Source organism: Cervus canadensis, chromosome 7, assembly GCF_019320065.1.
Source record: "Cervus canadensis isolate Bull #8, Minnesota chromosome 7, ASM1932006v1, whole genome shotgun sequence".
NCBI lineage: Eukaryota > Metazoa > Chordata > Mammalia > Artiodactyla > Cervidae > Cervus > Cervus canadensis.
This window is the reverse complement of record NC_057392.1, coordinates 5,704,653-5,776,741: the sequence shown is the minus strand read 5'-3', so window position 1 is coordinate 5,776,741 and position 72,089 is coordinate 5,704,653. Positions and strand designations below refer to the sequence as shown.

General features: G+C 39.4%; 1 protein-coding gene across 1 annotated transcript; it reads left to right on the top strand.

The window, feature by feature from the left end:
• The first annotated feature begins 31,624 nt into the window (after positions 1 to 31,624).
• SLC25A36 (solute carrier family 25 member 36) lies at positions 31,625 to 70,703 on the top strand. The gene is made up of 7 exons (XM_043474260.1): positions 31,625 to 31,921; positions 48,550 to 48,714; positions 53,007 to 53,084; positions 55,210 to 55,310; positions 63,041 to 63,107; positions 65,506 to 65,795; positions 66,795 to 70,703. Exons 1-7 carry the CDS (start codon positions 31,881 to 31,883, stop codon positions 66,986 to 66,988), a joined length of 936 nt encoding a protein of 311 aa, XP_043330195.1. The 5' UTR covers positions 31,625 to 31,880; the 3' UTR covers positions 66,989 to 70,703.
• Positions 70,704 to 72,089: the final 1,386 nt, after the last annotated feature.

Sequence of the window (72,089 nt, the reverse complement as noted above, 5' to 3'; positions counted from 1 at the left end):
CAGAGGAGGAGATGGTTGGATGGCATCACTGACTCAATGGACATGAGTTTGAGCAAGCTCTGGGAGTAGGCAATGGACAGGGAGGTGTGGAGTGCTGCCATCCATGGGGTTGCAAAGAGTTGGACATTACTGAGCAACTGAACTGATGAAAAAAATAGAGAGAGAGAGAAAATGATGTTATCATCCAGAGCCCAGGAACAGCACACTCCTAAGGCTGGCATACCCCCAGCCTACCCTTGCTCCACAGCTCCTGCCCCTAACTGTGCCCAGAGGCCCTACCAGAATTGAGGGTGGAGTGGGGGGATTCCTTCTCCCTTTCTTTCACCTTTCAGTCTCTGGCCAGTGGCTCCTATTAGAAGATCCTAACAGAAGCAAGCAGAAAAGAGATTCTGGGAAACGTAGTTTGCAGGCTTCCAACCTAGAAAATGACAGAGGGGAAAACTGATTGATGACAGACTCTATCCAACTCATAAATTTTTAAACAAAGTGATTGGAAAGAAGGGAGCAGCAGTGGGAAAGGAAATGAGGTTTTGAAACTCACAGGATTCCTGTGGACAATGCTACCTTCCATCAGCTGCAACTTCCGGTTTTGTGGAACTGCCCTTTACTAATCCCTGGGGGTATCTGGGGCTGTCAGTCAGGAAGGACGTCCCCTCCCACTCCACAGGGATGAGCAAGGACCCAAACAAGTCAGTTCTCTCCCTCCTATCCCCTCGGACAGCGATTAATTCAGGGATAGGCACGTGATCCAAGCAGGTGTATTCACAACCATTTTAGGGAATTGCTAGGCTAAAAAAAGGATCTCTTGCTTTAAGTGATGATGAGCTACTTTGTTGTCATTTAGTCGCTAAGTCGTACACAGTCATGTCCGACTCTTTGTGACTCCATGGACTGCAACACGCCAGGCTTCCCTGTCCTTCACCATCTCCTGGACTTTGCTTAAACTCATATCCATTGAGTCGGTGATGCTATCTAAACCATCTCATCCTCTGTCGCCCTCTTTTCCCCTTGCCTTCAATCTTTCCCAGCATCAGATCTTTTCCAATGAGACAGCTCTTCACATCAGGTGGCCCAAGTATTGGTGTTTCAGCTTTAGCGTCAAGGAAGCATCATGATGAGCTATAACGACCCTACAAACCTGAAGGTGCTGGAACCATCTTCCTACTAAGGAGAGACAGCCTGCTTGGGAATATAACATCAGCTTCTTTTTCTTTTTTTGGCCAGTGTCAACCATTGGATTACGCTGGGAGAGGGATAAATTCAAAACCCAAAGACAGCTTCTTCTGCCTCTTGCAAAAATTTCATCTTCAAAGCTTTCTCATGTGAAATGCTATTGGTTCAGGTCTCTTCATTTTAAGCTTATGCAGTGGAGTGTTTATTTTATTGTTTGATTGTTTTTTAACCCTAAATGCAGGTTCAGCCAGTTCAGTGATTTCCTTGTCTAGCACTTAGGTTATACTCAGGAGTTGCCCTCATGGTGCAGGGCCTCGCACTGTAGCCCTGTGAGTATATGCTTTGGGAACTTCTGTAAATAATTGCCTTGGATGGGGTCCAAGCAGCTTTCTACTGAGTTCTGGTGTGTACTTAAGGTGTCTCTATGACCTGCCAACTGTGTGTGTTTGATCAGTGATGAGAGAGGTCACCAAAGCCAGGAAAAACCTAGAAACCACAGCCTCTACCTCAGTCACTAGGCGACTATCAGAACACCTTATGTAGCAAATGCTTTTGGAGTTTCCTGTGCTTATAGTCACTAATATGTGTACATGCATGCTAAGTTGCTTCAGCCATGTCACCAAGATGATATTTATATAACTGAAATTCTTTCTGTTGCAAGTGACAAAAAAACAATTCAAACTAGGCACATGCATGAATTAGTTGGCTTCTATAAATGAACTTTTTTTTTTTTGGCTGCACCAGGTCTTCATCATGGCATGTGGGCCCTCTGTTGAGGTGCATAGGCTTCTCCAGTTGCCAAGTGCAGGCTCTAGAGCATATGGGCTCTACAGAGTACAGGCTCACTAGTTGTGGCTCTCAGGGTTGTCTAGGTGAGGAGCTCAGGCTTAGTCACCACAAGACATGTGGGATCTTAGTTACCTGACCAGGAAGCTAACCTATGTCCACTGCATTGGAAGGCAGATTCTCAATCACTGGACTACCAGGAAGACCCTGTAAATGAACATTTTAGGGAAATCTTCAGCCATGATTGGATCCCAATGCAGGAATCTCTCTCATCTCTAGAAGTTCTTGCCTTCCTTTTTCCAGACATCACCATTTTGTAATTCTATTCAAGCATCTCAGGCAAATACCAGCCCAGTTCTTGGTCAGAGCATACATAGAGTGGTGTGCCATTGGGGAATGAATAAATGAAAGAGCACAGTGGTGATATACCAAGTATGAGGTACAAAGAGTCATCTGCCCCAGCTGAAAGAGGAATTTTATCAATGATGTTGCTTAGATAGAATTGCTTGCACTCGCAATAATAAAAAGCTGTTAATCAGTTTGGGGCTTCCCAGGTGGTGCTAGTGGTAAGGAACCCACCTGCCATTGCAGGAGACATAAGAGATGTGGGTTCAATCCCTGGTTTGGGAAGATCCTTGGAGGAGGCACAACAATCCACTCCAGTATTCTTGCCTGGAGAATCCCATGGACAGAGGGGCTTGGCAGGCTATACAGTCCATAGGGTCACAAAGAGTCATACACAACTGAAGCGACTTAGCACACACACACACAGTTTTTGTTGCTTTTTAAAATTATCTACAGACAACGCTCCCCTTAATTCCTGCACCCAGGCCAAAGGTCCCTACCACCCTGACTTCGGTACATCACGAGATGTAGGAGTCCCTCCTGTCACTCAGAACACCTGCCCAAAGAGCTTATCAGCTCCCACAGCTTCACCTGCCACTTTCTGGCTGGTGGCTCCCAGACCTCTCTCTCCCCCAACAGCAGCATCAACTGCCTGCAGAGCATTTCCACCTCAATAGCCCACCCTGATACTGAACTCCACCTGGCTTCCTCCCCTGTGCTCTGACCTCAGAAAATGCATCTCTACAAGAGCTTAAGGAAGCTATCAGGAATGCATGAGACACATCCCTAACCTTGCAGGTGAGTCAGCAATGGCCTCCCTCACACTGCCCCTTTCAGAGGGCCTCTTGGTGACAAGACTCTGTGCTGGACCTCCTAAGGGGCTGACCAAATGTGGCCTGACATTGACACAAATCGTTTATTCACAAATCTTCACAAAAGTCCAAGACACACTGAGTCTCTGCTTTCCCTGGCAACTTCCCAGACAAGAAAGAGAACAAAAGTCATGTTCCCCTGGGGGCTCCTATTTGTGTGGTGCCCAGGCTTGAAAGACTCATCAAGAAGGCCTAGAGAGGCCTTCAAGAAGGTGGTCCAGGTTAAGAATCCACCTGCCAATGCAGGGGGCATGGGTTTGATCCCTGATCCAGGAAGATCCCACCGGCCACAGGGCAACCAAGCCTGTGCGACACAACCACTGAGCCTATGTTCTAGAAGTTTGGAGCTGCAATAAGAGAAGCTATCACAATAAGAAGCCCACGTACCGTAACTAGACAGAAACCTCTGCTCACTGCAACTAGAGAGAGCCCATGCGTGGCAACAAAGACCCAGTGCAGCCATAAATAAATAAATCATTGGAGGGGCCTTCAGTGTTGGCTGGGACCTACTGAGAACAGTGGAGGCAGGATTTGGGGGTAGGAGCATCACACAGAATTCAGTCACTCCTGAAATTATTCTCCAGATCTGACCCCTAGAAGCAGAATCTCAATGGGATTATTTGGATTCACTTCCACAACACCCCAAACTTTACCCACCACCCCCCAATAAGGCTAGTTTCTATATGACATTCATTAAAACATTTACCAAATGCCCAGTGGTTTCTTTTACCTTTATACACTCATCTGTTCTTCCCAACCACCCTGTGAGGGCTAGAAGAGTTATTTTCCCACTGCAGAGAAGAGGAAACTAAAGCTCGAGGATATTAACGTGAGTTGGCTAAGATCTCACCACTGGTGACTGGAGGAGCCAGGACCCAACCTGGACCTGTGCTCCAAGGTCTCACATGATGCTCATTGGCAGGGAAGGCTGTCACCACCCTGGGTAGGACTAGGCCACTCACAACTGCCTCCCCCCCTGGCTTGTCCCCAGTAGTCAAATGAGCACCCCTAGAGAGCCACCCACTTTGAGTAACAGAGCTAGGCTGTTGTACATTGGCTGGTGTGAATTCATTTACCATATCGCCTCCTGAGATCACAGCACCAAGGATGTGGGCGCCTTCCAGGAAGGAAAAGAAAGTACAGACAGGCCCCAAGTGCTATGTGGAAAGGGGAGACTTGCAAAGTGGGCCCTCCTGGGAGACTGAACTCCTTAGGACATGGGGATTCCGAGAGGAGAACCAGAACCTGCAAAGGGATGGCAAGAGTGCCTTCTGGCTATGTCTGGATTCTCTCCTCTGCAAATAGGTTCAGAGGTCAGAGGCAAGCATGACTCCTCTGACTGTGCTTATCAGCCTGCAATCCCAAGTGAACGTGAGAAAGGACAAAAGATATTCTATATGAGGTCATCACCGACTCTGCTTCTCTTCCCTAAATTCACTGACTTGACTCTGTGATGATTTTAAAGATATCTAAGTATTCGCCGTGCGTCCAGCCATCCATTCATTCATTCATTCATTTAAACACCATTGCCTAAGCACTCCCTGCTGGCTTCTAGAAAGCCAGCGAGACATGACCATATTCTCCAGGTCACCACCAACTTTCCAACTTCTTCCCAAAACCCCAAACTCCCTGGTCAACTTGACCTAGAGTTTCTTAACCTAGGATCCATTGACTCTTAGAAGCAATTAGTGGAAACCTTGTGTATTTTTTATTTATGACTATGAATTCTTCTGGGGAACAGTCCCTTCTTTGGCTTCATCAGATACCCACAGAATGACTCACAGCTCAGGTCATGACCTGAGCAGTGCTGCAATGTTATTTTTTTGCAGAAATTTCCAACAATGCACAGTGTACTGGAGATCCTTCCCATCCACAAGAGCTGCTTCTATGCAAGGAATGGGCACCCTAATGAACAAGCCCTGTAATTCAACTTTATATAGTAAGTTCCTTCTTTAAATGAGGACAGATTTGATTCACATTTGGTAACAGGAAGCTAGAGCTGTCAACACAGACATTTATACTTGTCACAAAGGCCCTAAAATAGCACTTGAAGCCAGCCACTAGATTCCATAAAGCTGATGCCTTAATGGAACCATTCTTCCCCTATTGCAAAACAGTCTCCATGTTGATAAACATGTTGTCAACTGTGACAAAGAAATCTAGGTTTGGGTTTTATTTTGCTTTCTTTAATAGTAGCACTTCTGTCTTGCAGGGAGACATGTTTATATTTTCAGATTAATATTACGCTGGTTTATCTGAAGTTGAGTTTTAAAGGATGAGAGCCTGTTTTCCTCTGTAGAAGTCAGATTAATTCACACAGTTTTAAAGAAATGAATACAAACTGGTTTGATAGCTACTCTGCTAGTGGCTAGCTGTACTGAGAGTTTTAGCAGTTAATTTGGAAACCCAACAAAATCATAGCAAGGGAAATAAAATACAACACTTCATATGCAGAGATTTCTGATAGCATCTATACTTAGCTACTCCTTTCTCCTTCTCTTTTCTTCACCATCGGAAAGTTTTCTGAGCTCAAAGCAGGGAATTTATTCTGTATCCAGCTTCCTTTGAACACTCAGTATCTTGAACAAATGTCAAGTAATTAAGAAAAGACAGACTCTAACTGTGAAGTCAGGACTGACACAAAATAAATAGAAAGTAATGTCAAATGATAGGTAATTAAGCGTTATGAAGTGCTGACTCAGATGTTATCTGAGTTTAGAGAACAGAGAAGGCATCACTGGTTTGATTATGGTAATAGATTTGAAGTAGAGATAAAAATTTGAGATGGACCTTGAGAGAAGATGGTAGTGATAGTACTAAAACCAGCACCATTAATAGAAAAAATATAGTGCCAAGTTTTACAACCTACTGTCAACAAACGCTTTGTATGAATTATCTCATTTGATCTTCAGAGTAAGCCATTTCACTAGTGAGAAAACAGGGCCAGAGAGGTTAAGGACCTCGACCAGTGAGGGAATCAGGCTTGTCTGCAATCCAAGCCTCTGTTCTTTTCAGCAAACTTACATATACCACCTCTCCAAGCTGTGGGCAACAGCAACCTTCATCTTCTCTTGAGGAAAGTTGTGTTTTGATATTTTGAAATGGTAAAATTAAAGCAATCAGATTCAGTAAGAGCCGTTCTCTGGCTGCCAGTCATCCCCTAGACTCTCAAAAAGTAGTCAGAGAAGATCTGGTCATGCATCTGACTCAGCGTGTCCTAAACCCCCTAAAGAGTGGAGCGAGAAGTAGGGATTTCTACAAACTAGAAACAAAAATGAGAGGCCAAAAGGAAAGCTTCCACACCCCAAGTAGGAAGAGGCAAGGAAATGTCTAGTTTTCTAAGAGTCTCCAAGTGAAAATAAGGGGCCTCAATGAAGTCACATGGATGTCTGAGAAATTAAGTTTACATGCTACTACACCTAAGATCACAGGTGATGCAATCCAGTTTAACCATAGGATATGTGATACCCAGCCTCCAAGATGGCCCCGTTTATCCCATTTTCTACATGCACACTCTTGTGTAGTCCCCTCCCATATTACACAAAGGTTGTTTTGTGTGATCAAAAGCATGTGATAAAAGTGACGGGATGTGTCTTCTGAGATTAGATTACAAAAGACTGTGACTTCTTTCTCTACTACTTTCTCACTGAAGCCCACCACTATATTATCCATGTTATAAGCATCCCTATGGAGAGACCACATGGTGAGAAACTAAAGTTTGAGAACAAGCATGTGAATGATCTTGGAAGCAGATTCTCCAACCTGGGTCAAATCTTCAGGTGACTCTGGCCTGGGAGAGCTTCACTGCGACTGCGTGAGAGACCCTGAGTCAGAAACACCGAGCCCAAGCTGCTACCAATTCCTGACCTCAGAAACTGTATGTGATAATAAACGTTTGCTGTTTCAAACTAAATTTTATATTACATCTTAGGTAGCTAATCCAGGGTAAAATGGGCCTTGCAAATGGATGGAAGAGAGGCTCCTGACAAATAGAGCCCAACAGAGAAAAAACAAACTCCTGCCTCTGAAACCAATCAGGAACCTATGGGGCTCCTAGGCACAGAAGCCTTTCCTCTTGTTTGTAGGGAACAAACTCCGGTCTCCAGGACCTTCGCTGCATCCCAAAGGGTAGATTCAAACAATTGCTAATCAGGAAAGGGAGGGAGGTCAGAGGCAAAGAAGGAATAGCCAAGAAGCAAGAGTGCAGCCTTGGGGCAGAGTTCTGGTTCCACCTTAAGCAATATGGACCACAATATTCTTAAGCTCACTATAGGATTAAAACATCCAGCAAATGGAAACTGTCAGTCTTCTTAATTCCAGAGAAGACCACCTAAAGCCAGATTAAAGAAACCAAAGAAGCTCATCAAAAGATTACCTAAGGGGGATTCCCTGGTAGTCCTGTAGTTGGGCCTCCATGCTCTCCCTACAAAGGCCTGGGTTCAATAAGCAAACAAACAAACCTGAGACCCGGGAATTCCCTGGTAGTCCAATGATTAGGATGCAGCGCTTCCCCTGCAGGGGGCATGGGTTCAATCCCTAATCAGGGAACTGGGATCCCACAAACTGTGAGGACAAAAAAAAAAAAGACTACCTGAGGCCAGATTAAAGGAGAGCAGGCCCTGCATGCACCCTAATCTTATCCGCATCCGCACCCTTGAAGTATTAGTATAAAGTTCCTCACCAAATCCTCCTGGGTTGGGACACACAATTTTCAAGGGCAGGAGCCAGCTATATCCCCCTTTGCCAGGCATAACAATAAAGCTACTCTTTTCTGCTTCACCCAGCACTCTGTCTCCAAAATTCAATTCGGCACCAGTGCACAGAGGCCAAGTTTTCAGCATCACCTCCACATTCCAAAGCTCACTCCCCTGTTTCACGCCTCCACACAGGCTATACTTTCTGCCCGGGGCATCTTCCTGACAAGGCTTTCTGTCCACCTTTCAGATCTCGGCTCAAACATCGCCTCCTGCAGGAATCTCCTCTGATCTCCTCAGCTGGGTAAATCACGCTGTCTTCTAGGATCCCACTGTTCCTCCCCAACCTGTGCTTCCCTTTATCACAGCCATGATTTGTTATAGCCTCTTTATGTGTGTTATACCCCCACTAAACTGTGAGCAACTTAGGGCAAGGCTGACCTCAGCATCTAGCTCAGTATAGTAGCTAAGTACATAGCAGGTACCCAGAAAGGTTGAGAAGGATTTCTGGGAGCTCAGATCTGAAACAGGATGGAAGAAGGCAGGGAACAACCTTTAAAAGAATGACATATCCATCAGTCCAGTTCAGTTCAGCCACTCAGTCGTGTCTGACTCTTTGCGACCCCATGAATCGCAGCACGCCAGGCCTCCCTGTCCGTCACAAACTCCAGGAGTTTACTCAAACTCATGCCCATCGAGTCGGTGATGCCATCCAGCCATCTCATCCTCTGTCGTCCTCTTCTACTCCTGCCCCCAATCCCTCCCAGCATCAGGGTCTTTTCCAATGAGTCAACTCTTAGCATCAGGTGGCCAAAGTATTAGACTTTAAGCTTCAGCATCAGTCCTTCCAATGAACACCCAGGACTGATCTCCTTCAGGATGGACTGGTTGGGTCTCCTTGCAGTCCAAGGGACTCTCAAGAGTCTTCTCCAACACCACAGTTCAAAAGCATCAATTCTTCAGCGCTCAGCTTTCTTCACAGTCCAACTCTCACATCCATACATGACCACTGGAAAAACCATAGCCTTGACCAGATGGACCTTTGTTGGCATAGTAATGTCTCTGCTTTTTAATATGCTATCTAGGTTGGTCATAACTTTCCTTCCAAGGGGTAAGTGTCTTAATTTCATGGCTGCAGTCACCATCTGCAGTGATTTTGGAGCCCCAAAAAATAAAGTCTGACACTGTTTCCACTGTCTCCCCATCTATTTCCCATGAGGTGATGGGACCAGATGCCATGATCTTAGTTTTCTGAATGTTGAGCTTTAAGCCAACTTCTTCACTCTGCTCTTTCACTTTCATCAAGAGGCTTTTTAGTTCCTCTTCACTTTCTGCCATAAGGGCATATAGCCATAGGACATAACAAAAAACTGGTTAGAACTAAGTAGATCCAAGATGCAAAAGATTCAGCTTCCAGCAGACCACGAACCTCATTATATGCTCATTGGTAATCTATTAGCAGGTTAAATGACACACCCATCAGTGCCAGGACAGTTCCAAGCTAGCCATAAAAGGCCAAAACATGAGTGATGGCCCAACTCCTGGAAATCCCCATCTGTTCCCTGAAATAGTTGAAATAATCCTGCCACTCATTAGCCTATGAAATTCTCCAACTCATAAATACTAACCATGCCATATTTCAGGGCCTCTTGCCTTCTGAAATGTCCCACACTCTGCCTGTGGAGTGTGATTCTCTAAATAAATCCACTTCTTACTTACCACTTGTCTCTCACTTAATTCCTTCTGCATCGAGACATCAAGAACCTGAGCTTCATTAAGTCCTGAGGCCAGGTGTGTGATCTCAATAAAAAGACTGTGGGTTCAAGTGCTGATCTGAGTTGCACCGTTTCAATGAGTTACACACTTTCAGAACCATAGCTCCTGGAGAAGAAAAACAAGCAACTTCAAGCAAGGTGAATGGTGAGTGGCTTGAAGAATAAGGGGAGGATCTCTGGGACACACAGAAAAGGGACTTCCTCTTAGAGAAGCCAGGGGCCAGTGTGGGATGAAGGCAAACACGCAGCATGCTTTAGAGTGGAAACACCAGAGTGGGCTGAGAGGGTGACTTGAGGCCCACGGCCTGAGACCAGGAAGCCAGCTCTGGGCAGGACACAGCATCCAACCAGGCTTGGACTTTATGCCAACCAGTTGACCTTGGCCTAGAAGCCAGGTTACCTTTATTTAGGTTTCAGACAAAGCTGCCATCAGGAAAAGGAGCCTGGGGCCAAGTGTGAGATCAGCAGGGTCAGCCAGTCTAATCTGGGACCAGAATTTGGTTAATCAAAAACCAGGTTTCTCAACAAAACTTAGATGCAAGGCAGTAGAGGAGGGGAATAGTGCCCAGGAGAAGTTTTCCACTTGTTTCCTTTTTAAGATTTCATTTGGGAAAATTGTCCAAACACATAAGAAAGGGATTTTTCCTACACCTTGATCAAGACACAGGTATAGGGGAAAAGACTACCCTGGGAATAAAAATCTTCCTAGATCCCGGTGCCCCCCTACCCAATCTTGATCTGCATAAATATGCTAAACGCAAGCATGTGAAGCAGCAGAGGTTGCAACATCAGCAGCCCACTAGTAGTCTGAGACCAGTTTGATGGTAACATTATGGTCTTTTCTCAGTTTCAAGTAGGTACTGCCCAGATGGGATAAGCCCTGTTATTATAAATCATTTTCCGCAGGGAACTCTACTCAAAACTCTGTGATGCCCCATGTGAGGAGAGAGCAAATTGGTCAAGATGGCGTGTTCAGGTGTTCATGTTTTGTAAATAATGACTATGTAACAGCTGAGATCGTTTATAGCATTGCACATGCTAATCATGAGGTACTCATTTGGATATGGACTACTTTTCTTATATGTGCTTGGTCGCTCAGTCTTGTCCAACTCTGCAATCCCATGGACTGTAGCCCACCTGGCTCCTTGGTCCACAGGGATTCTCCAGACAAGAGTACTGGAGTGGATTGCCATTTCCTCCTCCAGGGGATCTTTCCAGCCCAGGGATCGAATCCAGGTCTCCCACATTGCAGGCGGGTTCTTTACCTTCTGAACCACCATGGGATTTTCCAGGCAAGAGTACTGGAGTGGGTTGCCATTTCCTTCTCCAGGGGATCTTTCCGGCCCAGGGATCCACCCAAAAAGCAGCAGCATTGCTGCTGGGTCACGGCTGTGTCCACTGGGTCAACTACAAGTGGAGAGAATACAGCATGTCTGCTGCTTTGGCTGCTGCACCATCCAGGAGAGAATAAACTAGTCTGCAGTTCCTTGCACCTTGTCTACCATGGGTTCAACAAACAGTGTACACAGTAAGATACCACAAGACAATTGGCATCACATACAGGATCAGCGATTCCCTATATGGGGAAAAAATCTGAAAAAGAATGAATATATGCATATGTATAACTGATTCACTTTACTGTATACCTGAAATTAACACAACATTGTAAACCAAGTATACTTCAATAAAAATTTGAAAGTGTGTGTGTGTGTGTATGTATATATATATATATATGTCATTTCCTCCAGGAAGCCAAGCTCTTCACAATTAACCTAACACAACTCCAATCACCACCCATGGTTATCAAAACATGTATGCCCTTATGTCCCTTACCAGGCTCAGTTTTGAAACAATATTGGCGGTCCCAGGTGGCACAGTGGTAAAGAATCCACCTGCCAATGCAGAGAGCCAGAAACGTGGGTTCGATCCCTGGATCAGGAATATGCCCTGGAGTAGGAAATGGCAACCTGTTTCAGTATTAGTGCCTGGAAAATTCCATGGACAGAGGAGCCTGGCAGGCTACAATCCATGGGGTTGCAGAGCCGGACACAACCTAGTGACTGAACATCAGCAACAACAGTAATTGACTTATAATTTTGTGTCAATCTCGGCTGTACAGCAGAGTGACTCAGTTATACATATATAATATAATATACATTTTATATATGCTTTATATATGTAATATACATTATATATATATGCTTTTTAAAATATTCTTATGACTTATCCCAGGAGATTGGATATAGTTCCCTGTGCTATATAGTAGGCCCTTGCTGTTTATCTATATATAATAGCTTACATCTGTAAACTCCAGTCTCCACACCTCCCCTTGGCAACCACAAGTCTATTCTCTATGTAAGTCTGTTTCTGTTCTGTAGGTAGGTTTATTTGTGCCATATTTTAGATTCCATCGTGTAAGTGAAATCATATGGTATTTGTCTTCCTCTTTCTGGAAGTCTCTCATACATTTTAACATTTTTAGGGTTTCATTTTTTAAATCACTTATACTGTATGTATAATTTACATACAGTAAAATGCACCCATTTCAAGTATACAGTTCAACTGAGTTATGACAAATACACACAGCCAAGTAATCAGCAATACAGTTAAGAGCACTTCCATCACCTCATTGATTGAGTTCCGGTCACTGAATTCCCTCCATTGTGTTTCCATCCCCTTTACAGTCAATCCCACGTCCAGCCCCCACCCCAGCAACCAGGCATTTGCTTTCTCTCCTTCTAGATTAGTCTTGCCTATTCGAGAATGTAATATTGGAATTGTATCTGGCTTCTGTCACAATGTCTGTGAGATTTACTCATGTTATTGTGTGTACCTTCTTTCTTTTTTATTGTTGAGTAGTATTTCACTCGCTGGATATTTTACAGTTTTTGGTTATTACGCATAACATGCTTGACTCCACTTTTTTGTTTCATTGCTGATAGCTTCATTTTTAAAATAGTCTTTATTTTTCAGAGCAGTTTTAGGTTCACAATAAAGTTGAGTTGAAAGTATAGAAATTTCCATTCACTCCCTGACTCCACACATGTACAGCCTCCCTAATAACATCCCCAAGCAGAGGGATACATTTGTTAACTGTGATGAAGTACACTGACACGTCTTTGTCACCCAAAGTCCAGAGTTTACCTTAGGTCTCACTTGTGGTGGTGTACATTCTACACCACCATTTGTGTTTTGTACACATATTTGTACACACATTTGTGTGTACATTTGTGTTTTGACAAATGTGTAATGACCTGTATCCACCACTATAATATCATACAAAATAGCTCCGTTGCCCTAAAAACCCTCCGTGCTTTGCTTATCCCTCTCTCCTCCCTTCAGCCCCTGGAAAACACTGATCTTTTTACTGTCTCCATAGTTGTGCCTATTCCAGAATGTCATGTACTTGGAATAATATAGTACAGATCCTTTTTAGGTTAGCTTTTTTACTCTTAGTAATTATTTGTTTAAGTTTCCTCCTCCCTGTCTTTTCGAGGCTTGACTATTATAATATATGTGTTTTGCAAATATTTTCTCTCGGTATGTGGTTTTTCTGCTCATTCTTTTGACTTGGTTTACATTTTTGTATTTAAATCTCTGATCCATCTGGAATTTATCTTGATCTAAGGAGTGAGCTTAGAAGTCCAAGTTTGGTTTGTTGCAAATGGGGTAACCCAGTAATCACAATATGTTTTATCAAATTATTCATTTTCCTCCACTAATTTGAAATGTCACTTTTGTACCAAATTCTCATATGCATTTGGATCTAAAAAACAGAACTTTTTTTTTTTTTAATGTTTAGGTTGATTCATCTTTAGCCATCCAATTTTTTTTCGACATTTAAAAAAACTTTGTAATTGAAGAACGATTGCTTTACAGAATTTTGTGGTTTTCTGTCATACATCAACAAGAATCAGCCATAGATGCACCCATGTCCCCTCTCTCCAGCACCTCCCTCCCTCCTTTCTCTCTCCCCATTCCACCCTTCAGCCTGTCACAGAGCCCCTGTCTGAGTTCCCTAAATCATACATATCTATTTTCCACATGGTATTGTAAATTTCCATGCTACTCTCCCCTAAAAAACAGGATGGTTTTTAAAGTCTGTGTCTAATGGTTACTTAAAACAAGAGGTGTCTATGTGTCGACTAAAACTAGGTGTCTGTGTGTCTTCAAACGTGACAAAGTACCTAAGTTATTTTCATGCATGTGTTCACCATTTCCTGGAATTTACTGGAAACAGTGGTTGTGTAAACTACATTGGAATTTGCCCAAGGATGAATTAGGAAGCTCCCTGAGTACAGAGATCTTGAACCTGGATAGGACCTCCTGTCTACCCTCAGGCGGTCCATTCCCTAAGGGTGGTGATTCAGATCACAGAATAAGATACTTCTTCCTCCATGGGGGGGAACAGACCCTTTTGCTACTACTGTTAAGATGAGAATGCCCCAGGGCAGAGGTTGAAACATCTCTGAAAATCACTGGTTACCCACCCTACATACTAGTCACTGCCTTCTTGTTGACTGTTGCTTAAAACAGTTCCTAGCCCTGGGGCCCTCTGAAGAGAAGGTGGCATTGTGTGCTGTGAGCTGAGTAAAAATAAAGACCACTTCTTTTTGGTGTCCATTGCTAACATTCCTCATGGCCAGCAGAAAACCACTTAGGGGTGGACAGTGGCCTTGGCTCAGGTTCGCTACCCTTGCACCCCCTCACCCTGTCAGTGGTCCACACAGGAAGAGGTAGTCTTCACCTTGACCTTTCCACACCCTATACCCCATCTCCGCCTGGACTGCTTCTGTGTTCCCGGCAGTGCCAGCTACTTCCCTTCCCACCCTGGGCTTCTCCCTCTCTCTTTCTCTGTAAATATTTTATTTTTCTTTTCATAATATAAATGGGACAGAAAAGAGGATCATGAACTGGAATTCAGCTCAGAAACCAAAACTCATAGAGGGTGGGGATGGGGGAGGGCTCAGGCTCTGAACACAGCCCTAAGTCAAAGTTACACACTGCTCCCCAAACTTTGTGTTAGCAGGAGCTCATAATTAACATTTCATAGGAAATAATAAATCATGCCATTAAGTATTCTTTTTTATCAACTCCATCTCATTAAAGGCCCACAGCCTCAGGTCTACGAGGCTCACTCTGCAGGCAGATCTGAGCTGGGCTCAGCTGCTCGGAGAAGGGGCCAGCAGCCCTCCTCGAGCCGCACAGCGAACAGCGAGCAAAGCACCTTGGGAGGGCCCAGGGCAGAGGGAAAAGGAGGGTGCTGGGTCTTGGAGAGGCTATTTCCTGCTCTTCCATGGTTTCACTAGAGCCTGTGTTCCCTCATCTCTAAGTGATGGTGGCAATTCCCTCTCAACGGGTTCTAATGAAGATGAGAAACTTTACACATGAAACTACATGTAAAGCAAGTTATCTATCACACAACTGAGGCTCAATGAATGGCACTATTCCCATCGAATTATCCAAGGCTCTTTGGAATGACTTTATTCATGGAATTCTTAAATTAGCACCTTTTACTCACTGTGGTGATGAATCTTGTTTGGAAATTACATTTTAATGAAAGATATCATAGACTTTCTTATTCCTCCCCGTTCACCTATTCATCCCTACACTCCAGCCAACTCATTATTACCCTGAGAGTAGTCAATCCAAGCCACCAACTGCAATTCCCACTAATGCATTGTTTCCTTTCTTGCCTGCCTTCCATCTAGCCTCCACACATTGCCAGAGTGATCTTTCGAAACTGAAAACTGAGTCCCTTAACATACACACACTGCTATATACAAAATAAACAACAAGGACCTACTATATAGCACAGGGAACTATATTCAAACTCTTATAATAACCTATAATGGAAAAGAATACATATATATGCTATGCTATGCTTATTTGCTTAGCCGTGTCCGACTCTTTGCGAACCCATGGACTGTGGCCCACAAGGCTCCTCTGTCCGAGGGATCCTCCAGGCAAGAATACTAGAGTGAGTTGCCATTTCCTCTTCCAGGGGATAGTCCCAACCCAGGGATCAAACCCTGGTCTCCCGCATTGCAGCCAGACTCTTTACTGTCTGAGCCACCAGGGAAGTCTTATATATGTATATGTGTATATACATATGTATATGTATGTGTGTGTGTGTGTGTGTGTGTGTGTATGTATATCTTCCCTGATAGCTCAGTGGTAAAGAATCCACCTGCAATGCAGGAGCCACAGGAGATGCAGGTTCAACCCCTGGGTCAGGTTACCCTGGAGGAGTGTATGGCAACCCACTCCAGTATTCTTGCTTGGAGGATCCCATGGACAGAGGAGTCTGGCAGGCGATAGTCCACAAGGTCACGAAGAGTCGGACAAAACAGAAGTGACTTAGCATGCATCCATACATGTGTGTGTGTGTGTTTGTATAGTATCTGAATCACTTTGCTGTATACATGAAACTAACACAACATTGTAAATTAGCTATACTTCAATTAAAAAATGGTTAAGAGAAAAAAGGAAATAAAATACAATTGATGTTTTAAAAAATCTATAATTATCAAAATTATTTGATGTATATTGATTATGAAACCCACTGGTGTCATTTTGGGAGCTACAAAGACCTCTGATACCACCGTCCTTTATGTCTCAGTGCAGAAAAGAATTAGCGAGAGACAAAGTGACAGATGAGAAGTTAATTTATTAGTAAAGGACACTTGTGAGGTTTACAAGTGGGTGAGCAGGAAATTTCATGCCCAGAAAACTTACTGGGCTACAGTTTCAAAATAAAAGGAAAAGTGGGTAGGGGGAGGAAAATTTCTTTGTCTTCTCAAGAAGACATCATGCTTTCAACATCAGCTCCTCCTCCAGATAGGGGAGGAGAGTTTTCCTGTCCCTATATGGTCAAGCTAGGTCCACGAATTACTGGTTTTTTATGTGTGTAGAAAGCATATCCTAGGGATCATTAACTTACTGAGTTCACTGGGCAGGATGTGGGTCTCATGCCACCATTGTTTTATTGTTTTGGGGCATGTCTCATGCTTTCATTGCTTGGTTAATAAAACCAAGCTAAGCAAGACTGCTTGGTTTGGTGGTTAAGTAAACCTGCTTCCTTAAGTAATCATTGACTTATAGGGGTCTCCCATATTTTTTCTATTTATAGTCCCCTCATGGTATTAACTATTTAGTCACCTACTTTGTCCCTTTACTCCGTCCCTACCAATTGTATATATATGACCATTACTTTAGGAGGCATAATTTAAATTACCATTATGATGTAAGGTGAACATTGCTACTTTAATTCGACAGTTGAATGAAAGAGACTGTTGATTAACTTGCTTAATATCACAAAGAAGGAGAATTCAAACCCAGATCTTTCCAATTCCAAAATCTGGGCCTTTATTATTTCTCTGAGTGCCCTCTTTGTATGTTTGCAGAGTCGGGCAATGGGACAGGGGAAAGTTAAATAAAAGATAGGAAACTGACTATTCAAATAAAATGCAGTATTTTATTCTGAGCCAAAAAAATAAAAAGAAAGAAATTTAAAGAAAACTAGGTCCTCATGTCATTATGCTTAAAACCCTCCAGTGGGTTTTCATCTCACTTAGAATATGAAGACTAAAAATGTTATCTGCCATATCAGTAAACAGAGAATGCTGCAGCCAACAAGCCGTCAGCCACTGCAGCCCACAATTGCGAACCCTGAGGGGATTTAGGATGGAGAAAAAAGGACAGTTTTAACCTTTAAGGAATGATTTCAATGAGCCCAGACTCGTGAATCTTCCCATACAGAGAAATGCACTCAATTCATTAACTTGAAATGTCTGGTTTTCTTTAATTAGCAGTAATCTTTTGAAGTTCAACTACCTGTTTTTTGTTTGTTTGAACTACTGTACCTCCTGGCTCCTCCCTTACTTCTTTGGAGCAGTCCTTCAGAGCTATCTGAGAGGCTGTGTCCCAGGCTTAAGTCCTCAATGAGACTGCTGAATAAAACATAATTCTCAAGTTTTAGGTTGCTTGTTTTCAGCTGACGGGTAAAATCCTTGCCATAATCTACAGGTGCCTACATAAGCTGGCCCCTGTCCACCTATCCAACTCCATCTCCAACCTGCCTTTTCCTGCTCACTCTGCCCTTACCCCACTGTCTTCATTTTTCCTTCAGTTCAGTTCAGTTCAGTCTCTCAGTTGTGTCCAACTCTTTGCAACCCGGTGAACCGCACCACGCCAGGCCTCCCTGTCCATCACCACCTCCCGGAGTCCACACAAACCCATGTCCATTGAGTCAGTGATGCCATCCAACCATCTCATCTTCTATCATCTTCTTCTCCTCCTGCCCTCAATCTTTCCCAGCATCAGGGTCTTTTCAAACGAGTCAGCTCTTCACATCAGGTGGCCAAAGTATTGAAGTTTCAGCTTCAACATCAGTCCTTCCAATGAACACCCAGGACTGATCTCCTTTACGGTGGACTGGTTGGATCTCCTTGCAGTCCAAGGGACTCTCAAGAGTCTTCTCCAACACCACAGTTCAAAAGCATCAATTCTTCGGTGCTCAGCTTTCTTCACAGTCCAACTTGCACATCTATACATGACCACTGGAAAAACCATAGCCTTGACTAGACAAACCTTTGTTGACAAAGTAATGTCTCTGCTTTTTAATATGCTGTCGAGGTTGGTCATAACTTTCCTTCCAAGGAGTAAGTGTCTTTTAATTTCATGACTGCAATCACCATCCGCAGTGATTTTGGAGCCCAGAAAAATAAAGTCAGCCTCTGTTTCCCCATCTATTTGCCATGAAGTGATGGAGCCTGATGGCATGATCTTAATTTTCTGAATGTTGAGCTTTAAGCCAACGTTTTCACTCTCCTCTTTCACTTTCATCAACAGGCTCTTTAGTTCCTCTTCACTTTCTGCCATAAGGGTGGTGTCATCTGCATATCTGAGGTTATTGATATTTCTCCCGGCAACCTTGATTCCAGCTTGTGCTTCCTCCAGCCCAGAGTTTCTCATGATGTACTCTGCATACTCACTCAAAGCCTTTTCACTTGCTATACCTAGAAACGCACTTCACTCTTGCAGACTGCATTGTGCCCTCACAGAATGTATATGAAGTTCTACCCTCCAGTACCTTGGAATGTGACTAGATTTGGAGATAAGGTCTTTCAGGAGGAATTAAGGTAAAATGAGGTTATATGGGTGGGCCCGAATCCAACAGGACTGACGTCCTTATGAGAGGAGATTAGAGCGTGGACACAAACAGACTGTGAGACGGTCATATGAGGACATGGTGAGAAGGCGACCATTTGTAAGCCAAGGAGAAGCCTCAGAAGAAACCAAACCTGCTAACACCTTGATCTTGAACTTCGAGCCTCCAGAACTATGAGAAAATAAATTTCTGTTGTTTAAGCCATGCAGTCTGTGGTATTTCTTTATGGTAGCCCTAGGGAATTAATATAAGCCCCATCTTTACATGGCTGGTTCTTTTTTTAGCCTTCTCAGCACTCAACATAAATGCCATGTCCTCAGAGAGAATGTCTGTAACTACTCAGACATAAACCACAGCTTCCCATCACCTGTTTTTCTTCACATTAAAATACTTTCACAGCGTGAAATTATTTTATTTGTTGACCAGCATATTGTCTGTTGTAAAGTAGAATATAAACTCTGTGAGAGCTCTCCCCTTGAGTGTCCCGCTGCCCTGCTAAGATAGTACCTGGCACAGGATAGGCACATGGAAAATATTTAGTTAATGTCCACAGTGCCAAGTGCCCAGGAGGCTACAGAGACAAGTATGAAATGGTTCCCAGCACGGGGAAGCATGGTGCCCATAGTTGGCCAGGAATCCTGGCTCCCAGGGAGTACATGGGCCTGAAGAGTGGACAGGGCATGGTCTAGAGAGGCCAGCACAGACCCGGACATTTCTGAAAGCCCAGAGGAGTGAAGCAACTGTGTGAATGTGTGCAATGCTAAGAATTCAGTTTGCCTAGAAGTACCTGTGGTTATAGGAAGGGCTGAGAGAGTTGTGGGAAGGGGTAGACAGGGATTTCACCTTGAAGTGTCAATCTGGGACACTTGAACTTTCTTCTCTCTCTCCTTTCAACTCTGTCTCTCTTTCTCCTTCTCTCTCTCTCTCTCATTTTTCTGCCTCCCCTTCATCATCTGCATCTCTTCTCTCTCCCCACCACTTCCTCCCTGCCTTCCCACCCCCTTTGTTTAAATTTAGTTGCACTGGGTCTTAGTTGAGGCATGCAGAGTCTTTAGTTACAGCATGCAGGATATAGTTCCCTGACTAGGGATCAAAACTGGTCCCCCAGCTTTGCGAGTGTGGAGTCTTAACCACTGGACCACGAGAGAAATCCCTCCTTTACTTATAAGCAGAAAAAAAACAAAGACATTCAATGTCACAGGTGCGTTATAAGAACAGAATTATATAATACCTGTGGAAGCATCCAGTAAGTGTCAGATTCCTAACTGATAAAAATGTGTTGCATAAAAGTTAGTTGCATAACTCTAATAAACAACTGCAGAAACTGTAATAACTGTGCGTGTGTGTGTGTGCTTAGTCGTGTCTGACTCTTTGCGACCCCGTGGACTGACTGTAGCCCGCCTGGTTCTTCTGTCCATTGGAATTTCCAGACAAGAATACTGAAACTGGTTGCCATTTCCTGTTCCAGGGGATCCTCCTAACCTAGAGATCCTAGAGATAGAAAGCATATCTCCTGCATTGGCAGGCAGATTCTTTACCACTGCACCACCTGGGAAGCCCTAAAAACTGTCTGAAGTTCTGAAGTGAAATGAAAGTTGCTCAGTTGTATCCAACTCTTTGCAAACCCATGGACTATACAGTCCATGGAATTTTCCAGGCCAGAATACTGAAATGGGTAGCCTTTCCCTTCTCCAGGGGATCTTCCCAACCAAGGGATCGAACTCAGGTCTCTCCCGCATTGCAGGCAGATTCTTTACCACAAGGTAAGCCCTAAAAACTGTCTAGGAGCCTGGATATTCAAAAGTACAGAATGCTTCCAGCTTCTTTCATCTTGAATTCCCCTCAGGGTACACTGGCACTGTAGGATGTGCCAAATGTAGCACTCAATTCTTTGTGTAAGTGGACACTGGGCAATGCTCTTTCTTCTTTTTGTTTACTGTTGTATATATTTTGCCTGGATTTTAATGATATTTCTGATCCCTATTATTCCACCTTGTTTGAAAGTGACTTACATAGCCAAAATTATGGAAAAGTTGGGGAAACAACTTTAAGTATTTCCCAATCAATAAAAAGAGGGAAAACAAAGTATTCAGCTGTGGCCAAAAAATTGGATGGTGACAGTTTAATTGACATCTTGAAAGAAGACACTAAGCGATTAACCGAGGAGCAGAGAGAAACATTAAGTACAAATAGTTCTTAATATCTCTTACTTTTGGGAGATTGAAAGATTTTTCCCAAGGCAATTCTGACTATGGAGTGTGGAACTTTCCCTTCCAGCACTGATCTTTGACCCTAATCCAAAGGTTAGTGAAACTCCCCAGTCCTGTTGTTTCTCTTCTGTTCATCCAACTTCTCAACAGGGTAAGAGGCACGGCCTGAGGTCAAGCCGGGGGAGAAGTTGGAAAGCTGCTAAATCGGCTCTGGGTCGGGGGAGAGGGTTGAGGGGGCATCCAGACTCAAGGGAATCGGCCACTTATGAAATAAAACTGTTATCACTCTCTTCCCCACCAAATATTTGCCAAGTGCTGCCTTCCCACAGCACTGCCGCCAAACCACCAGAAGTCCATCCTTTTAACATTTGGCCCTTGACTCTGGGTACTGACTCAGTGCGAACATTGCCAGATACTGGGAAAAAAAAAAAAAGATCAGCTATACTTTTTGGTTTCAGAGCTGAAAGACCCAAATGAGCACTTGTGAAACCATTAAATAACACTCTAAGAGTGATTTCTAGTTACTTATTTCCAAGCATAAGAGGCCCATAGGGTACCCAGCACAATGAATGAAGAGACTCCACCATCAACATGGTACTATGTGAGATTTCCCAAAACCATAGAAGAAAGACCCTAAAAGGTTTAAGAGGGGAAAAAAAAAACAAAAAACAAAGAAAAGTAAAGAAAACACATGTTCTATAGAAAGACCGGAGCCACAAATGGAGTCAAGCTTCTCCATATTGGGCCTGAATGTTAGAAATCAATGGGTCAGTGACTTCAAAAGTCAGAGGGAGGGACTTCTTTGGTGGTCCAGTGGTTAAAAGTCCACCTGCCAATGCAGAGGACATTGGTTCAATCCCTGACTTGGGAAGATCCCACATGTCAAAGAACAAATAACCCCAGACAACACAACTATTAGTCTGTGCTCTAGAGCATAGAAACACAAACTATTGAGCCCACAACTACTGAAGTGCACTTTCCCTGCAGCACTGCAACAAGAGAAGCCACTGCAATGAGAAGCCTCAGAACCTCAACGAAGAGAAGCCCCCCACCCCCTGCTCACTGAAACTAGAGAAAAGATTGAGCAGCAATGAAGACCCAGCACAGCCAAAAGTAAATAAAATTATATATATATTTTTAAAAAATTAAGAATATGCCTTGCAATACAGGGGATGAGAGTTTGGTCCCTGATCGAGGAACTAAGAGCCCACATACCACAGAGTAAATAAGCTTGTGCACCACAACTAGAGAGTCCTTGTGCCACAACGAAAACCTGATGCAGGAAAAAAAAAGGAAAAATTATTTTCAAGCCAGAATCCCACTTTTCTCATCAGGTGGCCAAAGTATTGGAGCTTCAGCTTCAGCATCAGTCCTTCCAATGAATATTCAGGGTTGATTTCCTTTAGGATTGACTGGTTTGATCTCCTTGCTGTCCAAGGGACTCTCAAGAGTCTTCTCCAGCATCACAGTTTGAAAGCATCAGTTCTTCAGCACTCAACTTTCTTTATGGTCCAACTGTCACATCCATACACGACTACTGAAAGAACCATAGCTTTGACTATAGTCATCTTTGTCAGCAAAGTGATGTCTCTGCTTTTTAATATGTTGTCTAGGTTTGTCATAGCTTTCGTTTCAAGGATTAAGAGTCTTTTAATTTCATGGCTGCAGTCACTGTCCACAGTGATTTTAGAGCCCAAGGAAATCAAATCTGCCACTGTTTCCACTGTTTCCCCATCTATTTGCCATGAAATGATGGGACCGGATGCCATGATCTTAGTTTTTGGAATGTTGAATTTTAAGCCGGCTTTTTCACTCTCTTCTTTCACCGTCATCAAAAGGCTCTCTAGTTCCTCTTAGCTTTCTGCCATTAGGGTGGTATCATCTGCATACCTGAGGTTGTTGATATTTCTCCCAGCAATCTTGATTCCAGCTCATGCTTCATCCAGCCCAGCATTTCTCATATGTACTCTGCATAGAAGTTAAACAAGCAGGGTGACAATATATAGCCTTGACATACTCCTTTCCCAATTTTGAACCAGTCCACTGTTCCATGTCCAGGTCTAACTGTTGCTTCTTGGCCTGCATACAGGTTTCTTAGGAGGCAGGTAAGATGTTTCGGCACTCCCATCTCTTTAAGAACTTTCCACAGTTTGTTGTGATGTGCACAGTCACAGGCTTTAGCATAGTCAATGAACCAGAAGTAGATGTTTTTCTCGAATTCCCTAGCTTTTTCTGTGATCCAACGGATGGACAGGGAGGCCTGGCGTGCTGTGGTTCATGGCGTCACAAAGAGTTGGACACGACTGAGCAGCTGAACTGAACTGAACTGAACGGATGTTGGCAGTTTGATCACTGATTCCTCTGCCTTTTCTAAATCTAGCTCATACATCTGGAAATTCTTGGTTCACGTACTGTTGAAACCTAGCTTGGAGGATTTTGAGCATTACCTTGCTAGCATGTTAAATGAGTACAGTTTTGTGGTAGTTTGAACTTTCTTTGGCAGTGTCCTTCTTTGGGATTGGAATGAAAACTGATCTTTTCCAATCCTGTGGCTGTTACTGAGTTTTCCAGATTTACTGGCATATTGAGTACAACACTTTAACAGCATCATCTTTTAGGATTTTAAATAGATCAGCTGGAATTCCATCACCTCCACTAGCTTTGTTCATAGAATCCCATACTTAGCCAAATTATCTAATATGAAGATAAAGTAAAAGCATACAAAATCTAATGATAATAATACCTCCTATGCAACTTTTCCTTGGCATCTGCTAAAGTATGTACTTCAGCAGCACGAAGTAGCAAATAAAGAAGGAAAAAAAAAAATACATGGGGTCCAGGATACAGGTAAGAGGATATAAATGCCAGGATGACAATCATGCAGTCAAGAGAGTACCTACAACTAATTCAGGTTGGAGCAGCAAGATAGAAGAATCCAAGAGGAAGGTCTCTAGAGTGAGGGGAAAGAAGTAGGATTGATAGACTGATATTAAAACATTTGAAAAATAATATTTTTAGGCCATTGATAGATATGATGTAGATAAATGGTGTATAACTTGTACATCAATTGGCTTTGTAGTGGACAAAATCTACATAGTCATGATAAGATAAATAATTGTCAATTTAACTAAAAAACTGTGATACAACTATTGAGAAGATGAATCAGGAAAAATGAGGAATTTAGGGGTGGAATAAGAACTCTAAATCTGCATCTCTTATAACCCAAAGGGAAATGGATAACATTTGAAATTAATAAATCAAGAGAAACGGCATGAATTGCTATAATTGAGAAATCTAGAACTAAAGAAAAAGTTGTAAGTGGTTACCTCTAGGAGCAAAAATGAGGAAGACAGTGAGGAATAAGGTAGGAAGTCTGAAGTAATTACTAACTTTTCTGATACTATATATTTACTTTTTTACAACTATGTGCATTGATTGTAGCACTTTTTTATTCCAGTAAAATTTCCATAACATAAAATTTACCATTTTAACCATGTCAGAGTGTACAATTCAGTGGCATTAAGTACATTCATATTATTGTGCCACCATACACTATCAATCTCCAGAACTTTTCCATCACCCCAAACTGAAACTTCACACCCATTAAACACTACCTCCTCAATCCTCCCTTCCTCAAATGCTTGGGAACCACTGGTTTACTTTTTTTCTCTATGAATTTCACAATTCTATACAACTCATATTTGTGAAATACTACAATATTGGTTGCTTATCAGCTTATTTCACTTTAGCATAGTGTCTTCAAGATTCATCCATGTTGTAGCACATGTCAGAATTTCCCTCCTTTTTAAGGCTGAGTAAACATTCCACCGTATGTATATACCATATTTGGTTTATCCATTCATCTGATGACGGACACTTGGGTTGTTTCCACCTTTCAGCTATTTTGAATAGTGATTCTATGAACATTGATGTGAGTATCTGAGTCTCTGCTTTCAATTCTTCCAGGTACATACTTAAAGGTGCAATTACTGGAACACAGGATAACTCTGTTTAAGTTTTTAAGAAATCGTCATAGGGTTTTTCATGGGAGCTGCACCACTTTACATTCCCATTGGCAAAACACTAGGGTTCCAGTTTCTCCACTTTCTGGCCAACACTTGGTATTATCTGATTTTTGTTTGTCTGTATTGTTTTGCTTTTATACTAGCCATCCTAATTGGTGTGAAGTAGGATCTCACTGTAATTTTGACTTCTATTTCTCTAATAATTAGTAATGTTAGGCACCTTTTCCTGTGTTATTTGCTATTTGTATATTTTCCCTGGAGAAATGTCTATTCAAGTTCTTTGCCCATTTTTTTGAATTGGGTTTTTTGTTTGCCTTTATTCCTTTGAGATAGAAACAAAGCATCGAATTGTGGTGTTGGAGAAGACTCTTGAGAGTCCCTTGGACTGCACGGACATCAAACCAGACAATCCTAAAGGAAACAGCTCTGAATATTCATTGGAAGGGCTGACACTAAAACTAAAGCTCCAATACTTTGGCCACGTGATGCGAAGAACTGACTCATTGGAAAAGATCCTGATGCTGGGAAAGATTGAGGGCACAAGGAGAAGGGGGCGATAGAGCATGAGATGGTTGGATGGCATCATCAACTCAATGGACTTGAGTTTGAGAAAACTCCGGGAGGTAGTGAAATACAGGGAAGCCTGGCATGCTGCAGTCCATGGGGTGGCAGAGTCAGAAAAGACTGGGCGACTGATCAACAGCTGTGGTATCGGATGCTTTCTGATGAGTTGACCTATAACTAGAAGCTCTAAGGCTCTATCTCCTGTAGCAACACACTGTCTCCCAGCCTTCACATTTCCCTTGCTCACTTTTTTTTTGTTTGTTTTTTCTTTTTTTTATTTTATTTATTTAATTTTTTTAATTTATTTTTTTTTGGTCATACATTGATATGAATCAGCCATAGATTTACACGTATTCCCCATCCTGATCCCCCCTCCCACCTCCCTCTCCACCCGATTCCTCTGGGTCTTCCCAGTGCACCAGGCCCGAGCACTTGTCTCATGCATCCCACCTGGGCTGGTGATCTGTTTCACCATAAATAGTATACATGCTGTTCTTTTGAAACATCCCACCCTCACCTTCTCCCACAGAGTTCAAAAGTCTGTTCTGTATTTCTGTGTCTCTTTTTCCGTTTTGCATATAGGGTTATCGTTACCATCTTTCTAAATTCCATATATATGTGTTAGTATGCTGTAATGTTCTTTATCTTTCTGGCTTACTTCACTCTGTATAAGGGGTTCCAGTTTCATCCATCTCATTAGGACTGATTCAAATGAATTCTTTTTAACGGCTGAGTAATATTCCATGGTGTATATGTACCACAGCTTCCTTATCCATTCATCTGCTGATGGGCATCTAGGTTGCTTCCATGTCCTGGCTATTATAAACAGTGCTGCAATGAACATTGGGGTATACGGAGAGAATGGAATCTTAACCACTGGATGGTAATCCATCCAGTGGAAATTCCAATGGTATTTCCCAATGGAAATGAAAAATTTCCAAATGGAATTCCCATCCAATGGAAATTCCCTAGATGTGTTTCTTAAATGTGAGGCAGGGCACAACTTCTGTAATACCACAAACTGTTGAGGTTCCAGGTATTGTCCATATGAAGTGTATTATACACCCTTATCTCAGGAAAATCTCTGAATTTCTCTGCAAGGTCTCACTACCCTCCTAAAACTCCTATCTTGCAGGATAGAAAAAGTCATTTTCTGTTTTGCAGGATTTTTCTCCAAGCATCCTGGGACACATTCCTAAAATACTCCCTGAAGGACAGTGTTTCCAACAAGCTAACTGAATCCTCCTGGGGGAAGTCCATTTCTACCACCTCCTTATCTATTTTCAGTGCTAGCTCTGTTTATCACCTGTGTAACTAAGAAGAGCCTTTAACCGTGGCGGAATAGAAATGTGACACAGAGTAACTGATGTTGCTGATGGGAGAGGTGGCTCAATGGGACATGAAACCTGCATGAGCAGCTCCCCTCATGACTCCATCTGGGCTTCAGTATAAGTGTACATTTCATCCTCTTGACATCACATCTCCTTGAGCTCCTTCAAATATCATCCCCCTCCACTTTTTCTTTTTAAACTATTGTTAGTATTCTCAATCAACCACTGAACAATTAAGATGGTGTGGAATAGAGGATGAGAGTACAGACTTGATGGTCTTGATGGCTCAGACAGTAAAGAATCTGCCTGCAATGTGGGAGACCCAGGTTTGATCCATGGGTCGGGAAGATCCCATGGAGAAGGGAATGGCTACCCACTCCAGTATTCATGCCTGGAGAATCCCATGGACAGACCACCTGGCGGGTTAGTCTGTGGGGTCACAAAGAGTCAGACACGACTTAGTGACTAAGCATGCATGCACATATATAGTCTGAAGCCAGAGTCTTTAAGTTTCCATCCCAGTTCGGCTATGTGTTAGCCGAGCCACCTTGATAAATCCTCTAACCCCTCTGTAAATCAGTCTGTTCATCTGTAATATGTCCTTCAATAGGTTCTGAAGTTAAATACATGAAAAGCGCTTCCAATAATGCCTGGTACATGGTGAGCACTGCACACACCTGAAGCTCTTTGAGACGATTACTATCATGGCATTAAGTACCCAGAAGGGTGTTTAACCAACACTTACCAATGATGTCCTCTGAGGGGCAGGATTTAGGAAGGGAGGTCGCTGAGGTGAGGATTTTAATTTCTAACTCATGCACCTCTGTATTGTTTTAATTTATTACTTTTTATTAGAAGCAACATAAGGAAAACAATTTTAATGGCATCTGGCTAAGAGAATATAAAACAATCTCTCCAAACTTCCCATTAAAAGCTAAGAAGACACAAACCTTTTTTAAAAAAATCCACCCAAATATTTAAAACTAATGTTACCAATCTAAGGTTTGGAACCTGTATGAACTTTCTGTATCTACCAGACCAACTGAGGCAAAGTGGGGGAGGAAAATGGTATCACTGGCCCATCTGTGCTCCACTTCCCAACAAATAGGTACTCAGAACTTCTCAGCCTTTAGCAATAAAAATTTGAGCTCAGTACCAAGCAGAAAACAGAGTAGCAGTCTCCTCCACTTCACAATGAGCTTCTTTGTTTTGAGCCAAGCAACCAGATGTGGCCATGCTTTCCCCATCAGCTTCTCTTTCTACATTCAGTTTAAAACTACAGCTCCCAGAAAACCCCTCGGTAGGAATGGGGATCTGAAAGAGTTACAGGTATACCTGACGCCAACGCAAGGTCTCTGCCCCACCCACCCTACTTTAATATTCTGGAAAAGTACCTGGAAACTTGTTTGTTTAAGGGGCAAGGGCTCAAGAAACCTCTTCTTTGTGCTGGTCCTGTGTGAACCACTTGAAGACATTAGAAAATAGGAATGAGGAAGGAAAGTTATAAAAGAGCTGGAAGATGACACAGGGCAGTAGAAACTCAAGAAACAGGACAGCCAATGCAACCCCAGAATCCCTGCAGGAATGACAGCCTCAGCAACCACACCCCAGTGGGTGGCCCCCCGGGGCCACTAGTCAGAATGTGCAGGGGACAGAGTTTCCTTCCATGATGGCATCTGAAGGAGGATCCAAAGGAAACAGTCACATTATGAACTGCTATTGCTCTTGTGGGAATAATTTACTGCACCTAAGAACTCAGGCTCCCTCCTTACCAGTTTCAGAACCTTCATTAAATGTAATCACCACAGTATTTACTATGCCAACAACATGGAGCCACAGTTACTGTCTTAAAGAAAATGCATCATTAATTGATGCAGTCACTTTGGAAAACAGTCTGGCAGTTATTGAAAGCATTAAACATCAAGCTATCATATGATCCAGCAATGCCACTCCCAAGTATAATCCCAGGAGAACTGAAAACATACATTCATGCCAAAACTTGTATACAAATATTCATAGCAGGATTATCCATGACAGCCAAAAAGTGGAAACAATCCAAATGGCTGTCAATTGAGAATAGATAAAATGTGGTACAGTCATACGATGGATGGCTATCCTGTCATAAAAGGGAATGAAGTACTGATAAGTGCTAAAGCGTGAATAAACCTTGAAAACATCATGCTTAGTGAGAAAACCTAGACACAAAAGGACACATACTGTATAATTCTATTTATATGAAAGTCCAGATTAGACAAATTCAGAGAGGTAGAAAGTAGATTAGTGGTTGGCAGAGGATAGGAAGAGAGGAGAATGGGAATAATTGATAACAAGTATGCAGCAGCATGAGAGTGAGGAAATGTTCTTTCAGGATAAGGAAAAAATGTTCTAGAATTAGGTAGTGGTGATGGATACTGGGAGTGATGCTGGGAATGATTGAGGGCAGGAGGAGAAGGGGACGACAGAGGATGAGATGGTTGGATGGCATCACCGACTCAACGGACATGGGTTTGGGTGGACTCTGGGAGTTGGTGATGGACAGGGAGTGCTGCAGTTCATGGGGTCGCAAAGAGTCAGACACAACTGAGTGACTGAACTGAACTGAACTATGGTTGTGCAACCATCAGAATATACTAAAAACCACTCACCATACTTTAAATGGGTGAATTTTATCTCATGTTTATGATACCTCAATAAAACTGGTGTATACATATAAAAAAAAAAAAAAAGATCTACGCGGGTGATGAGCCGAGCCACCCACCTACACCACCACCACCAAAAGTTAATACAGGGTTTGGGGGAAGTATGGCCAGGGTGACAATTTTTATTTCTATTTCTCTAGCGGTTTTGTTTTGTTTTATTTCAAAATTTCCCTCTCTGATGTGCAGGTATTACTTCACCAACTGAAGCACTGAGACCAGAGAGACTCTGCTGGATGATTCAAATCCAAACTCTTCTGGGTGAAAGAGATAATCTTGGGCAAGTCAATTATTCTATATCTCAGTCTCCTCATGAAAAAGTGGGGGGTAAGATCACTGACCTCGCAGGGTACTTGTGAGTTTAATAAGAGAATGCTGTAAAGGATTTAGATCAGAGCCTGGCATATTAGTAAGTATTCAAGAAATATCAGCTGCCATCATTTTTGTTATTACGAATACAACACAGTAAAATAATACTACTTGTCATTATAGGTAGCACTTACACAGCATTGTTACAGCATTTTACAGAATCTTAAGGTGTTTAGTCCTCATCACTGCCTTGTGAGATGGCATACTCGTATGCCCATTTTACAGATGAGCATTTACTGTGAAGTGGATGAACACTGGACAGTGACGCGCATTCTGTACATACATTTTGTGGAAATTTAGGAGCAAGTAAAGAGCATAGAGAGCTGAGGTAATCAAGGAGGACTTCATGAAGTAAGTGACCTTGGAAGAAAAGGAAGGTAGGCCTTGGATAATCTCACAGGGTGGGAAAGTGTGGTGAGGACCTTGAAGGTGAAATGGAAGCTGCCAAGAAGTGGAAAAGATCAACATTTATTTATTGTGAGGAACAAATAGTTTCACTGTTATGTTATATTCTGCCCCTCGGAAATAACTACTAATTAGGAAAATTTTTAAATATTTAATCATCATATTCTAAAGGGATAAAACATTTTCTTTCCCTCAGTCTTTGACCTTCTTACGTATACATATAAGAAACAATTGCTAGTTAGAAAAATTAGTAAATAATGGTTTTCTTTCTTCTTTCTAAAATAAACCTTAGTGTTTTAATTCCATTTGCCTCCAAGTTACTACACCTTGGAGATTTTTTTCCACATGGATCTACCGCACCCTTTGTTACAACTGCATAGTACTCCACAATAGGAATATTCTGTGACTCATTTCTCCATTCTCCTACTGATCAGTTTTCCACTATTACAAGCCCTGTTTGTAAATACAGTACTGTTGTTTGTGATCCTGTAGTAGTATCTTTGTTCGAGCCTTTTCTTGGATTGTTTCCTTTTGTTTTTGTTTGTTCTTTCGTTCTTAGATTGTTTTGAGTGCTACTCTGAGGTATCAATTGGAGTATGAACCGGCAACCGTCTTCAGTATTCCTAACTAAAAAGATTCCAAGGACAGAGGAGCCTGGCAGGCTACAGTCCCTGAGGTTGTAAAGAGTCGGACTCGACTGATTGCAAGCATGACGCCACGACTGAGATATCAACAGATAACAGGAAGCGGAAATGCTGGGTCATAGATCCAATTTTTAAAACGCGAATCAAGCAGGAGGCAAATGGAAATTTTCTGTACCTTCGTTTCAATTTTGTTGTGAATGTAAAACAGCTCTTTAAAAAAGAAACAAGCAGTCCTTAAATCAAATCAGAGATTGGGCCGGCTCGCACCCCCACTCCGCTTGCATACCAGGAACCCAGACCTGGAGCCGGGGGATCGAGGAGTTCGAATCCGTTAGGCTGCTCAGGTCGAGACCGCACCGGGCTCAGCCCTCCGAACAAACGCTTGAGGTGCGAGGACACCGTGACCTACTACCCTCCCTGCACGCGCTCTGGCCCCGCCTCCCGGCCCCTTTCATTGAGAAACGCCTTAGCGATCACGTGAAAGAGGCATGCCGGCTGCGTGACGTCACGCAGCGCGGGCCAATGGTAGCTTCTGTTTATGTCGGGGGCGGGGGGGGTGGTCGGAATATTCATCCCCATTTCGCCGCCGCCGCGCTGCCCTCTAGCGCGGGTGATGAGCGCCGAGCCAGAGCGGGAGGCGGCCCGGCTGCAGCGCTAAGGGGAGGGCCGCGCCGGCTCCTTCTGCAGCCGCGTCTCCGTCAGCTCCCCTCGCCGTCACTGGGGCGCCGTGCTGCTCCAGGCCGGGGCGGAAGCTGCGGCCTTCGCGGGCGGTCGGATCCGCGTCCCGCCTCAGCGCCCGGAGGACATGCGGGAGAGAGAATGAGCCAGAGGGACACGCTGGTACATCTGTTTGCTGGAGGGTACGTTGCAGCGGGGGCTTGCGGACGGTGGTTGAGGGCTGAGGCCGAGGGCCGTGGCCTGAGACGCGGGCTAGAAGGGTGAGGGGGATGCGGCCCGGAAGCGCAGGGGTGAGGGGACTGGAGCTGGGAGCCGAAGAAGCCCAGAGGGCTGAGGCCCAGGCAGGCAGGGTGGGAGGGTGAAGCCGGCTGGACGTCAGGCTTTGGGCCCGCGGAGCCGGAGCAAGGCCTGGGGAGTGGCCGGCGGCGCTGGGGTCCACGTAGGCCCACGTAGGCCGCGTCGGGGATGCGCGGCCGCGGGAGGACAGTAGCTGCAGGCCTCACGTAGGTTGCCCGGTCTGGTCGGGGGCGGCAAGTGCGGAGGCCGAGGACAAAATGGGCGCCGCACCTCCTCCTTCCCTCCCTGGCGCGCGGGCTGCGGCGGGGCCTCACGTAGCTCACGCCCCTCCTCGAACCTCGCGCGGCTGATTTCCGGGCGCTCGTCGGTCCCGGTCAGTCGTCCTGGAGCTTCCGGCTCCAGCGGGAAGGCTTTGGGGTTCGGTTGCTCGCAGTAGCTGTCTGTTTCTAGCTCAGAAGATTTCCTTCCTGAGCTTTTCCAGGTTGCGAGGTGCTGTCTCAAAGCGACAGTGCGTACGGGGTCAGATTCTTTAACTGAAAATCAACCCTCTTGCACATCCGCTGCTTTTCGTCCGCTTAAAGAAGAAAAGTGGGGGTAGGGGAGAGGTCAGAAGCTTTGACAATAGTTACTGTTTGTACAAGGTTAAGACTGAAAGTCTTAATTCCCTGTTTGCCAGCCTGAGTGCTACAGATCTTTTGTTCAGCCAATTTAGTCTCCTTTTTTAGGTTGTTCTTTCCAAATTTGGAGAGGCATAGCAATTTTAAATTTAGAAGCTACTACTTTTTTGCAGGGTCATAAAGAGTCTTATCAAAAATGGATAAGACGAATTATGCTGAGGTTCTTTTCTGCCTTTGTGACCATATAAAGTCGCATCCCCTCAAAGCATGCAGTTTATTTCTAAATCAGCTACTTTGAGAATATTAAACTAATACTTACGCGGTTCGGTTCACAGTGGCTTCATTGGAGTTAGACGTGTGGACTCTATTGCCAGTGATGACCATGCTTTCCTTAGGTTGGCACATTGACTCAACAAACACTGTACACCACTTGTGGACCAGGCACTGTTCTGACATTAAAGTACTTTTCATGTAGTTTGTGAGACTCCGTTTTGGTAGGGTTTGCTTTCTGTATTAACTGTTTAGCAATAATCTTGACAAATTAAATCATTTTTAAACCGATAAGCCGTGTAGGTATTCTTGTAAAGATATCTTGTTGTGCAAATAATTGGGTTCCCTTCTGTAATTAGATCATAAGGTAATTCTTGAAAGTTAGACACACATCTACTTCTGGCCACTATTTTAATCTGAGTGAAAAATGGGCAAACTCTTTGATCTCAGTTGCTTCATCTCTAAAATGAGAACGTTGAGACGGTTTCTAAGGCCCTGTTCTAGGTCCTAAAATTTTTATTGCTCTACATACTGTCGAGTTTTGTTTAAAATGTGCTCAGTCACATCCGACTCTTTGTGAACCTATGGACTGCAGCCCACCAGGCTCCTCTGTCCATGGGATTTTCCAGGCGAGAATACTGGAGTGGGTTACCATTTCTTCCTCGAGGGGATCTTCCCCACCCAGGGATTGACCCCTCATCTCCTGCCTTGTCAGGCAGATTCTTAACCAGGGAGTCGCCTGGGAAGCCTTGTTAAAAATAGGGCATATTTATTTGCAATGTTAGCTTGATTGCACTAATTTCCCAGTTTGGGAGCCCCTCTACCCCTCCATGCTCCACTATTTTGGCCTTGAGAATTCCATGGTCTGTATCGTCCATGGGAATCACAAAGAGTCGGACACCACTAAGTAACTTTGACTTTTCACTAGCCCCCAAAAGAGAACTTAGTGTGTGCAGGTTATTTAGAGTTTTAAATGAAGTACTTGTTTATAGGACCTGACATAAGATAGATGCTCAGCCTCATAAATTCTTCCTTTGCATCCTGTCTCCATTATATGTTTATATGTAGTTGCATAAGTTATTTCAGTAAAATTTGGCTTATCTTTCTTAGAGAAACATTAGAGCTAGGAAGGATGGTAAAGATCACCTGGCTTAGCTCCTTCAAAATATGGGGAAATACCAAGGTATAAAAAATGTATTTACCCAAAAAAAAAAAATGTATTTACCCAACATCAAACAACTTTTAATACATGCTGAGTGAGAGGTAAATAATCTCTTAGGAACCTTCCAGCTCTGTCTTAAATGAAATCAGTGCTGTGGAATGTTCTGAAAATCTGTATCCTAAGCATTGTGGAAATGCAAATTGACTTGTGGGTAACTTTGTTCTTGGTTGAAGATGTCTGAGTGGTTCACCTGGTAAATAATCTGCCTGCTATTGCAGGAAACATGTTCCATCCCAGGGTCAGGAAGATCCCCTGGACAAGGAAATGGCAACCTTCTCCAGTATTCTCACCTGGAGAATCCCATGAACAGAGGAGCCTAGTGGTCTACAGTCCCTAGGGTGGCAAAGAGTTGGACACAACTGAGCATGCACACAGACAGTATATCTCAAGTTGTGTATTTAGGCAATCATTTCTTGGACCTTCTTTATAGAAAACTAGATTTCATTTTTTTTATCATGATAGAATTATGTAAATTAAAAGTTAGGGAAACTTATTTTTTACTTTAATAATAACCAGATAGAGAAAAGTAATTCTTTTTATTAGCTGTTGTGCAAGAACCAAAAACCTTTCACAGTCACATTTAATCATTAGACAAAAATCATTTTAAGATAGAACCTTGGAATTGTTTTCGTGATGATTATAATCGTATGTATTCAAATATGTGTTTGCATCTCAGATTTTTAGGAGCCTTGTAGTGCTATTATTAAATCAGGAAATTTTGGAACATTCTAGCACTGGACCTTGGGTCTGAGTGACAGCCTCACATGTGTAACTCATGCTTCCTTTAACACACCCTTTGGTCCCATTAAGTTTTTGTCAGGGTTAATATTCAGAGTAAGGTCATCGGTTAGGCTGTATTAACAGAGGCCACTCATGACAGCCTGCAAAAAGGATGTATGTACAATTTTATTTTAGCTATACTTTTAATAACAGTGTTTGTGTATGAAGGTTTAAGCAGTATGTTTTACATTCTTTGATAGATCTACATTGTTTACTTGTGTGTCAATTGCATATGTTCACCAAGAAGCAGTTTGGGGTTTTTTTCTATTTGAGACAGATTGCCTCAAATGGGAGGAATAAATCTCCAACTTAGGTGGATGAATTTTTTTCCTATGTAGCTCCTGTGACAGTGAGAGCTTAAAACATACAGTGGGAAATCTCAGGTTATCTAAGATTGTTTATATTTATATCCTGGAATTAACCCAGTCATTTATTAAACCGTTTATTTTTCATTTATTCAGTAAGAATCTCCAGTGGGTGTCAGATATCTTGATTCTGCAGAAATTTTGTCATAATATGTTAAATGACTTCACCTGTTTCCTTGTAAGATCTGGGCAGAAGTAGAATACTTAAACGTATAATTAATGTGGTTTATATACAGTTTACTTTGTCTACATTTTTGCTTAGCCTTATTTTCATGATTTTTGCAACTTTTTCTCCTTAAAAATACATTCTTTAATTCTGCCTGATAGATTGTAAGACTAAGGTAAGTTGCTTATCCTGATGTAGAATATTCTCGAAGAAAGTTACGTTCCTCTAAGGAGATTATTGTGGTATAGCATTGTGAGTCAGGAACCCCTGGGAGTTCCCAAGAACTTTTGGTGGTCTGAGATGTTAAAGCTCTTCTCATAAAAAAATTAACACATTATTGCCTTTTCACTGTTGACGTTTGGACCACTGGTGCAAAAGCAGTGATGCCTTAGCATGCATCAAGGCAGCATCCCCAGACTCTGTCGGTAGTCACTAGCACTTGCCCTTTAAAAACACAGGTTCACTTAAGAATGTTTTTGAAACAGTAAAAATTAGTTTTAAATCTTGACGCTTGTGTATACAACATTTTATATTCTGCGTGAGAAAATGGGAAACATGAATAAAGTACTTCTGCAATTGTTGCAGCCTCAAACTGAACTAGCCTCTTTTTTCATGAGAACCACTCGACTGTGACTATTCAGACTTGAATATTTGGCAAATACTTTCTCAAAAAAAATGAAAGACGTGGGCCTGTTGCTTCGAGGAAAACCACTGGTAGCATTTGTTGCCATGTGATAAAATCTGAGTTTTGAAGCACTAATTGGAACTTTTGAAATCTTGAATAGACAGGGAATGTAATTTTTAAGATATTGTATAATAAAATGTATCAGCATTTGAAAGACCTGCATAATCTAGTGAACCAGTATTTTTCAAATGACCAGTGCATGATGTTATAGAATAATACATAGGTAAAGGAGTCAGAACATAAAGCAATGGATTTTAATGTAACAAAGTGAAAGTTTATTTGTATAGTCCAGATTCCATATTGCAGCTAATTTCCAGAGCCTACCACATGTCCAGTTTTAAAGTAACATTGGAAAATGCCCACAAGTATCTGAAAAGGGGGGGGTTGAATTGTTATGCTAAGTAAATTATATCATTAGTTAAAAGGTTTCAGTGCCATGGTTGAGGAACAATGGAGCAGGATAAAAGGGAATCGTGGGGGTGGGGGACACTGTAGTTCCAAGTAGCAGAGTCTTGGTGGAGTCCTAACTGAGAAGGTGCTTTTGAATAAAGACCTGGAGGAGAGAGCGTTAACTATTTAGGTAGACCAGGCAGTGAAAAGGCCCTTGGGTAAGTATAGTCAGAGTAATAGAGCCTTATTAGGCCATTTGGCTTTTTTCCTGAAATGGGAAGAGTCACTGCAGGAGTTTTCAAGGCTAACTCTGGTCGCCGTGCATAGAATACACTGTACATAGGGCAAGGCCAGAGGTGAGGAAATGATTCAGCTATTGAAATAATCAAAATGAGAGGCAACAGTTCTTCAGAGAAGATTGTAATGTATGTGACATGTGAAGAAAAATTAGTGACTGCAAGATTTTTAGTTCGGGCACCTGAAGGAGGAAGAAATTATTGTTAATTAAAATGGGCGAGATTGCAGATGGAATAGGGCTGGGGTGGAGGAAGATAAGTATGTAGTTCCATTTAAGACGTAAGTTTGAACAGGATGCATGTATTAGGCGAGCCCAGAAAGGAGGTCTGGACTAGAAACAAACATTTAGTCATTAATGGTATATAGATGGTAACATGAGCTTACATGATGTCACTAAGGGAGTAAACATAGGGCAAAAGAGAGGACCTCTAGAAATTTCAGCAAAACAGATCAGAACAAGAGGAACCAACAAAGTAGACCACAAAAATGTGTTCTGAAAGTCAAATGAAGAAACAAATGCATACAGTATTAGGAGAGTGGCTGATTAGTTGTCTTATGTCATTGTCTGTTAAGATGAGATCTGAGAGTTCTTAATCATTGAATTTAACAGTTGTGGAGACCTTTGGTTACTGTGATTAGCGGTTTTCAAGGCTTAGCTGGGAGTGGAAATCTGATGGAAGTGGGAGAGAAATTAGACAGTAAATGGAATTTTGAGATTTGTTGCTGGGGGCGGGCAAAGAAACAAAGCAATAATTGGGGGAGGGAGTTGTTATTTTTACTAAACCTATCTCATACCCTTAGTATATTCTGCTTCTGTAGTGAATTTTAATCCTGATATTTTTGTTTTTCCATGTTTATTTTAGTTGTTGGTCAACGTCTTTTTTTTCAATATAATTAGTGCTTTGATTTTGCTTTAGCATTTTGAAAAAGCCTAGCTTGTTAATTTTTTTCTGCATGAGAAGCACTACAGATACCCACCCCCACCAAGTACCATTACTCTCAACCACATCTCACATCTGTCTGACTTTTCATAAGTTATTCTTTCAAGTATATAGAATATGTCTTTCATTCTTCAAGAATTTGTATCTTGCTCAAACATTAAAACTTCAGAGTAAGTACCTCTACAAATATATTATCAGAGAAAACAATTTTCAGTAAGACTTCCTAAACATGGTTTTTATCGAATTTCAAAGACGGGCTACATTTTTGTGATTGCAAAATTCTGACATTTTAATGAGTCTTTTTCTTAGAGGTATTTCTTAATTTGACTAATGTCCTAATTAGGAAATTATAGGGAGTGTTACCTGCAGCAGAGAGATAACAGAATATTTTAGCCTATTCACTTTGCAAAGCTAAACACTGCTATTGTTTGACAAAATAGGTTTGCTTGGTGTTAACAAATATATTTCTAAAGTACCTATTATATATATGTACATACATATAAATATATGTGTGTGTGTACACCTCAATATTGTGGACCCAAGCAGAATAGACTGTCCATTTATGAATTACCTTGCCTAGTAAAAACAAGTGTCCTGATCCATACATGCTCAAAAGGTCAGAATCAGAGATATATGTGTAACAACCACAGTCTTAAATCCCATTGCTTTTTCATGATCCATCCTTCCCTTGGGCCTTCCCTGGTGGCTCAGACAGTAAAGAATCTGCCTGCAGTACAAGAGACCTGGGTTCAATCCCTGGGTTGAAAAGATCCCCTAGAGAAGGGAATGGCAACCCACTCCAATATTCTTGCCTGGAGAATTCCATGGACAGAGGAGCCTGGTAGGCTACAGTCCTTGAAAGAGTCGGACAGGATTGAGGGACTAACACTTTCACTTTTCATCCTTTCCTAAGGAGAAACCTGGGGCACCAGTTAGATTCTTCCACAGATATGTCTAGTAAAAGTTTCTAAACCCAGAGAAACTGAATCTAGTGGTTCAGGCCCTTGAGGCTGTCCTGATGGTGGCGTTCTGCATATGCACTGACCCTAGGGATTTATGACTCTTGGCATCGTGGCTGAAACTGATATGCTTGTTACTCATGTTAGTGAATAATTTCTTTTTCCCTTTCCCTATCTTCCCCCAACCTCTCAAGTTTCTGATTCCTGTGTTGCTGTAACTTGGGTGTAGGAGAGTACTTTAGGGCCCTCAGAGGCCTCTCTCTTTCTTAAAGACCTGTTTTCCCAGATTTTTTTGTGTTTTGTTTTTTAACCAGTTTCTTGGTTACATTGTGCCTAGCTTCAAGGGGAAAAAAATTCCATTCTAAGCAGCTTTTAGTCTCTGCTTTACTCTCAAGGGATCTGTAGGCCCTTGAGTAGTTAGAACCTCTGACATGTCAAATTTTTTTATCTTGGTTATATACTATAAACAAGAAGAAGCAACATTGGAAAGTTCTGAGACATTTACACTCCCAAATTACCATAGGCTAAAAATGTGTCTACAATCCAGTGAATTCCTGGGGAGACTTGATTTACTTATTGTATAATTTCTCAAACATCATGAAAATAGAATAGTTTTAAACGTCTTGTAAAGATGTTTGTTGATGACCATGTTAAACAGTGTTTAGATATTCTGTAAAATCAATTCATAGTTACATGGTAAGCTCTCACCAAGCAGCCTTGGCTTCATATCTTTAAAAGGTGTGACATATGCCTTTGAAACTTTAAAATGTGCATTGATCCAAGTATTCATAGTTCTACTAAGAGAATGTAGTTGAAGCTTTTTAACCTGGATATAACAAAGGTATAACAAACAAATTTACATTACATTTAAGTTTTACTTGATTAGAAACCACCCTTGCTAGATTTTTGATGTTGCAGAATATGCTCTTGTGCTGTCAAAGTTGGCTATTCTCTCTTTGGAATTGTTTGCTAATCAAACCTTTTAAAGCAAATGTTTGAGACACTTTGAATTGTAACTTTTAACAGTAAAGCATCCAACTTAGTACTTTTATTAGTAGCAAATTACATTGGTGACACCTTGCAATCTTAACTCAATGGCCACATCACTGAATCACCGGGACTCGGGACCACTTAGAAGGTTAGTGCAATGAGGCTCTGCTTTAAGGCCCTGCAGTGGAGATGGTCAGGGGAAATATGAAAGGAAGTTTAAAATGTAGAGCATGTGAGACGTGAAGATAGTCAGTTATCAGAAAGCCTCTTTGTCCCTTTATCTCCCTTTGAACTGATGCTTGTCCTCCAAAACCACAGGAGCATGCTTGGTGTGTTAAATTAGAGCAGAGGTCAGTGTGGTCGGAGCAGAGGGAGAAGGGAAATAGATGAGATTGTGTGAGGTTTTATAGACCGTTGTGAGGACTTTGGCTTTTAGTCTGAATGACATAGGCAGTCTTTGAAAAGACTTGATCTGACTTAAGATTTCAATGCAGTCACTTTATCGAGTATACATGGGAGGGAGTGGGGCAAGGGTAGAAGCAGAGAGACACTAATTAGGTTGCTCCAGTAACCTCAATACAATATTGTGGCTTAGACCAGGGTGGAAATGGTGAGAGGTAGGTCACAATTCAAAATTTATTGTGGAGTTCTGAGTCAAAGACATTTGCACAAACACACCATTTTTCATGGAGTCCATTGAGTCCCAGAAATGTCAACCACATTCTCCAGGTAAAAACCCTTGCTGTTTTTAAAGGACATTTACTGCTAAAATTTTGATTAAAAAGTTATTTGAAAATAAAGATGTATGCATGAGGCTTTTAAAAAAGCTGCTGAAAGATCACAAAAACCATTTCCCTGCTGCCTTACCCCATGTCTCCTTCCCAGTGGGAACTTATTTTATCTGTTTAATCATTAGGTTTAGAATTCTAGAATAACTTATCTTCTGCAGTTGTTGAGAAATCTGATGTTATTATGGCCTCTTAACGTATGTGATCTTTTGTTCTTTCTAGAAGTCTCTGCTTCTGTCCTTGCCCCACTACCTCCAATGTATACTCAGTATTTTGAGGGATTGCAGTATTGTAACTTGACGTGAGTTTCTTGGCTCCATTGTACCTGTTAAACCTGAACTCAGAGTTTGAGTTCATGTTCTTCAGAGAATTAGGCTTCTGCCCTGGAATACAGTTTTACCCACTGTAGGTGGGGGAGGGAGAGACTACACCCTGAGTATCCCACTTTGCTTCATTACCTGTCAGTGTTCAATTCTTTGCCTGTCTCCATCTTGAGTACTTGGTGCTCTTGGTCTCTAGACCTCTAAGGGGGCTCAGCAGGGCAAAACTGTTACTCCTCTTTGGTATTTCCTTCTGCAAGCCTTTCTTCCTCTTTGCCTAGACAGTTAATCCTTCCCATTTGCTTCACTGCTTGAAACCTTTCTCCTCTCTTTGTCCCTGTGGCGTTTTCCTTTAGACAGTGGAGAGGAGCTAAATCTAATGTAGTTATTCCTGTTTTCACAAAATAGGGATTTTAAATGTTTATCAACAGCAATAGTTTTGTTCTCTACATCGATTAATGATGATTTCAGTGTACAAAATAATTACTTTAAAATAACTTAAAGCAGCATGAGAAACACTGGAGTATTACTCTTGTACTGCATACCTATTGCATTTTATAACGTGAAACTCCTTCAGGACAGTGTAGGTGTTTGTGTGTATAACCCTTACACTTAGCCCAGCTCTGTACAGTTTAGATCTTCATATATTTTATTTATTGAGGTGTTGTTTTTTTTTTTAAGGAATCATACTGTATATGTCTAGTTTGATCTGGCCCATTTGTAATAGTTCCGTTAAAAAAAATTTAGTTGCTATTATCAGTAATTGACACTGACAACTTTTTTTTTTATTTATGTAACTTTATTGGTAAAAAAAAATCAGTTCCTAGCAGAACATTAGTTGATCACTCATCCATTGATCCATTGCATCATTTATTCAGTGCTTTATTAAACTGTATTGGAAGGTAGATTAATCTACTAATATCTCCAAGCCTCCTAACAACGTAAATGAAGGTTACAAAATGTTTGAAACCCTATTTTGGAAGAGTCGGACATGACTGAGCAACCCACACTTTCACTTCACTTTTCTTTGGAGCACAAAAGGCTGTTTGACTTCCAATTTCCATTCTCTGTAGGAGAACAGGTCATTCCTTTGTTGACATACATAAAATCACATCACATTTTCTGTTCTACTGATGCTATAAATTCAATACTAGTTTTCCAGCCACATCAGTTATGAACATAAAGTATATTATGTAGCCTCAAATCTTTTTAACCATGGAAGGCTTAAACAAGAATGGATGCTCTTAGAATAGTGCTGCTTCCTTTGATGTGACAACTCAGCATCCATCTCCCTCCCTCTGAGATGATTCCCCAGCATGTTAGAGCAGTGAGAAACCATTTTACTCGCATCACCAAGGCAGAGTGGAGACACTGGCCAGCAAGCCTTGTGAGGCATAGATGCTGTTTTTCCCTGTTAGGTTGGTTGGTGGTTTCCTTTGTTAATGTGTGTGTCTCTCAGAACCAGGAATGATTGAGTATAGGTAGTCATTCCTATGTGCTAACTTTACTTTTTGTTTCTATAGAAGGAGTTTATGTTCACTGTGAAAAGACCGAAAACATATTCTTTTTCTTTTTTTGAAAACATATTCTTTACAGAATGTAAAATCTGCATGTTTATTACATGCTCTTGGCCTGTTGGATTTTATGTAACTAAGCCTCCAAAGTAAATATATTAAACAGCTTTTTAAAAGCTAGGCAAATGCAGATTAGAAACAAGTATGATTTACTGTAAATAAATCACTGTTACAGTCTGAATACAGCATGGTCTACCACATAGGCTCTCTTGAGTTTACTGTGATGGTCATCCCTTATTACATAATCTCAGCCATTGACATAGATAAACTGGCTTCTGTTTAGGGTACTCCTTGGGCCTTATATATAATTAGGTCTTTCATTGTATTTCGTAGCTGAAAAAATCAGTTTATTATTCACTGAGTACAGAAGTCTCTTGGATTACTTACTTTTGTTTCAAATCTTTCATAGCCTCTACTATACTTTTATAGCCTCTGCTATTTTTGAAAATATAATTATGGTTTTGATATTTTTTGTGGGATTAAATTTTTTAATTTTCTACTTAAAGCCATAAGTGGAGTTTTTGAGAAATTAATTGTTTGGTTTCCCAGTACTTACAAAGGTTTGCTTATACTATGCTTACTATACTGTAATCTATTAAGTGTGCAATAACATTATGTCTTTTTAAAAACCACAACAGTGTATACACCTTTATGTAAAAATACAGATGACCCATGAACAACACAGGTTTGAACTGCACAGGTTCACTTACAGATGAGATTTTTTTCAGTAAATGTATACTACAGTTCTACACAACCTGTGGTTGGTTGAATCCACAAATGTGGACCCACAGGTATAATTTTACATGGATTTTTGACTGCAGAGTTTTGGCATCCCTAACCCCGAGTTACTCAAGGGTCAAGATGTGGTTGATTGCTGGGGTTTCCCTGGTGGTCCAGTGGTTAGAACTCCATGCTTCCACTGCAGGAGTCTCGAGTGCCATCCCTGATCAGGGAACTAAGATCCCGCAAGCTGCAAGGCACAGGCAATTAAAAAAACAAAATTAAAAAAAAAAAAGACAAATGGACTTGATTGGTATTTAATTTTAAAAAGTAATTTAGTTGCTTAGTTGTGTCTGACTCTTTCATGACCCTATGGATTGTAGCCCACCAGGCTTCTCTGTCCATGAGATTTTCCAGGCAAGAATACTGGAGTGGGTTGCCATTTCCTTCTCCAGGGGTCTTCCCTACTCAGTGTTCAAACCTGTGTCTCCTGCATTGGCAGACAGGTTCTTTACCACTGAGCCAATGGGAAACCGCCTCCCCAAAAAGTGCTGACCATCATCTAACAACATAGAGTTGCCACAAACTTTCAATTTATAAAAAACTCAATACCTGTGAAGCATGATATAATGAGGTATGCCTATACTGTAATCAAAACATAGGGCAAGGTCACCAGCCCAGGTGGGATGCATGAGACAAGTGCTCGAACCTGGTGCACTGGGAAGACCCGGAGGAGTCGGGTGGAGAGGGGAGGGGGGGGATCGGGATGGGGAATGCGTGTAAATCTATTGCTGATTCAGGTCAATGTATGGCAAAACCCACTGAAAAAATAAATAAATAAATAAAAAACATAGGGCATTTCTGTTACCCCAAGAATTCCTCCTTGCCCCTTGCAGTCGATTCTTCCCACCGCCACTGCCTTTTGATAACTGCTGATCTTATTTTGGTTCTAGTTTTGCCTTTTCCAGTATGTCATAAAATGAAGGCCTTTTGTGCCAGTTAAGTGTGTGGTCTTTTTTTTTTTACCCCCACCCCCCACCCCCCTGCAGTTAGCTGACTGCTTTTGAGGTTGGTTTAGGTTGTGGCTTTTTATTATAGAGTGGTAATCCATTGTATAGATAGACCATAACCTGTTTATCTGTAATCAGGTGATGGACATTTTCGCTTTTGGCTGAACTTTTGACTTTTAAGAGTAAAACTGCTATAAACATTTGTGGACAGGTCTTTGAGTGGGCATGTGTAGGCATACCACATTTTATTGTTCTTTGTTTTATTGTATAGCATGACCTGGTGGGCTACAGTCCATGGGATTACCAAGAGTCGGGCACAACTAAGTGACTAACACTTAACTTACGATTGATTTACAATGTTGTGTTAGTTTCTGGTATACAGCAAAGTGATTCAGTTATATGTATATATCCTTGTCAGATTCTTTTCCATTATTACAAGTTTATTAGGAGATATTGAATATAGTTCCATGTGCTATATAGTAAAACCTTGTTTTGTGTGTGTGTGTGTGTGTGTGTGTGTGTATCTGGTTTGTATCTGCTAATTTATCCCTCACTCACCCTTTCCCCTTTGGTAACCATAAATTTGTTTTCTGTGTCTGAATCTGCTTCTGTTTTGTGAATAAGTTCATTTGTAAAATTTTTTTTAGACTCCACATATAAGTGATATCATGTATTTGTCTTTCCCTGTCTTACTTCATTTAGGTCCATCCATCTTTCTGTAAATGGCATTATTTCATTTTTTTTTTCATGGCTGAGTAACATTCCATTGTGTATATATATATACCACATCTTCTTTATCCATTCATCTGTTGATGTCTGTTTACATTGCTTCCATGTCCTAGTTGTTGTAAATAGTGCTACTATCAACACTGGGTGCGTGTATCTTTTTGAGTCAGAGTTTTCTCCATCTATAGGCCCAGGAGTGGGATTGCTCAGTTATATCAGACTCTTTGTGACCCCCATGGACTGTAGCCTGGCAGGTTCCTCTGTCCATGGAGTTTTCCAGGCAAGAATTACTGGAGTGGGTTGCCATTTCTTACTCCAGGGGATCTTCCCGACCCAGGGATCAAAAACACATCTCTTATGTTTCCTCTATTAGCAGGCAGATTTGTCACCACTGAGCCATCTGGGATTGGGAGCAATACTTGTTGAAATTAATCATTTTCTGGGAGGAGCTCCTAACAGAGGGCTCCCTTCCAATCCTACCATGTACACAACCTCACCTTCTTTGGATGAAGCCTGGCCTTTGGTGTGGTTGGTGATGGTTCATTTCCCTTGCCCCATGATCTCTTCAGTTCCAGTTTTCTTCACCCACTTTAAAAATGAAACTTTTGTTACATTTTCAGTGGAGAATTGAGTGGGGAAATATGATCAGGAAGTTTTTTCACTTATGTAGAACCCTAACATCACCAAGCAGCTGGTGCAAATAATTTTTTGAGGCTTGATTTAAATATTTTGAGTATGTCGGCTATCTCCTATGTGGTATAACATTGATTATTCTCAGTTAATGTCTTGATTTGATTACTGTCAGCTTCAACTGGGCTACCCAGCCATGGAGCATCAAGAAATCTCTAGCACGAAAGCTTTGCAAACCACTTTTGATATATTTGATCAGTCACAGCATGTTCCCATACACTGCACAAATCCTTTTTGGTATTTCAGTTGTGTTTTTACCTTTAAATTTTAATCCATTAGTAGATGTGCAGTGCTCCCTCATTGTGGTTTTAATTTTCATTTTCCTGGTGACAAATGATTTTGAAAAATCTTCTGTTTTATTTGTATCCATATGTCTTAGGTGAAGTGTCTGTCTTTTTTTTTTTTTTTTCCAGTTTTGTTTCGGAATATAATCCCAAACAATATAATCTGGACTGCAAGAGTAGGAAGTCAGGAAGCACCTGGAGTAACAGGCAAATTTGGACTTGGAATGAATCGGGGCAAAGGCTAATAGAGTTTTGCCAAGAGAATGCAACCTAGACAGCATACTAAAAAGCAGAGACATTACTTTGCCAACAAAGGTCCGTTTAGTTAAGGCTATGGTTTTTCCAGTGGTCATGTATGGATGTGTGAGTTGGACTATAAAGAAAGCTGAGCGCCGAAGAATTGATGCTTTTGAACTGTGGTGTTGGAGAAGACTCTTGAGAGTCCCTTGGACTGCAAGGAGATCCAACCAGTCCATCCTAAAGGAGATCTGTCCTGGGTGTTCATTGGAAGGACTGATGTTGAAGCTGAAACTCCAATACTTTGGCCACCTGATGTGAAGAGCTGACTCATTGGAAAAGATTGAAGGCAGGAGGAGAAGGGGACGACAGAGGATGAGATGGTTGGATGGCATCACCGACTCAATGGACTTGGGTTTGGGTGGACTCCAGGAGTTGGTGATGGACAGGGAGGCCTGGTGTGCTGCGATTCATGGAGTCGCAAAGAGTCAGACACGACTGAGCAACTGAACTGAAGAGAATGCAGTGCTATAGCAAACACCCTCTTTCAACAACACAAGACAAGACTCCATACATGAAAATCACCAAATGGTCAACACTGAAATCAGATTGATTGTATTCTTTGCAGCCAGAGATGGAGAAGCTCTATACAGTCAGCAAAAACAAGACCAGGAGCTGACTGGCTCAGATCATGAACTCCTTATTGCAAAATTTAGACTTAAATTGAAGAAAGTATGGAAAACCACTAGACAGTTCAGGTATGACCTGAATCAAATCCCTTATGATTATACTGTGGAAGTGAAAAATAGATTTAAGGGACTAGATTTGATAGACAGTGTGTCTAATGAACTATGGGCAGAGGTTCGTGACGTTATACAGGAGACAGGGATCAAGACCATCCCCAAGAAAAAGAAATGCAAAAAAGCAAAATGGCTCTTTGAGGAGGCCTTACAAATAGCTGTGAAAAGAAGAGAAGCAAAAAACAAAGGAGAAAAGGAAAGATATACCCATTTGAATGCAGAGTTCCAAAGAATAGCAAGGAGAGATAAGAAGGCCTTCCTCAGTAATCAGTGCAAAGAAATAGAGGAAATCAGTAGAATGGGAAAGACTAGAGATCTCTTCAAGAAAATTAGAGATACCAAGGGAACATTTCATGCAAAGATGGGTTCAATAAAGGACAGAAATGGTATGGACCTAACAGAAGCAGAAGATATTAAGAAGAGGTGCAAGAGTACACAGAAGAACTATACAAAAAAGATCTTCATGACCCAGATAATCACGATGGTGTGGTTACTCACCTAGAGCCACACATCCTGGAATGTGAAGTCAGGTGGGCTTAGGAAGCATCAAAGCTAGTGGAAGTGATGGAATTCCAGTTGTGCTATTTCAAATCCTAAAAGATGATGCTGCAGAAGGTTTCTGCTAGTCACAAGGAGCAGTCATCACCATGAAGGATTTTAGTGCTTTTCTAGATAAGGACATAAAGAATTGGGTTCATAAAATCAGCTCCTAGAAATATCTATCTGGAGACTGTTCTGCCAGTTCTTCCCCAAGCACAGAGTGCCTCATTTCTGCTCTCCACCCTGAACTCCTTTCAGGGGGCGTTGAAAATCAGCAGCTGCAGCAGCACATGATTTAGTCCTTGTAGAGGTAGATGGCAAGTGCCAATTTGTAGTTGACAGGGTCCCTCATGGTCATAAATCAACCACAGTTTGGGAGGCATTTTATGATCATTCTGTCCCGTGGTGCTAGGAACGCATTCCTAGATCTGGCAGAGATTTCACTTCTAGTACTTGACTGGGTCTTTTCAACAGTAACCAAAGGACTCTGTACCACCTGTCTTTACCTGTTATGATCCAGGGGGAAAGGTCCTCTTATTTATCTTCCTATATCTAGAGTTAAGATCATAACTCATAAAATTATATTTTTGTCAGATACTGAATCACACATTTGGTAATGCAAGAAACAATAATCTTGTAAAATAGCTAGCAGTGTTATTAAAATCGTAAGAATTAAGCCAAGATCTTGTACTCGGTGCAGCCCATTATATTCTCAGGTTGTCAAGACTATTTCTTGAGCATTGAAAGATAGGGTAGGAGTTTGAGAAATAGGATGTTCTCACATAATTGTCTCAGTTTCAACACAAGTAATACCTGGGCAAGGAGTACTAAGTAAACTGTTATAATAGTGTTTAAAGCTGTGATGTCATGTACCAATACATTTTAACAGTAGCACCCACTGTTTGGACTCTTCAGCTAATTTTTCTTGCTAGGTAGATACTAAACTGTTACTTTTAGCTTCTAAATGTTTCTATACAGTCAAATACATGAAACATGTGAAAAATTACTTAGTCTCCTTAATACAGAAGTTGTAGGTTTTAGTACCTTCTCAAAGCCCCAGTTGCTCATTTTATTTCACAGCTCTGTGCATGTGTACTAATTTATGAATTAAGTAGAATTTTGTTCTTTGTACTTTCTTACAGATGTGGTGGTACAGTGGGAGCTATTCTGACATGTCCACTGGAAGTTGTGAAAACACGGCTGCAGTCCTCTTCCGTGACACTTTATATCTCTGAAGTTCAGCTGAGTACAATGGCTGGAGCCAGTGTCAATCGAGTAGTGTCTCCTGGACCTCTCCATTGTCTGAAGTGAGAGCACAGTATTCATTAATTTCTGTTGTTGTTGGTTTACCTTAATGATGATGGCCCCCATGTTGACTTGTTTATATTCTGCCATATTTAAAAAGGTTTTACAGACTTAATGACAGAATTACTCTCACTTGTTCAGTAGAAACAGTAATCCCGCCATTAGGAGAGAAAAAGTAAGTTGGATAATATAAAATGTAATATTATTTCCAAATCATGTGCATTTAAAATATTTTTCTACATTTATCCATTCAATTTATTTTCAAAAGACATATTTCAGAAAGATATCAAAATAAACTCATACTTTGTGTTTATTTTGTTTTGGATTATGAATTCTAAATTTAGTTTTTGAAATGTGATAATGTTAAATGCTAATTCTTATGTGTGTGTTTTTAATTTTCAAAGTACTCACACATAAGTACATCCAATTAATGACAGTCTGATTTTTATACAGCCTAAATATAACCAAGATTTAAAGCAGATTTTAAAATGTAATTTAGTGTTTGGCATTTCTTAGTGGTTTGAAAAAGATGTATTTTTACACTCTGTCATACTTCATTACATTACAAGTTAGATTTGAAATTTCAAAACTGTTGAAAATGGGGGACTTGCCTGGTGGTCCAGTGGCTAAGACTCCATGCACCTAAAGCACAGGCCCCGGGTTTGATCCCTGGTCAAGGAACTAGATCTCACATGCCACAACTAAGACCCAGTAGCGCCAAATAAATAAGTAAATATTTTTTTAAAAAACTATTGAAATTGGATTTTACACATGTAAACCCAGGAGACGTGGGTTTGATCCCTGGGTTGGGAAGATGCCCTGGAGAAGGAAATAGCAGCCCACTCTCATATTCTTGCCTGGGAAATCCTGTGGACAGAGGAGTATGGTGGGCTACAGTCCTTGGGGTTGCAAAGAATTGGACACAGCTTAGCGACCGAGCACAAGCATGAACAGGTGACTCAAGGCCTGTGTGTCTGTCTTATCAGCTCGCTTGGGACATAATCTATTTGAACTTAGTTCAGTAGTGTTTATTTTGTGGCAGCAAGTAAACTCATACTTGTGTTTACTTTCACTACTAAAAGGTTTCATCACTTTTTTCAAACTTACCTAAGTACTTGAGTAGGCAGAATAAAATTGTTAACGATTTTGGGTTAACATGCCATAGTTACAGATAAGTACTTCTATGTGGTTAATGATAAATCTTTTAATAGCATGATTTTGACATTACCACTGACTTCCTCTTAAAATTCTTCCTTTGACCTTTTTGACAGTGCTATATTTTTTTATTCATTTTTCAGTGGTTTTGCCTTCTCTGACTTGCCCCAGAGGAACTAATAGGAATCCCTCTGGTTTCTGTTTTAATTTCTCAGTTTTTCAGGAACTATAACCCACCACACTTCTCTGTCCATGGCATTTCCCAGCAAGAATACTAGAGTGGGTTGCCATTTCCTTCTCCAGGGGATCTTTCCAACCCAGGGATCAAGGCCAAGTCTCTTGCATCATCTGCATTGGCAGGTGGATTCTTTACCATTAGTGCCACCTAGGACTCCCCCATGTAAAAAGTCAGTTTATGTTTCACCTATTATCAGTACCCAGATGACTTCCAAGTCTGCATTTTCTTGCCTTAACCTCTCTTCATAGTCCCATTTTTTTCCCTAATCAATCTGTTTTATGGCTTCTTCCTTTTTTCCCATCATCTCTATTCAGAGATAATTTACATACTGTGAAATTCACCCATTTAAGGTGTATAGCTCAGTTGTTCTTAGTATATTATATTCACAGAGTTTGCATTCACAGAGTTGTATGTTCACATCACCACACTCTAAATTTAGAACATACTCATCATCACCACAAAAAGAAACCCTTTCCTGTTAGCAGTCACTCCTATTTTCTCTTTTTCCTACCCACCGCCGCCCCCCGCCCACCCTAGGCAACAACTACTAATCTGTTTTCTGTCATTAAGGACTTGCATATTCAGGGAATTTTATGTAAATGAGATTATGTAATACGTGGTCTTTTGTGACTGATTTCTTTCACTCAGCCAGTTTTCAAGGTTCATCTATGCTGTAGCAAGCATCTTTTTATTGCCAAATGTTCCATTGTGTAGGTATGTACTACATGTATTTATCCACCCATCAGTTGATGAACATTTGCATTGTCTCCCCTTTTGGAGTATTGTAAATAATGCCATTATAGAAACATATTTTATTGTTCATGTTTTCTTTTGAGGGGGGATATATATTGTATTAGGAGTAGAATTGCTGGGTCATTTGGCAACTTTATAATATTTAACACTTCGGGGAACTGCCAAACCATTTTCCAGAATGGATGCATTATTTTGCATTCCCACCACCGATGAATGAGATTTCTAATTCCTTGCCAAAAAATGAAATATAAAATAAAAATCCTCACCAGCGTTTGTTTTACTCCATCTGTCTTTTTTTATGTAACCATCCTAGTGGGTATAAAGTGTTTAATGGCTTCTTAACCAGGAATTTTGGAAATTCCCCCTTAGATTCTGTTAGTTTCTTAGGGACTCATGGATGAGCTTCCAGAGATGTATATATTAGGTTGAAATTGTGTGCAATATTGTGAGTGTTTGCAAATGTCTTTATTTTAAAGGACAGTTACCTTTCTTAACTTTTCAAAAGAATTTATCACAGAAGGGAGTAGCAAGCACTGAAATTTATTAAATGTGTTCTACAATTTGTCGTTCTTAATTCTGCTTCTGTCTTAACCTAATTTTATCTGAAGTGTTCTGTATCACCTATATCAGTCATCTGGCAGCATGGTAAAAATGCAAGTTGCTAAACACTGTCCTATACCTATTGAATCAGAATACTTTGAGGGTATAATCTAAGAAATTTTCATTTTGAACAAATGCTCCAATAATAATGATAATATTAAGATTTATCAAGTGTTTTCTGTAAGCTTGGTACTCTTTTAAGCTCTTGTTTTTAATTAACTTGGGCTTCCCAGGTGGTGCTAGTGGTAAAGAACCCGCCTGCCAGTGCAGGAGACATAAGAGATCTGGGTTTGATCCTTGGGATGGGAATGTCCCCTGGAGAAGGGCATGGCAACCCACTCCAGTATTCTTGCCTGGAGAGTCCCGTGAACAGACGAGCCTGGCGGGCTGCAGCTCATAGTGTCGCGCGCGGTCAGACACAACTGAAGTGACTTGGCACATGGCAACATTCCTCATGGTAACCACCACCCTGCTCCCCCTGAAATACTGTTCTTCTGTTTACTGTGGATGGAAAATAAGGACAAGAGAAAGGTCATGACTTTATGTTTCACTAGTCAGTTACCAGAATTGGGCTTTATATTAAGAAGTCTGGTGCTCGCTTCGGCAGCACATATACTAAAAAAAGAAGTCTGGCCCCGCAATTCAGGCCCTTAATTAAGCATTATGCTCAACTGCCTTTCAAGCAATCATTCTTAAGCACATAGATACTTCAAAACCACTGGCCTAGTCTGTTAACTCTTGAGTTAAAATACCTACACTTCATCAATCTATGTTTCTTACCCCCAAATCTCATTGAATAACTCACCTTCAGAAAACCTTCTATGACTTGGACATGCCTCTCTGTTCCTCTCGCTGCTGAGCCTGTGTTTAGTATTTACTTGTTAATATGGTCTGTTAAATGACTTACTTCAGCCTAATTCCTTTTTCCACAAATGGGCAGCAGATTTCTCAGTGGCAGGGGCCTTACCATCTTTTCTGTCTCCTTACTGTGTTTAGTCTTTGCACAATAACTATTCCATGTAGTAAATGTTAACTAAGGAGAGGGAGAAACAGTAGCAGACTAACCACTTTAGCACCCTGAAGGATGTAAGGGTGGTAGATTTTTGCCATAGCATTTCACTAAAATGGTTGGATGAGATACTGCTGCAATGGGAGAGCGTTGTTCAGTATCAAGGAAGGGATCTGCAATAACAGGAAGCAGCCGCATTTCTAATGGGGAATTGAAGTTGCTGGTAAAGATAGTAAAATGGAGGAGATTAAAGAAAAGAGTAGCATGATCATATGAAAATGTAGAAATCTATATTGATGATTATGTCTCTGAAACTTTCAGGAAAGAATCTGAATGGAGTTTCACTAGTAAATCTGTTATCAATCTATTACATACTCTGTCAAGGAAAGCAGGTTTTCATATGTGAGGTGAGGAGCACTGACAAGAGCATTTATAACATAGTACAAAACATAGGAGATTTAGACTTTTGTATTTTCTGTATAAATAAAGTACCACACTTTGAAGGATGTTCCTTTCTAAATAATATTTTTCTCTTTCAGGGTGATCTTGGAAAAAGAAGGGCCTCGTTCCCTCTTTAGAGGATTAGGCCCCAATTTGGTGGGGGTGGCCCCTTCCAGGTAAAAAACACTTTTAATTAATTCAGTTGTGGCAGTCTTTCTTGTTTCAAGTTTAATGAGAGGCGATGCTCAGGAGAAGTCAAGATGATAAGGATGAAGCACTGTGACAGATGGATATCAGTAACCATCCAAAAGAATGGGCAGATTGTATCATGTGGAGGTGTGAAGGACCTCAGTTGTCATTGTCACATATGAGACTGTCACGAAGCAGTCTTTGCACCAAGTTCAAAAAAAACAAAAAGGCCTTAATATGTTGTCATTTTTCTCTGATATCTTTTTATCTTAGATTGACTTTTTCCATGATAAAACACAGCAAAGTTCACATTCAGAAAATGTGTACCCAGGTCTCTGTATCCAAGCAGTGTAACAGAACCAGATCCCGTTATTTATGGGATTTCAACTTTTTGTGGGCTCTTTCTTTTTAAAACCTGATCCAAAATCCATCCTTATTGTGAGGTCTAAAAAAACGTGTAGCATAAAGCTTGACACGTCACTTTAAACACATCCCCCCTCACCCACTGTACCTTTCTACACACAGTTACTCTCTGCCCTCCCCATAGATAGATAGCTATGATAAAAGTTTGGTTTATAGTCTTTCTCTATCTTTTTCTGGCTAATTGTGTCCATGAAAAGCACAGTATATATGTTTATTATCATTTATATAAATTGAATCGTATTGAACTATTTCACCAAATTTGTCTTGAAGCTTTTTCCATGAAGATAGCTGAGTTTTTTAAAACATGTATAGTATGATTGACTCCCTTATTTGTAAACCTTTAGATTTATTTCCACCTTTTTGCTGTTAAAAACAATGGTTTTGGAAACACAGCTGTGCCTTTGTCTGTGAGTACTTAAGCAAGTGTTTTTCTTTAGGATAGTTACCTAAAAGTAAAATTTCTGGACTGAAGGGCATATGAACATTTAAAGTTCGTGAATATTGCTCAATTGCCTTCTGAAAAGGCATGCCATCCTTTTATTCTCAAGTAGGGAATTAGTTGCTCTTTATCCACATATTACAAATGTTGGCAACTCTCCATGTATTTTAATACTTGCCAAATAGACTACCCATGATTTTCACTGTTATACATTTGTTTTATTTTGGTGCTTTCATGTCCTCCTCCTTGTAACTGTTTTTCATTTGTATCTTTCTTCTGTGAATTACATATGCATATTCCTTGCCCGTTTTCTCATGAGGGTGCTTTTTTTCTTATTCATATCTAGTAATGCAGTGTTTATTCCTCTTCCTACTTTGATATCATTCAGTGTATCCTTTTTTTTTCATGAAATGGAATATTTCAATTTTCAGTTTTATTGACTTCCATTTTTTCTTAAGCACGTTAAAAAAAACACAACAGTGAGATTGGCCCCATTTTTAATTGTTTACTCTTTCCCTTCTTAGAGAATCAGGATTGTTGGAAAATAACAAGATATTTGATACAGCGGCAAGTAACTCAATGCCCGGAAAGCTGTAAACAGTGAGGAGGTAGTTGAATGCATAAAGTCACAATTAATAAGTTAGCAGGGAAAATATTTACAAATTTAATGCAGTGCTTACAAATGTTAGAATACCTGATAAGACCCGATGTGACTGATTTCTTTTGCAGTTGTTCTGTCCGTTTAGGGATGCTGTAAACTACTCTCTGTGTAGTGTAGATTGATATATGGCACAGTGTGTCAGAATTGTTGAACATTCACTTTATTTGTCAGTTCTATCTTCCTCTCTTCAAAAAGAACATAAAATACCCATGTCACGTCTACTTAAGTGTATATAACTTACCCTTAGTGCTATAAAGGCCTTTCAGCCTTATTTGTGTGTTTTCTGATCATCAAAGTCTTATATAAACACTTTTTGTTTCAGTCAGTTGCTGTTAAAATATTGGGATATGAGCATCTGTTTGAGAATGCTTTACATTTAAGTTTATCTTGAACGAGTCAATACAAAAAATACTTCATGGTCTTATTTAAAAATATGTAGATATTACATGAAAATATAATAACTTAAGATTTTGTTTATGTTTTTAGATTTCTGGACTCTGAAATAAGAAAGATCACACAATTTATATGCCATTTAAATCTTATGAATTAAGCAACATGCTCATTGACAAAATTTAAATCTTTATTTTAGAGCCATATACTTTGCTGCTTATTCAAACTGCAAGGAAAAGTTGAATGGTTTATTTGATCCTGATTCTACCCAGGTACACATGATTTCAGCTGCAATGGCAGGTATGAATACATGATATTAAAAAACAAAATTTTCTGACACCTAGAGACTTAATATTGCATTTTGATGAATTTAACCTTGTAAAGTTAAGGCAATGTGCTTTTCATTGATTCACATCTGTAAGCATGATTTTTACATGTTTTAGTATACCATAAATTTGATTAAATAGTATATGTAAAGTCTGTTGTCAGTTGGCATTTATGTATTTAGAAGTTTGTGAGACATGCAGGTAATATAATATTTACATTGTCTTGTGTAGTCCACTGAATATTTTGTGATCCCTTTTAACTGTTTTAAGAATCCAACCATAATTAAAATTACAGAGCTGTAATTTACTCTTTTCTCCTCAATTTCTGTTAGTGCCTTTTCCTTTTTTGCTGCATGTTTTGGCTTCTGTCTGAAATGTGCCGGCAGTTCTTGGTAAAGTATTCATTTTGTCCTGTGCTCAAATGCTGAAATTTTTGCAAGTGGTGTATTCCTGATAACTCAGTTATTATAATGTATGTATTGAAACATGTGTTTAGCGTTCCACATGAATCACACTAAGACAGCCCTGAAAATGCAGCTGTGCACCAGATACGCACGCTTGCTCTAGAAATGTTTCCAGGAACTCTTCATCGTCATTCATGAGAATATATGACTGTGAATTAAAACAGCTAGTCCTGGACCTCTGCCTGCCTTAAAGATAAGCTGGGAGATTGGTTTGACCAATGTGGTTCTGGAATCATTTGCTGCCATGCATGTTAGACAAAGCCATGACCTTTATTTCTCATCAGAAAATTCTCTATAGTTCTGAGATTTGTTGCATATTTAATCATGCCTCACATTTCTAAATTATGCTGTGACTTTATAAAGCAAATTATAACTACTTTTATCAACTGTTGATCGAGAAATTGAATGTCAGGTGCTTGATAATGAGTTAACTATTTTCTGTTTAGAAATAAATTGGATCAATTTCAACCACATAATTAATGAATTAAGTTTAAGTTTGAAATACTAATTTCTGAGAGGTCAGTAGCCATATAATCTAGTACATACCTTACGAATTATTTTTATGGCTTTTTATATTTAGTTATTGTTGACTGGCCCACACAGTTTTAAAACTGGAAAGTAAAGCTTCAAAGATCAAGGTGGTGAAATACTCTTTACAAAGAAAAGAGATCGTAGGCAAGTTAGGTAGTTTATGTGACTCTCCATTACCTTATTCTTAGAATGAGTGGGTTGCTCTACATAGGTTATATTTTGAGAATCAGTTCTTTAATACCAAGCGATCATCTAGTTACAGTTAGATTTTTTAATATATTTTGATAAATGTTGGATATGAATATATATGATTTTTCTCTCCAAATTTTTCTCTCCAAAGTTAGTGGCTAATTTCAAACTATAACCACTATGTTAGGGTCTTGTAAGAATATATTTCTGGATTATCAGTGTTCATGTTTTTGTTTTTTTAACCCCAGAAAATTGTAAAGAAATGTTAATCTTTCTTTTTTGAAAGACTTGATGCCAAGAAAGTAGGTAAGCAATTATTTTAAGTTGAGGATAGTTAATATATTCAGTATTGCAAATTTAGGGTTTCAGAAAACCAATTCCTACTGGAACATCTTTCGTTAGACTATCTCATCAAAATTTATTACTATATTTGTATCATATTGCAAAGATGTTCAGTGGAATTGTCATTTTGTACTTTTTTCTCAAATGTATACAAATGTTAACTTGTAGTTCTGTTTTTATCTATGTGTTGATACTATTTCCCAACTTGAATTTCTTAAATTTTGGTAAATTGAAAGACTTAACATTGTTCAGAGAGTATTATTGTACTATACACTTGTGTAATTTGAAAATACTTCTTCCATTTGTTTGCAGTTAGATTTTTTTCTGAGAATTACACCTTCAGAGCTTCTTTGCAACTGTTCACAAGCAATAATACTTAGCTTTGCAGTTTTTATACATAGCTACATGGTTGGTGAGACTGAATGGTCCCATGCAGACTTATTAAGGTAGCCTTTGGCCCCCTTCACTCTTGTAATAATCTAGACTGGTTTTTCTTCAGGATCATTTTTAGAGGTCTTCAAAATATGAACTGGGGGTGCAAAGTGCTTAGAGGCAGTCATTTGAAAATTTGTTTTCTTACTATTCAAAAAAAAATGCTAACCTTGTCACTTTAGTATCAAAAATACACCACTGTTGATAATGCCTGCAAGATTTTGCCACATCAAATAGCACATGCATTAAGGGTTTAGTAACCGTGTACATAATTTTTATTCCAAGTAACCTCTCGGTTCAGTTGCCTTTTGCATTCTATTCATATGAAATTGAATACTAAACCTATTTAATTTGAAGGACAGTTTATTTAAAGGCTGTCTTATTTTCATTTGTTTTAGTATTTCAAGGAAATAATGTAAGAATTTGTAAACTCTCAACTTGAGTTATAAATTTTCATGCATTAAAAAATTTTTTTCTAGTTGTGAGGGTACTTAATCAGGTTAAGTAAAAGTGACTTTGTTTTACTACCTTTCCCCCTCACCCCACATATGACCTTTGCCAGACTAAATATATCTTAATCATTGAGGGTATTTATTTTCTTGAGGGTTTTTGTGTGTTTTTGTTTAAATGAGTTTGCATATCCCTCTGTATACACCTGCACAAAGGTGTGTATACAGAAAGAAGAGTACTAAATTTTTTTCTTCTGTAGTAACTCCCAATCTTCCAAAGTTTTTATCTGGGTTATATATACTTTTATATACAACAGTATAGTATGGATTTAACAGAAATGAATTCTGATTTTTGTTGGATAATATATTTACACAGTGATTGCTTAATTTTTTTAATACCAATAATGTAATCATTTAACATTTCCTAGATACTAGTGGGTTTTATTTGCTTGTGTTAATAGCGTTCAAGGTACATTTTCTATTTGACTTAAAGCTTAAGGTTAAATTTTTACTAATTAAATAGAAATTTTGTTTTGCATTATAAACTATTTTTTTAAGTAATTTATCCCTGGCAGTTTATTCAGCTAGATGGATGGGTAGATGTTTTGTGTGTTTTCATGTAAACATTCTTCCTGTTTTTTGTTTCGTAGAGCACAAGAAACTGAATTCAAAATATTTCATAAAAATGGATGTGCAATATTACTGATCATAGTGCAGAAAGTGAAAGGTACTATTGTAGCCACCTATATGTTACATTTTTTAAAAAATTATAGTTATAAAATGAAGTTCCTTGAATTTTCTATTTTTTAATTTTTACTTATTTTTTTTTAATTTAATTTAAATATTTTTTGGTCATGCTGTGTGGCTTACAGAATCTTGATTCCCTGACCAGGGATCAGAACTGGGCCCATGGCAGTGAAAGTGCCAAATCCTAATCACTGGACTGCCAGGGAACTCCTTTGGGTTTTTTGTTGTTGTTGTTGTTTAGATTTACCAAATAAGCTGATTGTTAAAGAACAGAAAATTTTGTGATTTCAGCTCTAAGTATGGTAAATAATAATGGTAGGAAAATGGGATATGACAGTCTGTTCTGAATATTTTCTTAGATTTCTGCTTTGACAAGGTTAGCATTTTTTCATTAAGGCAAAATTGATCTTCTTTTGGGTAAGTATTTAGACTCTCGAAACTGCTACAGATGGCAGAATTTTCAGTACTCGGTACTTTAAAAAAAAAAAAATTATGGCCCATTCTGATATTCCTTTTTCTTTTTTAACTTAAAATTTTCAAAAGTTAGATCTCACAGTAAATATTTTTCAAATCCTTCCAATGGGATTCATTTTGTACACATGTTTCTGATGAGGTCACTGCTTGTTGTTATGATACAGAAAAGCCTGTGTCTATTTTAGGCATTTACTGTACATTTCTCCCGAGAAAAGAGTGAGATCGTGTCATCTCATGCTCCCCATCCGCAGGTCACTTCCTGTAGAAATATGGACTAACTTAAACCTCGTGAGTACTGATCTGAGCATCTCTTGCAGCCTCTAGTTATAAGAAACACACCCTGGGAATTTATAATAGCTGTTGAATAGAAGGCGGGAAATGAATTTTTATTTCCTGAATTTGTGTGTGTGTTATCTGAGTATTTCATAAAACTTTAATTCTGATTCCTTGATAATAACTCCTTCTAGAAGGAAGACTGGAGTAACTTTTCAGTTATTGTTAACAAAAGCCTGGGGTCTTTAGCTTGGCCATAATAGCCTTGACCTCCAAAGAATTCCTTAATAGTATTTAAGATTTCTATAAATGATATCATACCATCTGACAACTTTTAGAAAATAGCAGTTCTCTTTGTTTAGTATAACGCATTTTAAAAGCCTAATACAGTGCTTTCCATTCTCGTCTGTTGATACTTGGCTTTCTACTTTCTTGCAAAAACATTGATCTTAATACCTACCATTACTTTTCAAATACGGGATAAGGATATATGGGATCATATTTTAGTTTTAATTAGTTTTTTGTGTTTGTTTTGTTTTGTTTTTAATATATTTCTCTTCAAAGGTTAGGTGGGCTTTGTTCTTACAGAAGTTAATAAAAAGTACTGAAAATGCAGTACTACAGGTATCACTCACTTAATGAAATAGACATTTTCAGCAAGTTTATTATGTGGATTTCTGTTGTTCTGGTTTTTAATTGGTTTACATTATCAAATAGAATTTTAAATGAAACAAAACTTTAAAAATTACATTTAAAAGGTTTTTTAAACTTTCTAATAAAATATTAACCATATTACTAATAGTATGACCAGTATATTGCCATTTTGCTTTTATTGACTGGAGCAATATTGATTCTTTTTAACCTACAAATAGATAAGTCAGTTTTAATATTTAACAGGGTACTCAGAATATTAATATGATATAGGATATTATCAAAATGTCACAAAATTTAAGTGCCAAAATAAAAGTAATAGGAAACGTCTAAATTTCAGGGGAGCCATTCCCAGTATCTTTCTGTATGTTTATCTTAAAAAAAGTAGGAAGGTGTTTAACTTAAGCTGTTTGTCAGCTTCAAATCATCTTACCATATATAATTCAAAGTTAGTAATAAATTTGTTTCTTCATGCTTGTTTGATTTTTTTAACTAATAGATTATGTTTTCTAGATTTCATTTAGCCTAATACTGTCTCTGTAATTTATTAGAATGTTTTCAGTTTAGAGAATGTGATAGGACCAGAGCTGGTAAAGGAACAATAGCTAAAAACTTGTGGATTCTATATCGACTCTTTTCTTTAACTTAATGGTTTGCTGACAGTGAGTCAGGGTGTTTATTGAGCTAGCTCTTTACTGGAGAGCGAGTCCCAGCTGTAGTAAGCTCCGGCTCTGTAGGGACGAGATGATGTCATTCTTCCACTTAAGTTTTAGTGTGTCCTGTTCCATAGGTCAGTCTGTATCTGGAAATGAATTTTAGTTAAGTGAGAAATACCTGTTGTTTGCTTCCTATCATTGTTTATTAACATGTACAGAGCATAATTAAAACTTAATTATGGGTAATTAAAATTTTATCCCTAGTAATAATTACAAATATGTATTATGTAATAATTTAAGTTTTCATATATGGGGTTTTTTCAGCCTCTAATTGAGCAATTTGAGACTTGGAAGAGTGTTCATAAACTTAGGTACTCAGTTTATATTTTTAGACATAGAACTTTATTTTTTTTAGAAAGCTTTGATGCTTGTTTGCTATAAGCTTACCCAGTTTTAGGCTTTCAAAGGTTAATAAAAAGCAAATTTTTTTTCTTAAAATTTCCACAGAATAACTAATAAAAACTATTTTGGAAAAAAAAAAAACTATTTTGAGTAATGCAGAGTATTTTGTTGGTTTGTGCTGCTTAGCATCCTTTTGTTGACAAACTCCTAATATTATTGTACAGACATTTAGCTAATACTGATATTTAGGTTTAAAAATAAAGGATTATTAAATTAGGGGTATGATCTGAATTCTGATGTCAGGTTCACATTTGCTTTAGAATGTAATTTAAATATACAGTGTAATTTTAATATCTTTAGTTTGACTTTTTCACTTAGAAAAATGAGATTCAAGAGACTTTATTCTGATAAAGTCCGTAACTTTATTCAGTTAAGCCAGGCCATGCACAAATCTATTCCAAATAAAATACTTAAAGTGATCCGTTTCATAGTTTTCTTCTCTTTCCTTTTATCAAGAATATATGCATGAAAAGAACCTTTTAAAACATCTTCCTGACACTCTTGTTCAGCACATTCAGTTTTTATTGTTTTGGTACTGGCTGATCCTTACAAAATTGTTGATCCCTTTCTAGTTTTATATGTATGTATGTAGCATTAAAAGCACTTAAGAGAAATGGAGACTATATAATCATTAAAATTTTATTAAAAGAGTTAATTAAACCAAACGTTTATTTCATTTATTTTAGTTGATAAGAGATTCAATTTGAGCATCTCTTTGTGAAACATCTGGCTATTTCTGCAGTATTATAATGGATTAAAGGAGTAAAATTTGAGTTAGCTAATGATCTGACATTATAGAAGGGGAAAGAACCTGTGAGACTAAATTCCAATTAGTAAACAATGTAGTACCACAGCATTTTACTTTACTAATATTAGTGTGCTGATTATATTTCAAGGCCTTTCTAAAAATAATGTACTTGACCTGCTAGTATTTGATAGAAAGTATTAACAGTTAAGATCCTTAGACATTTTTGAATGTAAGTTTTCACTGAATTTAAAGGCCAATTGAATAAATGTAGGTTGATGAAAGGTAATTCTGAAATTTGTGTAACAGCTAATCATAAATATTTCACAAGCATTATATTATGAAAACCCTGTTTTGTATAGATGAAGCAATCTTCCTAAACTTCCATCATCAAGATTGCATTTCATGTGCTGTTTTTCCGTAGCTCTAGGAAGATAGCAAGTAAAAGATACACACTAGCCTAGAAACCTACAAGAGATCTTAATTTACCACCTGAAATGAGCCACCTTAGGGGACCACCCTTCCACACTGCTAGTTAATACATAGTACTTTAGTTTTAAAGTATAATAAAGCTAACTTCTACCTTCAGTTTCTCTCTTCAGTGTCTAAAAGTGAAAGGGAAGTTCTGATTTGTAACTTTTTGTACTTTTAAGTTTTTGTATGTTTTTAAGCGGTTGAAAAAATAGATCTGCCCTTTTTAATTCTTTAACAGAAACCATATCTCTGTGAAACCATTATTTTAACAGTATTAATAAGTGTATGATTACATAAAGTATTCATAAGGCCAGACAATAATTCTTTCTGTCATATAGTCAACTTAAAATCAAATATTGGTAAATGCTGACTTTTATGTAGACTCCATTTTGAACTTAGTGATTTGTGGTGTTAGTTGGACCCCAAGTAGCTGTTGTAGAGTTTGCATGCTAAAAAGCCCTAGAATACACAAAATTTCTGTGTGTCTGCAAAAATGGGTTTCTAAATTTAGAGACTAGAGGGTGCCCAGAGGGTATTCGGAATGTTTTGGAAGAGGAATTATATATAATCAGATTTTTCTCTTAAAAATTTTTTTAGTTATGAGTCAGAATTTGAGACTAAATTGAAAATAAAGTACAAATGTTCATGGTTGTGAATGGATTTGTAAAACAAAAGTGTAAAGCATACATCAGTTTATAGGTAAATATTTATATGCATTTTTTAAAATATAGACTTACATAAAGTTTTAAAAAACTTTGAGGTTAATAGTGTGTTCTTCATTTTTACCAGAGTTCATTTTAAACATGTTTGTTTAGGTTTTACCGCAATCACAGCGACCAACCCCATTTGGCTTATAAAGACTCGATTACAGCTTGATGCAAGGTATGTTAATTCATTAAAGTTGGCTTCAGCTAAATTTTTTCTATAAATTTATGTCAGTGAGATTTCAGTGCCAGGTATCTAACCATGTTTTTGCCCTCATTTGCTGCTGAATTTGTTTTATTTGGTTTTGAAACTTAGGTGTACCATCAGATGCAAAAGTGATGTTAATAATTTACATGTATGAGAATTTCTAGGAAAGAAAGTATATTATGCATTGTGTTTTTCAGTAAAAGAAGGAGAAAAAGGACCTCTGTTGACCTAGCTCAAGCAGTGATACTTTCATTCACCCCATGTGTGATTATAATCAGCCCTTCTAAATACCTAAATAAACTAACTACATGATCAGTGAGTCTAGACTGAGTCTTTGAGGATCGTTGCTCAAACTCAAGAACCTTGTACAGCAGAGTGTTCTGGCATGGAATTTAGCTCTCGTGTATTCATGAACTTCATCTGTTACCCCAATCACTTTATGGCAGCAAGATCCATTCATTCAATACATCTGTAATGAGCAGGTACTGGTCGGTTCTAGAGATATCTCTGGAAACAGTGGGGACCAATTTAATGGAACAGTCAATGAATGGTTTTTTAACCCATTTTAAGCAGAGGCATTAGCCAGGGCACACCTCGTATATCTTTAGGGTTAGTGCCTGTGGCAAGTTCTGGGAACCGAAAGGCCAGAAGCGGTGTGGTTTAGAGTTCTGCCACCTCAGCTCCCATTGGCCTTCAGAATGAAGGATAGGGAGAGGGTAACACTTTTTTAACTAGAAAGATGATCCTGTCTGGTGTGTTGTAATAATAATAATCACATTAATAGTTTTGAAACTAATTTAACTCTTCAGTCTGGAGTAGGCTATGTATAAAAGAGTTTCACTGTTTCTTATATTTTAGGGTTTGGGAAGTCTGGTGTTACATTTTGTAGATTATAAATAAAACTGATCTAAGAAATCGTTAACAATTATGCCTGCTTAAAGATCTGTTTTCCACCTTTTGTCATGTGGAATTGTATGTCAGTTGGAGACTTGAAATGTCTAGTCCTTGTTTCATCTGGAATAATTTTTAGTGAAACCTTAAGTACAATCTTATGGCAAGACTCAAAGTTTATTTCTAAGTCAGAGATCTGAAAGGTAGTGGTAGATAAGACAACCCAAAGGTTAAAAAGTATGAGATGCCAGTCTGTATTGTATTATTATAAACTATAAGGGGTATGTATGCTTCAGTATGTTAGAGGGTAGATTTAGGTGAAAAATGATAGTAAAGCTAGCACAATTTTTTAGGCTTAGGAGTGGGGTTGGGGTAGTAGTGAAAGGTTGTTTTGAAAGTGTGCTACCTTACAACACTGAGAGTGAGAATAGAGCAGATGTGTTTGCATGTTATCCTGTAGGACTTAGAGGTCTCTTAGCTTCCTTGTAAGAAAGAATCCGACAGCCGAAACTAATTACAGTTGGCTGCATGGATCATTCAACAAAGAAGGTATTTATTCTGTACCATTAGTTGAGGATAGTTATTCAAGACAGTTACTAGTTATTAAAGTTGGAGGAATCTGTAGGTTATCAGGTAGGTGTCTTAGTTGTTTTTTTATTTTGTTACATCATAAGCAGGTTGTATATAATTTATAAATAGTTACCTTTTTTATTTCTTTCCCTGTGGGTAGAATTTAAACCCATTTCTTACAGATAAAGTTCTATTGGGGGAATCATAGTGAAGGTAATAAATGTTTTTATGAACTCAAACTTACATCCAAGAGTAGGTGCTGCTCCCTTAAGCAGCACTAAGAAAGTTGTCTTGGGCACAGTGCTTAAAAAATACTTGATAACTGGAGAAGTCCTCATTCACTGTTTACTGAGGTAAAAGAGACAGCCGTTACCTTCAGAGGATCATAGAAAGTTTGACTTAAATTCACCCAGTCACTTGTGGGGAGAAATTGGGACAATTCGTCAGGTGCACTGAAATTACCTTAATTGTACTTCCTAATATTCTGTTGTCATTGGTGTCTCAGTCGTTATTTTTATGTGTTATTAAATGCTGAAGAAATCTTTTCAACTTAGAACTGCATTTAATACAATGTGAGGGCTTTTTATTTTGTTTTTCTCTTGAACTGCAGTCACAGTGGATTTGTTGCTTATTCTGTAATACAGACTTCAGTGAAACTGGAGGTTCAATGTAGTGTGTTTTGCATTCAGTAAAATAAACTACATTATAAGTTATCTGTCTGATATGACAGATTTGAGACAAAAGAGCAGGAACTCTAAATGTTTTTAAATTCCCATTTGTACTTCCTCATGAATTAAAGAGGGTTATTCAATAGAATGGCCTCTTCCTATATATTGTATTTACTTTATTTAAAAACCTGTGCTACTTTATTTATGTTAATAAGATTTTTTCCCTTTTTGCCTTTCAGGAACCGTGGGGAAAAGCGAATGGGGGCTTTCGAGTGTGTCCGTAAAGTGTATCAGACAGATGGACTTAGAGGATTTTATAGGGGCATGTCTGCTTCATATGCTGGCATATCAGAGACTGTTATCCATTTTGTTATATATGAAAGTATTAAGCAAAAACTACTGGAATATAAGATTGCTTCTACAATGGAAAATGAAGAAGAGTCTGTAAAAGAAGTGTCAGATTTTGTGGGAATGATGCTAGCTGCCGCCACCTCAAAAACATGTGCCACAAGTATAGCATATCCACATGGTAAGAGGACGTGACGGTGTATATTGTCACTCAGTTGCTCAGTCATGTCTGACTCTTTGCAACCCAGTAGACTGTAGCCTGCCAGGCACTGCTTTCCATGGGTTTTCCCAGGCAGGAATATTGGAGTGGATTCCCTATGGGATCTTCCCGACCCAGGGATCAAACCCGCATCTCAGGAGAATTCTTCACACTGAGCCACCAAGGAAACCCTCAATGTGTTTAAGTAATCCATTAACTCTGAAATATTTTCCCACTTCAGCCAGTGACCCATTTATTAGAACATTTTATCATTTTACTGAATTATAGTATAACAAAATACAGTTCATCATAATGGAATTAAATATGTATGAGTAGCATAAGGCTTTTTTTCCCCCTGAGATTTGTTTATATTTGTTGCTGCATGACGGCTTTCTTGGTTATGGCGAGCAGAAGCTACTCATCGTTTTGGTGAGCTCAGGGGCTTTTGATTGTGGTGTCGTCTCTTGTTGTGGAGCACAGGCTCTAGGCGCACGCAAGCTTAGTAGTTGCAGCACTCAGGCTTAGTTATTCCTTGACATTTGGAATCTTCCCTAACCAGGGATCAAACCCATGTCCTCTGCATTGGCAGGCAGATTCCTATCCACTGTACCATCAGGCAAAGTCCTGTATTCATCTTTGATACCACCTGTATTCTCTTTCCTTTTCTACCTTTTTTTTTTAATCACATCTTTTCTCCCTTTTCTCTATATCGAGTATGCAACAGATACTTTTGTTTATTCTGCCTTCTACAATTCAGGAACCTGTGAAATTTTATAATTAATATGCGTGATTTTAGCTAGCTAACTTAGGAGTTTGGTGTTGTTGAAATAACTAGTGTCAGTAAGTTACATTTAAAAAAATCACTCCTCACTTATTCTGAGCTCACGCTTACAGTCTGATAAATGGAGTATGCTCAATATTAGGAGGGTATAAAGATATTATTGACATTTAAATAAAATGACTTCTTTTCTTCCTATACAGAAGTTGTAAGAACAAGACTGCGTGAAGAGGGAACAAAATATAGATCCTTTTTTCAGACATTATCTTTGCTTGTTCAAGAAGAAGGCTATGGGTCTCTTTACCGTGGTCTGACAACTCATCTGGTGAGACAGATTCCAAACACAGCCATTATGATGGCCACCTATGAGTTGGTGGTCTACCTGCTCAATGGATAGCACCGCCAAACTGCTGTGCTGTAGAGAGGGAAGACCAAAAGAGAAATTGGACCATGGAGTACCAAAGCCAGCATGGTGGACAGAAGGGAAATAGTGTGGGAACATGGAACTATGCCTAAGTGGAAGTTTGGTTGTAGGAATTAAAGTAATTGTAACCACATTACTTAGTCTTTTTAGTAATGTGAAGAAGAAAAAAACATGGCTGCCTCCAAGAAAAAGCCTTTAGAAGCACTCCTTCCTCAAAATTGCCATTTTCTCTATCATGTCCACAAGATACCGTTGGGATTTTGTTGATTTATGGCAACCAGAGTACAGTGTTTATTCCATGAGCACTTTCCAGTCTTCTAGACAAAGCCATCCATAACTATATACTAGAACTATCCAAAGAAGGTATTAACAGTCATAAATTTCTAACTTCCGGCTTCTATATAGTTCCTGTGAAATTGGAAAGTAACAATACTAGTATTTACATTTCCTTGAGAGGATTTGGCACTGTATTTTAAAGTTAATTGTTTGGTATTAGTAGTCACTGTCTTTGACAAATGAAATAGTGTCTAAATATTGTGCTCACTTTTAGTTTTAAAATGTGTTGGTTTCTACTGCTCACAGGTGTGTTATGTTTAGCCCAGTGTGAACACTAAAATTGTTCAGTGTATCAACTCAAATGGTAATAGTTTGGGACAAAATAAGCCAGTAAAATGTTGATTCTTGGCCATTTCGACAACTTGAGCATGTCCTCTTATCTTGTCTAACCTAATGATACATGAATGAATGCACTGTCTCTTCAGTGACTTAGTAATTACGAACTTGAATTATCACCCATCATACCTAGGTATCATTTTCTTAAAGTGAAAAAAATGTACTGCTTCTGGATCTTTCTCTGGTTTCACATTAAGAATTTGAATCTTTGGATTATTTCTGGAAAATCTTCATACATTACATTTATTTAGTAGAGAAAATGGTAATTTTCATCTTTGCCCTTAAAAGGTGTTTTTCTTTTTAAGGCAACATTATAAGTATCTGGGGCAGCATAAACATTTATAGAAGAAGGGCCTCTGTTATCTGATTGAGTGGATAGTGATCCTAATTGACTTATAGTTTAATAAGTGAACAGACTACTTTGAATAAGAAATTTATTCCATCCTAATTTCTTGAATGGTAAATCATAAAAAAAGATGCAAGTTAATTCAGATTAAGTGTGTTAACAAGAGATAGCTTTTACATTTTGCTATTGAGATCAACTGCACCTTTTAATACTATAAGTGTATTATATGTATGGCCCTTATGAAGATATTTGCTGTAAGTCTGTAATATTAAAGACCTTTGCTTATGATTGTTGCTATACTGGTGTATGAAGCTTATACCATTAAACTCCAGTGTGGTACTTATTTCAGTATACATGAACTGTACATTGTGTGCAATGGCTTTATCTTAAGAATGACTCTTTGTGAATGCACTTTGTGGCCTTTTGGGAGGTTGGGGGGGGGGGCGTGGTGTGAGTAGGAGAGAATTCCCATGTTAGATTATTTTTTTAAAACATTGGTTAACGTATTAGGCAGAAACAGTATTCATAACACTTTTTCTGGGATTTAGGTATATTGTTTGGGGGATCTTTAATATAAATGGTTTAAGTATTCTTATGTGTACTGCAGTGCCCCTAACATAAAAAACATAGCATGTCATCGCAAGTTTTCTCGCTGTCACCAGTGAAGCACAGTGCCCTGTTAAATTCCTCCACCTTCTTAACTTCCTTGTAATCAACAGTAACTGGATGTTTTTGAGGTGCTTTGATTGGAATTAGTATTCCAGTCTATTTGGAGACCAAAGGCAAATTCAGTTTCATTACCTTTGGGATTATTCATATCTTTTATGGTAAATTTCAGCTTTGACATTTATTGTGAGAAACATGCCAAAAAAAGAAAACAGTAATAGGGTTTATAACTTAAGTCTGTAGAGAAAGTGTCAACCTATAGTGTTTTGATTTTCAGGTGCCACTTATACTGCCTAATACAGTGCCATTTGCCTTGTGAAGATCTGTAAACATTAGTTGTATCGAATGTACAAGAGACTCTATAATCTTAGTGATCTGAATACCCACAAATGGTTAAGAATGATATGAAAACCAGCAACTAAGGAACATCTTATTTAGTTGTAGCAAATTCATAACAAGTGTCCTTCAAGGATGAACTCATATTCTGTTGCTATTTGTATTTGTTTTGACCTTTTAGTGCATTGTATTCAGCTTCTAAAAGTGAGTATATTTCTGTGCTGGAAGAAAAGGATCTTAGAGTCTCAGACTTTGTTTCTTTGTGCAACTGGAAAGGAGCGATGATGTTTAATTGTTTTGTCCCCCCAAAAGTAAAATCTGCTGCAGTTTATGACAGATAATTTAACAAATATATATATATATATATATAAATTGTATATAAAGTCTGTCTCTGAAACACTTCTTGGGAGGTTTTTTTTTTTTTATTGGTGCAAACATTTAAAAAGAAAAACACACTTAAAGCATTGAAATTTTTTTTATACTGTTTAATTTTCATCTATCAAATAACTTTATTACTGTATAGAGGTAGTCAGCACTCTTCAAATTGGTTTGTACTTTTATTTGAGAATCTTCTCAGAAAATTGAATTGATCCTTTCAGTTCAAAGCGGTACATATTGAAGAGCATATTCATAGAGCAGCAGATAAGAACTCTGGTACTTCTAGCTCACAGAAACAGTTTACTCGATTTCAAAGTGCACATCTGAGAATCACCAACCTGTGATTGTGGGGTACCACACAGTGCTTTTAAATCCAGGGAAAAAACTGTGTCACCAAAGCTTTTGCCTTGATTTTCCTTATGTGTGTTACTTTGCAGAACCAATCTTACTAGATGGGACCTGCAAGTAATTGATTTTTTTAAACTGACACCAAGAGAGAATATTATTTACATTATTTAACCATGTCTCTGTCTCCTAAAACCAAATGCCCATTATGGAATAGCATTGTTACATTAGGAATAGCTGAGTTTGGATTGTTAAGAATAATGAGTGTTTACTCTCTTACTGGAGTATAAATATGTCAGCATTTTTTAGATTTAGATCACTAAAAATATTGATTTGACCTTGAAAGAATTAAGTGCTAGGAATCAGTTTGTCCTTTAATCTTCCAGCATTGTCTGCTGTCTTTTGTTGTTTACATGCTCTTCTGCCCAGACTGTTGGTACTATCAGGACCCCTTTGGGGCTGGTGGATGTAATAGTTCAGCCTTTATTGATCGTGACTTCAACATTCCTAAGAATACAGATGTTTCTAAATGATTTAAATTGGAAGGGGATTTTAATTAAATAAAAGTATTTAATACAGTGTACAAACTTTCAGCTTACACAAATCTCTTCTCCATTGTGCCCTTATATTTCTCAGTCTGTAGTCTGCTTTTTCTGCTGTTCCTTTTAGAAACTGAAGATTCCTCTTTTACTCCGTTTTTGTGTTAATAAACATTTTGAATGTGTACCCCTGCATATGTGAACATTTAAATTATGACCTGTCAGTTGTAGCTAAATAATCAACTTCAAAGAGTTGATATTCTTTGACCATTTGTGTGAGGTTTGCTATTCTTGCATTCCTGTATGTGGCTGTAAATTATGTGCATTTACTCTGTATTTATGTTAACTAGCTGAATTTTATTTGAGTTGTTAAAATTCAAAAAATTAAAATATGGTTATGAAAATATAATGTCTCATTTTTTAGTTTTTATATAATGGGTCCTAATATTCTGGTATGGTAAGAATATTTTCTTACAATCATGTGTAGAACAAAAGTGCATTGCCATTTTTTTTCAAGTGTTAGTGTCCTACCTTCTAGACTTAGTGACAGATGTCTCTAGCAATTAAAAGGTCGAATGATCCCATTCTTAGTTCAGGAAGAAATTCCTAATTTCATCCTTTGAGAAAACTAAGAATATTAAAAATTAAACTGGAAAAGAGCTGGAAACTTGTTAGAATAGCTGAATGAATCCACATGTGATAGGTTGAAATACATGTGACACGTTATAAGTGTTCGTAGTGCCTACCCAGTTTATATTTTGTCTGTTTTGGTTTTTTTAGATTTTCCCAAATTGTAGCAACCATCAAACTTAACCTAATTCTTCTGGTAAGGAAACCAGGAAAAATTTGCCGTGTTCCTTTTCTCAGTTACCTAAAGCCGGAATTGTTTGGCCCCCTTACAGTACTCTTCCTGGAGACTGAAATAGTGTATAGAGGGAAGACACTGGCACAATACTGGTTGAAGCTGGTATGACTTAGCTCAGATGTCCTGAGTTTAAATGTTGTGAGTGTTTGTTCACTACCAGTTGTCAGGAGCTGTGGTAGCGGAAGGAATCTGTGAATTTATGATTTCTTTTTTTTTTTTTTTTAATTTTTTTCTTTTATATGATTTCTTAAGGTATGACATCTGTACAGCTGACAAAACTCAGGCAAGCAAAGTGTAGTTCAGTGGTTTCCTTTGTTTTCTTAATTTTTTGCGTTGCACAGACCAGATGACTATAATGGAGTCAGCTCGGTAAATTTGTCGATTGCTGTGTTTATATAGTAATTTCCCAACAGCCTATAGATTGGGTGAATAGACACATGGTATTCAAGGGTTTGTTTGTTACAGCTGGGCTCTTTTGATTTCAGTGTTGTGAATCTTTGTCACTACACTAGGTTATTCATCAGCACTTCAGATGACACTGAGATGATGTTTTAAAAAACTATCAAGATAGATGGGGATTGGCTTAGAATGAAACATTGGGGAGTAATGAGAAATGCAGCTCAGCTTGTACATTGGAAGAACATGGACTGCCTGAAGCTGATCTATATAGAGCTTGGGTTACATCCTGAGGCTATTCGAGAAACAAATTTTTTTCTCACCAAAACGTGCCAACAGATTTTATAAACATGAGGTTAAATTTTTCTTATTGGGCTGCCCTCAGTTATACTACCTGTGAACCTCAGGGGTGTCCTGTGTTCTCTGAAGTGTGGCAATTAGTTAGTTCTCTTAGAAAAATCTGGAAATGTTACCAGGAACAAAAAATAGTATTTTACCCAGACTTTGAAACAAAGATGGAAATTTGACAGA

What these genes read in the sequence shown, in the direction of transcription:
- SLC25A36 (XM_043474260.1), top strand. Translation starts at nt 31,881, where the DNA reads ATGAGCCAGAGGGACACGCTGGTACATCTGTTTGCTGGAGG. An exon ending in GTGGGGGTGGCCCCTTCCAG is followed by an intron (nt 53,085 to 55,209) that starts GTAAAAAACACT and finishes TCTTTATTTTAG; the next exon opens with AGCCATATACTTTGCTGCTT. An exon ending in AAGTATAGCATATCCACATG is followed by an intron (nt 65,796 to 66,794) that starts GTAAGAGGACGT and finishes CTTCCTATACAG; the next exon opens with AAGTTGTAAGAACAAGACTG.